Source organism: Vigna angularis, chromosome 3 (genome assembly GCF_016808095.1).
Source record: "Vigna angularis cultivar LongXiaoDou No.4 chromosome 3, ASM1680809v1, whole genome shotgun sequence".
NCBI lineage: Eukaryota > Viridiplantae > Streptophyta > Magnoliopsida > Fabales > Fabaceae > Vigna > Vigna angularis.
The window spans coordinates 10,753,578-10,817,037 of record NC_068972.1 but is presented as its reverse complement, the minus strand read 5'-3'; the positions used below and the strand labels follow the sequence as shown (position 1 = coordinate 10,817,037).

Below are 63,460 nucleotides of genomic sequence, written 5' to 3'. Positions count from 1 at the left end.
TAATTAATGTAAAATTATAATTGTTAATGTTATATTTAATTATAAAAAAAATTATAAAGAGAAAATTAAAATTAACTTTAAAAAGGTAAAAAATTGTAATTTAGTAATATAATTTAATCATAATTGATATAATTTTATAATTTTTTGTTTTTATAATCAAATTGAATATTCATATTAAAAAAAGTGAATATATCAATAATATAGTTATCTAAAAATAGAAAAAATATAAAATTTATTTAATTAAAAGAATATATGAAATGATGGGAGAGGTAAGAACATGTTATCATTGCATAAAACAAGTACAATAATAATAACCTTCGTTAAATGAAAATATTATATATGTATACCAACTTTCTCCATATAAGTAAAAAGTAATTTATATTTTAAAAAAATTATATAATTTTCATGTCATGTTGTACTTGATTTTTTTAAAAAAAATTTACTTCTCAAATAAAAATGTAAAAAATCCATATTCACAAATACACATGGATAAAATAATATGAAATATATATTATAAATAAATTAATATAACATATTTAAATATCTGTTATATTCACAATGTTAACGAGACAGATACATATATTATAGTATTTGTATACGTTAATTTTTAATTTATCAAAATATTCTTGTATATATTAGTAAATAAGTGAGTGACTTAAATTTTTATCTATAATGAGATTGTTGACTGAAATACTAATTAGAAAACCTTCATTGTATTGAACATGATTTAATATTTATGTTTGTAATTTTATTTGGATTTGTATAAATTTAAGTTAATTTTGACTTTGTTTAAAACTTATGATAGTGATATATTATATTTTATTTGAATTTATCTGGAGGACGATGTGATTATTTGATTAAATGTTTAAAATTTAGTTTTATACATAGATTTTTTATAGATTTTTGTACAGATATTTTTTAAATTTTAATAATTATATAATTTTTTATAACTTTATACTATTTTTATACAATTAATTTATAAATTTTTATGATTAAAATACTTTTATAATTTTTCTTGTAAATGTATGTGAGTAGCATAAATATTGGCGGATATTATAAATAGATTGTAACAGTACTGATAATTTCTGGAACAGTAAAAAATGAACATTGCACTCAACGAAAATTAGGCAATGAAATAATGCTCTGAATACTAGTATTATTAAGATTCCAGTAAGGAACGAAGAGAATGTTTGGAATAATTCCCTTAAGAGGTCAGAACAAAAATACACGTAAACCAAAACAGATAATTTGCACAGAAAGGATGCAGCAAAGGACAACAGAATTCACACCCCTTTCTCCCTTTCACCCACGAATTATATGGATTAGGTCCTAGACCAATAAAAGTCATCCAGCCTGGAGTTAGTTAGTCTGTTTCTTGTGCCCCTCCTTATTCCCTGTTGAGTTGTATTTTCATTAGACCCTTCTACCCCTGCTGCATGTGTTACAATTCCACCCCCATTAAGACCAACCTTGTCCTCAAGGTTGAAGTTAGGAAAAGCTTGCTGTAAGGTGGATTGATCCTCCCAAGTGGCATTATCAATATCTACGCCTTCCCACTGTACCAAATGCTGTGGAATTTGGTGTGAGCCTCTTAAGATGAGCCTTGATTGCAAAATCGCAGCAGGCTGAATAACAGGTGGTAATTCAGTATGAGTGATAGGTAGTGGCACATAAGACTGAGAAGGATCTCCTTTACAAAGTTTCAATTGGGAAGAATGAAATACTGGGTGGATTTTTGTTGTTGGTGGTAGCAATAATTTATAAGCAACCTGTCCAATGCGTTGAATAACAGGAAAAGGGCCAAAAGAATCTCATACTCAGTTTCTGATTTTTACGGAGGGCAACAGAGTGTTGTCGATAGGGCTGCAGCTTGACAAAAACCAAGTCACCTATTTGCAATTCCACGAACTTCCTTTTCTTGTCCGCATGCTTCTTCATGTACTGTTGAGCTTTGTGGAGGTTCAGTTTCAATTTGTTAAGTGTCAGATCACGGTGCAGTAGTTGTTCCTGAATTGAGGGGGAGTCATGATGATTAAAGGTGTATTTTACCAAAGTAGGAGGATCCCTACCATAGACAATCTTAAAGGGAGTCATGCCACAGCTATGATGATAAGAAGTGTTATACCAATATTCTGCCCAAGGCAATAACCGAGCCCAATCTTTAGGAGAGTCATAAGTGAAACATCTCAAATACATTTCCAAGCATTTATTCAAAGATTCCGATTGGCCATCGGACTGTGGGTGATAGGCAGTGGACATGTGCAGAGAAGTACCACTTAACTTGAATAATTGCTGCCAAAAATGACTAAGAAAGACCTTATCCCTATCCGACACAATGGTCTTAGGAATTCCGTGCAGTTTTACCACCGTTTTAACAAAAACCTCTGCTACTGACTTGCTAGAGTAATCAGTCTTTAATGGGGAAAAATGGCCATACTTGGATAATCTGTCAATGACTACGAATATGACTGTAAAGCCATTGGAAGAAGGTTTAGAAAAATCAGGTAAAGCCAAAACAGGGGCCTGAGTGATTGCCAATTTTAAACTCTCAAAGGCTGCAGAAGCTGAAGCACTCCACTGAAAATTGTCTTTTCTTAATAGGTTGGTGAGAGGAGCAGCTACTACTGCATATTGCTTGATGAAGCGGCGATAATAGCCTGTAAGGCCGAGAAAGCCTCTCAACTGCTTCAAGTTCGTTGGACATGGCCAATCCAACACAGCTTGTACTTTACATTTATCCATTGCCACCCCTAGGCCGGAAACAGTATGGCCTAAATAGTCTACTTGTTGAAGGCCAAAAGAACATTTGGAGAATTTGGCAAAGAGTTTATGTTGCTGTAGTTTCTGCAAAACAACCTCAAGATGCAGTAAATGAGCAGACCAAGAAGGGCTGTAGACTAATATGTCATCAAAAAACACCAGGACAAATTTTCTCAATAAGCCTTGGAAAATTTCGTTCATCAAGCTTTGGAATGTGGCAGGTGCATTGGTGAGACCAAATGGCATGACAGTCCACTCATAATGACCCTGATGGGTTCTAAAAGCAGTTTTGAACCTATCCTCTTCCTTGACCAAAATCTGGTGGTAACCAGATCGCAAATCCAATTTGGAAAAGAAAAGAGCTCCATGTAACTCATTAATGAGTTCATCAACGGTTGGAATAGGGAAACTATCATTAATCGTGATAGCGTTCAAGGCCCTATAATCTGTGCAGAAACGCCAAGTTCCATCTTTCTTCTTAACAAGAATAATGGGGGAGGAGAAAGGACTAGTACTTGGAAGAATAAGCCCTTCTTTTAACATTTGTTGGACCATTATCTCTATTTGCTGTTTCTGGCTGTGTGGGTACCTGTATGGCCTAACTTTCACTGGCTCGGATCCCTGTAGCAAGGGAATAGTATGATTCTGGGAGCGATTAGGAGGCAACCCCGAAGGTACTAAAAACACCACCTTATAGGTATTCAGCAACATCACCAAATCAGATGGCATTTCTGAGGGTAATTCGAGCTGTTGGTCTGGGGAATAGTCGAAATGTTGGAATTGCAAGGTAAAAAGCTCATCTATGGCATGTGTATGATGCATGCGTTTGAGATGATGATATTGAGCTTGTACAGGTAAGGTTGATTGCTCTCCATGCAATGTTACAAATTGATTGCCCAAATAAAACTTCAAGGTAAGAGTACTGTAATCTGAAATATGAGGACCCAAGGTAGCTAACCATGCAGCCCCTAACACTAAAACAGCCCCCGTAACAGGTAATAAGTACACTGGTAATGTCAAGGAATGACCTTGAATTCGAACTTCCAAATCCTTGACCAAGCCTTCCGCAACTAAGGCATTGTCATTACCCATCAGAACTTGAAAATTCGAGATGGGTTCAATAGGCAACTTCAACCAGTGAGCTATTCTGGGCTGCAAAAAATTGTCACTCGACCCACTGTCGAGTAAAACTTGGACTGTGATGCCATTAATAAAACCTTGAAATTTCATGGTACCCACTCCAGAAGCTCCTTTTAAAGCACTATAAGATAAGTGGTGCTCTTGTAACAAATTTAGTTCACCGCTCTGCTCAATATCCGGGGGTTCAGGGGGTAATTATGTAGAATCGTCCTCTTGTAATTGAAGCAATAAATATTGCCTGTTGGGACACCTATGGGTTGGAGAAAACTTCTCCTCACACGTATAGCAGAGTCCTTTTTCTCGTCGCAGTTGCATCTCAGCAGGGGTTATTCTTTTGATATGGGTATTTCGGATTGTGGTGGAAGCTGTAGTGGGATTTGGAAGCAAGGGTGGTAAATTAGTGGATTTAATGGTTTGGATGATAGGTAGGCTGGTGTTTGGGGTTGGTGTTTTGGCTGCTGTATAGGGCTGATAGTGTTTGGGTTTGTTCATGTACTTCTCTTCATACAACTTGGCCAATGAAACAGAGCGAATCAAGGTTGATGGAGATTGAGCAATCACATCCCGTCGAATGTCTGGTTTTAACCCTCCGATAAAACAATCTAACAAAGCTTCAACGGTGACACCTTGCACACGGTTAGCCAGAGCAGTAAATTGAACATAATATTCATGCACAGAAGCTGTTTGGGTTAACTTAAAGAGATGGGATCTGGAACACTCATAGGGAGAGGGACCAAATTCCAACTCCAACGCTCGAGTGAAAGCAACCCAGGAGTGAAATGACTCATACGCGTCATCATTTGATACCAGGGGACCACATCCTTGTCCAAATGTATTGCAGCAATAATTAAGCGTTGATCATCTGGAGTGTTATAATAGGAGAAAAATTGCTCTACCTTGAATATCCATTGTAAGACATCTGACCCATCAAAGCGCGGAAAGTCGAGCTTGACGGAGTGCACCTGAAATGGAGGGGAAGGGTTTGCAGCTTTATTCTGCAATAAGGTATCCACTGCAGACTCCAAAGTCTCGAATCGGGTAGCATTTTCACGATCCCGTGTTTCCATAATTTCAAGGATCCGCTTGACATCAGCACTGAGGTCTTTCAAACGCGTATTCTCTGCCATCGCAATGAAAGCACCAATGTAACAGTACTGATATAACAGTACTGATAATTTCTGGAACAGTAAAAAATGAACACTGCACTCAATGAAAATTAGGCAATGAAATAATGCTCTGAATACTAGTATTATTAAGATTCCAGTAAGGAACGAAGAGAATGTTTGGAATAATTCCCTTAAGAGGTCAGAACAAAAATACACGTAAACCAAAACAGAGAATTTGCACAGAAAGGATGGAGCAAAGGACAACAGAATTCACACCCCTTTCTCCCTTTCACCCACGAATTATATGGATTAGGTCCTAGACCAATAAAAGTCATCCAGCCTGGAGTTAGTTAGTTTGTTTCTTGTGCCCCTCCTTATTCCCTGCTGAGTTATATTTTCATTAGACCCTTCTACCCCTGCTGCATGTGTTACATAGATGCGAATACCCAGATAGATACGGAACATAGATATGAAGATAGATACAAGATAAATATTTATCTACGAAAAAAGATAGTGGGGAATTACTACTGTACCACCATGTCCCGTTAACATAATTCTCTTCAATTGATAATGATGATACTAACTGCGGTTCAAGTATTTTATATTTTTTTTCTTTTACTTCACTAATTAATTTTCCTGATACAATACTTTCATTTTAGTAAGTATAATGTACATATAAATGAAGTAATAAATACGTTTTCTTTAATTTGATTGATTATTTTTGGGTAAGATTTTTGCATTATTTTTTCTATTGAATTGAGGGGGCTATTGGTTAAACAGTGAAAGAAATTTAAATTCAACAATTCGCAATATAAACACATTTTAACAAAAAAAAAAAACATATTTTGAATATTTTTTGGATGATCTGAAAAGTGTAATTGAAATGGTAAAAGTCGAGAAAGAGGAGCTTTCAAAGATCCAAAGATTGTAATAATGAGATGAAAAAATTTGATGGTAATTGTATGTAAGGAAGCAAAAGTAGTGTTTACTTAAAAGAAGATAGATGAATGTATTGTTTGGGTTGAAAAAAGAAGATAAAATGGGGTGGTACCTACTTGACCAAGCAAATCTTTGATGAACAATGTTTGACAATGAGATACAAATTTTAAAGCATTAACTTGTGGATATGAAAGACCATCAAAGTAGAAAATATGAGATTAACATGGCGACAGCCTGTTTTTCCTTTAAAAAGATTTAAACCAAATTTCATGGTGTTAAGCACATGCAAGTGTATGTGCCACATGATGCAAACTATGGACAAAAAACCTTTGTCTTAAGTCATAGTCTAAAGTTACGTAGTTCAACAATTCAACACCTTAATCTTCAACCTCATCAAATCACCCTTGTCCCACGAACACAATTCAGAACCAGTTGTATAGCAAAAATAGCTTCTAAGTTCATGCCATTTCTTCCACCTCTGTAAACAACTGGGGAAGTGGACTTAATTCACTTTTCAAGAGTTTAACAAAAGTTTACTAAGACATCATTCATCCCGTTATTGATTTGCATCAGGAGCGTAGAAGTAAAATATCATCTAGTATAAAAATCTGTCTAGAAATGAAAGCATCACAATAGATAAGTCAAAATAGAAATGAAAACACCCTAATCTAACGTATTGATGAGTCAAGTTAAAATTCTTACAAAAGTGTCTATTTATATATTTGATGTTTCTATGTATATACACAAATATTTAAGACATAAAAAATCTTGAAAAAAAAAGTTAAAAACATTATATTCAAAATAACTTGAAAATTAAAAAAATTAAAACAAATTATTTATAATTAAAAAAATTATAAATATTTTTAATTATCTAAATTATTGTATACTTATGCTTCGGTCATTAACTTTACACCCACTTTAATTTCAATTTTCGTGAAACATTATGAGAAGTGTAATTACTCTTTCTTAAGTTCTTCTTTTATAAAATCAAGCTTTAGTCCTCTGTCACCTACAGAAGGAAAAGTTGAAAAGGATTATGTATTAGTCATTGTTAAGATAAAAAGTTGTATCACTAATTTGTATATAGTGTGTGCCTGAGAAAAGAAAGATGTTCAGTGTTTTCACGTAGTGGATAGGACCACAATTGGATCCAATGGACTCCTGGTATAGCCCACAGACCTAGTAATGGACAATGTGTCTTGGACCAAACTCTGTAATCATCAGCCCATACCACAATCACTATCATCAAAGCATAATGCTCATGCCTGCCGAAAAGGAAAAATACCTTTTTTTTGAAAAATATATTTCACCAAAACTAACGTGGAACTCAAACTCGGTGCTCTGAATAATAATAAGTATTAAAATTGGAATAATTGAAGATTTTACAGATAAGTAATTGATGAGATTGAATTGGAGGAAGAAGAGTTTGACGTAACTGATTGGAATTCCCATGGACGCCCTAAAAGATGAACCCTAAAAAAATGGGTATGGAAAAATGATAGGAGGGAAGCAGAGAGCGGCAAGTGCAAATGAACAGTACTGAATTTATTAATTTAATTTGTTATTTTGTTTAAAAGAAGAAAGGTAAAGCAGGAGAAAGTGACAAAATCCCAGTAAAGCGTGACAGTGCCAGCTCCATTTGGCCTCTCAACCCAAAGTCTTGTGCTTTTCACATACCCATTTCCCCATTCGCCCCACTCCTCCTTTCTGCTTCCCCTTTCACCAAATGGATCATCTCCATCTTCCATAACATAACAACAAACCCACGTTTTCTCCTTTTCTCTCTCTTCTTCCTTTCGTGGGGTTTAACGTTTCACTCTACAACAACAGCAACAAGGAGAAGAAGAACAGGATTAGGATGTTTTCTAGGTTGATACATCCCCATGAAGGGGGTGTTGGGCAGGAAGACATGCAGGGTGCTTCCAATCACGCTCACCTCGGAGACCCTTGTCTTGTTCTCACCTCTGATCCCAAACCTCGTCTTCGGTGGACCGCTGACCTTCACGAACGCTTTGTTGACGCTGTCACTCAACTTGGGGGTGCCAGTAGTGAGTAAATTTTTCCCTTTCATATTTCATTCATGCTAATATGTCTGCTACTGTGTTTTTTTGGCGTGCTGTGGTGAAATTTGTTATTAATTTCTGTACTGTTGGCCTGGTACTGTTAGGAAATTGTTTATAGCTGTTGGGATTCGTGCAGAGGTTTTATTTGTTGTTCATGGAGGCCAGTGTTAGGTAGCAGGGAAAGGAGGGGCCTTTCTTATCTGAGTTGTAGTGGTATATGTTGGAATTGCAGGTTTGGTTGCATTATATATGGGCTTATTCTCCTAATTATTAGTGTAGCATATTGTTGTGGCGTGAAAGAAAACTTTGCTGTAATTAGTGATTGTGTGTGATCAGTGTGTCTTGTACTGTGGCTTAATTATGCACTAGATACTGCTATCCCTCGAAAAAAATGAAAAAATAAACAAAAATAATGTAACTGCCCAACATTAACCATCAGAGCAAACCTTAATATTTTGCTTATTTCCTAACAAGTTGAATATTGAATAATGTGATAAACTAGACAATATAATGTGTGTTTGGAAGCAGATATCACGTCAAAGGACCAAAGCAACAACTGGTAGGATCTATTGAGATGTGGCAAACCACATCGAATAGGCCTCGTAATGTGTTACCAAACACGCTAGTTGCATATAGAAGGACCTAAAATGATTACAATGTGGAATACTAGGTTTTAGTCACTAGAGTATAAAGCTTATTGTAAGGCTCTTTTTGGTTGTGACTTCAATTTCATTGCAGCCTGTTGATTTTCGTCACTGTAGTAGTTTGTTGCCTTCTATTTCTGTATATTTTTCAGTAGGCATCCTTCCCACAAACTCATGCTGCGTGTTTTTTGTAATGCAATACAATTCTCAATAAAAATGGACTTTATCTAGGACCCGAAAATCATTAGCTAGCTTTTACCTAGCACAATGCCACTATCCAGGAATGAGGGGAGGACAAAGCCTTCAGTAATTGGTACATTAACCTTGGTTCTGATGTTGAAGATATGTTCTTCAAGTCAAGTGCACATTACTTTAGATTTTTTCTAAATATCAGGAGATTTAATCGTCTTCTTGTTTTTCTTGATTCATATTTACTTTTTTCTCAATTTGTAGTGGGGTTATTTCTGACTTGTGAATATATTCTAGGAAATTCTGCTATATACATGAGTGATATCATCACTGCTATATTATTAAAATTATTATTTACAGAAGCCACTCCTAAAGCGATCATGAGAACCATGAATGTCAAGGGTTTGACGCTCTATCATTTAAAAAGTCATCTTCAGGTTCGTTTTGCTACAGTTGATTATATAATAATTGGTGAAATTGAAACTTTATGATCATGTTCTGTTTTATACTATTGTTCATTGCATTGCAGAAGTACAGGCTTGGTAAGCAATCAGGAAAAGATTCTGATGAGGGTTGCAAAGATGGTAGGTTTATCTATCTTTATTTTTGAAAGTATGCCACATTTTTTTTTTCACTTTGATGTATCAATGTCTGTTTCAATGGATGGGTCACATTTTATCTTTGTTGCCCTGATCAAATAAAGGTTGATTCTGGAATTTACGTTTGTATAAAACAGGGTCAAAATCATACACCAGCAATAATGTTTATATTATAAGCTTTTGTATTGGTCTAAACTTGGTCTCATTTATTGAAAAACCCATGCAAGGGATGTCAGGTTCGTATCTTCAAGAAAGCCCTGGTACTGACAACTCATCTCCAAAGTTACCAACTTCGGATGCAAACGAGTAAGAATTCCATGGTATCTTGAAAAACAATTTATTCGTGTCCAGATGTATGAATGGTTGTTGATAAACAAATTGAGAGTTGAAATGTCACGTGTAGGGGTCATGAAGTGAAGGAGGCATTAAGAGCACAAATGGAAGTGCAAAGTAAACTACACTTACTAGTGGAGGTAAATTTCCTTCTCACAATGTAAGGTGCTTTATAGTTTTGGCACATTATTTGAGACTATATTGATTGGTGTTGGAGTTAGACTCGGTGCATGGTTCCAGGATGATGAGATGATTGCTTGCTTTTATATTCATCTCCCTTATTTATGTGGACAGATATGAACTAAATAAATAATAACTGAAAATGTTTAATTCAGTGTTGTATTAAAAAATAGTTGGTATATCTTATAAATGTACCCTAACACTTACTATTTTTAAGAACTATGGTATTGCAGGCTGAGAAGCACTTGCAAATTCGCCAGGATGCAGAGCGGAGGTACATGGGCATGCTCGAGCGAGCATGTAAGATGTTAGCCGATCAATTTATTGGGGACATAATTATGGACACAGATGGCCAAAAATTTCAAGGGCTGGAAAGTAAAACACCCAGAAGTTCCCTAGTTGATCACGTTGGGTTTTTCCCCCCAGTATGTTCTGAGGTAGGTGGAATGCATGTTTCAGAAGTACCACCTATTCTCCAGCCTCAAGGGGCTGACTGTTCCACTGAAAGTTGTCTGACATCACTTGAGAGTTTAGGAGGGTTGACGCTCGAAGGATCTCCCGGCGGATCGAAGAAGAGGATGCTGAGCTTGGATTCAATGGTAGCACCTTTGATCTGGAGTGAAGCCAACACCAGAACTCAAGGAATCCATTTAGCTCAAGTCAATCCTCCAGGAATAACTAGGTATGGTATGTAGAGTAGGGTTGGGAAGGTTAGTTCCTCATGAAGAGAGTTGAGGAAGTGCTTTGTTCCAAGCTTTTAGGATTAAGTAATGAATTAGATTCTTATCTGTTCTTGTCCATCAAGTTGGTGATAATCAACTTGCTCACATGTCATTGTGTAAATTGAAAATACCATGTGCCTTAACTTAGACCATCGCTAAAGGTTGGCGCTGACCATGTACGTTTCTCACTTCTTCCTTAGTGGCCTTCGTTCTGTACGAAGAGTTACAGGATTTCATTGCCTTTAACTTTTTATTTTTCTAATTATTAACCATTACGAATTCTTAAATTACCGTGTTCTGGTGGTATAATGGTTCTACCTCCATTTGGTATAGAGAGCTTGGTTCTTTATTTTTCTGTTGTCACTGAGGGACTTTGTTTTTCATTTATTTAGCAGAGTCTTCACAAATAGCCTCCTTATATCATTTGGGTTTTGGACAACTCATTGTCTTGCCAAATAATTGTTTCATTGTGTTTTTGTCCTTGTAGAATTGCAATAAACAGTATCTAAAAGAAATAAGCAGAAATAAAATTAAAAGTTCAATGGAAGTGCTGCACTTTAATGGAAAAACAATTGGCTTTCAAAGATGACAACATATCATTTATATTTATAATTAATACATTTACATCTACCTGCAACCGCATGATGTTTGAGATTACATTATACTGATGTTGCATTCTTAATATACTTATATGAAAAATAAATTTTGGTAATTCAAGGGTTAAAATTAAGCAATTAAATGAAATATATAGTAATAGATTTTGCAAAATAAGCATTAAATTGATTTTAATTTATTTAAGTTGGGTATTAGATAATTATATATTATTGTTTTTCTTATACTATGTGTTTTGAAAATATAATCTAATGGAAATATATTGAATGAAATATTAGTTAATAAAATTTATACTAGAGTAAGACACATGTTTGACCATTCTTTTCTTTAAAAAAATACTTTCGATAATAAAATATTTTGTTGAAATATAATATTGCAAAGATATATCATTTAACATTTAAATCATATAAAATTCCACTTGTAGTTTGTAATAGACCTTTATAATTTCATTCTAACGACTGAAATTCAAGAAATACATGTCAACGACAAAAGTACACACTCCACTGGTGAAACCAGAGTTTGTATTACACAATCATACCCAGCATTCATCCATGGATCGATTGGCGGAGACTTATTCGGATTACATAATAGTGTAATCAGAAATTAAATAACAAGTCCCATTGTCTCATCTCTCACAAATCAGGATGAACAAGTCCAAACATTGTTGAGATTTGGTTTACACAACAGAAGCAGAAAAAATATGTCTAGTAAAATTCTTTAGTTAAGGAAAATAAGTGACAACACACATTGTTTCAAGAAAACAACAAATTTTCAACTTCATATCTTTCCACGAAGAAGAAAACTTAACTCAACTTCAATATTCCTTCAGCTATCACAGACTGTCGTTGACAAACATCTTTTGACTGCCAAACATTAAATTTTGTCCAACTAAACAACTGTTTGTAAGTGTGAGCTGAAAAGGAAAGTGAAGGAAAATGAATGAAAGAGGGAGGCCTGAGTTGCAACTAACCATGCAAAGATGATTGATTGTGATGAGGAGAATTATGAGCAGACTTTACAGTTGGGAGGAAGGTGATGAGTACTGATTTCCATTGACATTTTGGTGACTTTCAACTCAAGGAGACTGATAACACGCCACAGTCCAAAAGGAAGCTTTGTCAAACCCTGACACGATCGTTGGAAAGTAACTGGACCATCACCGCTTTTGCGTCTTCATCAAATCCAACCATTCTTTGTTCTTTAACATGAAACTTTTGCGTCTCTGGACGTAATGTTTGAACGGTCCACAGTAACTCACCCCGGGATTGACGTTGAAGTAAACCATATGCCTTTATGCTTCTGGAGACATCTTGAATTTTATGTCTGATCTTGTTTATCTTGTCCACAATATTAAACCTCGTCTTCCATTCCAAGATATTGTTCAGCCCTGCCTCATACTCACAACCAATGACAACGTCAATTTCAAGCGCAACTTCTCGCAATTGCTCCACCCAGATTTTGGATCTTTCATCCAATTTTTCCCATCCAATATCTTCTACATCTCGAAACAGTGCCTCCATCAATTGCTTTTCTCCTCTGATTGATCTTAACTCTCGTTTCACCTCTGTCATATTCCGATAGGAGAAGGAATCCGGGGGTGCATGGGAGTTTTCCTCCTTGCCAGAATTCTCACTCTTGATCCTATAATGTCTCCCATCACTACTTTCCCTCCATCTCCGAAAGTCCACCTTCTGTATAGTGCATCTCCAAACTGAGTACTGATATGCTCCATCTGCTCCATAAGATTCATCTCCATAACATATTGCTCATAAGGATAGAGCACATCCCAGATATTCCTCTGCCTTTCTGTTCACTCAATGAATTTATCAGCAACAGTCACTACATAATCACAAATGTCCTTTACCTCTTGCAACCACACCTGCTGTCTCTGTTGACTCCACTCTCCTGTTGTTGAGTTGAAATTGGACAGAATAAGGTAGCCATCCCTCACATTCTGTACTATCTCAATCACCTCGTCCAGGGTAGTTAAACTTTGAGTCAGAATGTGATCAGGCTTCTCCACTGCCAGTGTTGGGGTGGCTTCTACACCACCACCTGAAATTTCAACGCCGTTCAGTAGTCTCTCTGTCGTTGTGTCACTGTTGGTCTCCATCTCAATCTCCTTAATTCTTCTATTTTGCTTTTCAAACTTCCACCCTCTTTCTGAACTCAAAGCAAAACGAGCTCAATAGGCATTAACAACACCTCCATTCTCAGGTATCTCCCATGCAGAGATATATATGTTATTTTTTCTTTTTGGGTAAACCAGGTATTATTGTCCCAGATCAAGCACTAATTCTTTCATATACTAAGTTCGTCAGAGAGATTGATCTCTTCTAACCCACTTTTTTTTCATACACAGTCAAAAAAATTGATCACATACTTACAAAATAAGGTTATTTATAAACTTTACTACATAAAATGGGTTACTTGCGGGTTAACTCAGTACACCAGGGGTTTCAATCGGGTTGTATTTGAAAAATTGTATTCTTTTTATGTAGGTTAGATTTCGACCTGACTCATTTAAACTCGGTTCATGTGGGTTGAACCTGTGGTGGTATGAGTTGACCCACAAATCCACCTACCTAATTTTATTTTATTAAAATTTAATTTTAATTTTATAAAAAAATATTTATTATTTTGTTTTTGTTTGAAAAAATTATTTAAGTTTTTTATTTTAAAAATTAATTAAACACCTAGTTTAGGAGTGAAATTTGAGAATAAAATTTGTTTAGATTTGAATTATAAAAAGTTTATAATTATTTTTATTTAAAAATATTTGTAATTAAGTGAGTCAGTGAGCCAACCCGTTTATCCATCAATCCGTGATGGACCGAGTCGGATCGGACCGGATCGGATTGAGTGACCCATTTTAACAACTCTAAACTATATACATGGTGGAAGTGACCATTCTAGGCATGTGATTGGTTTTAGAATTTATAATAGAAGTATATGACAAATTCATAAAAGGAAGTAAGTTTACCTTTGTGTTTGTCTGTTATTTATGGTTGTTTACTTATTACGATCATATGGTTTAGAAGACTTGTAAGCTAACTGTAGTAGCTTTATAAGTACATATGTCTGTATTGTTATATTTCTCTTATTATTTGAATGAGTTATAAGTTTGCAAGATTTTCTTTAGTTTTTTTACATGGAGGATTGTAAATCCAAGATATATGTTATGTGATGGTTTATATATAATACCTAATTTGAAATGCCTTAAATTAGTGGTGTGGTTATGCAATTTGAGGTGTTACATATTTTATTTTAATTTTTAAGTTTTTATTATAAATACTTTGCTATTCCTTTATCTTTTATATAAAAAAATATTTTTATTTTAATATCTTTGGTGTGAAGGCAATTACTTTTTGGACAAAATAATTGAATACTATTTTTTTTTATTATTTGGTACTACTGTTTTAAACTTATAATTGAATGTATTTATTATATTTTAATTTTTTTATTATTTTGACTTTACTATTAAAAAAATTAACTATTTGTGTTTTAGGACATAGAAACAACCGTTAAACATTTTTATCATTTATCACTTATTTTTATGTAAATTTTTATCAAATTTTTTTGAAGTTTATAATTATAATATGAAACTAATAATTAATATCTTCAATCTTTAATAGAAACATTTATAAAAAATATTATTTTATTTAGTTATATTTTATATTAAGATTTCAATTCATTATTACTAATATAATTAACATTCTATAAACATGTAATTATCAATATTTTCTATCAAATTTAATATATGGATAGTTGTTAGTTTACTCGTTTTACATTTTCTATTTTCATATAAATAAATAGACATGTTAATTTAGCCCTATCACATTGTTTGATCTTAATTTATATTGACCGAAGAAAAAAGGAAATTACAGGACTAAAAAGTCTCTTATTGAAAAAGTTCACAAAACTAAAATATTCACAAAATTTCTGCGGTTAATGTCAGTAGATTAATATTTTTTTAAAAAAAGTATTACATTTTAAATAAAAAAATAACAATTAATTATGATTTGTGACTAATGTAAATACTTTTAATTTGTCAAAAAAATTATATATAAATATTTTAATCAAATTAATACAAACTTTGTAAGAAGTTTTAATAAATTTAATTATTTATTTATATAAGAAAATTATATAACAACAGAGAGGACGTTGAAATTCTTGACTAAACATATTTAATTTTTTTAATTGATTAAACATATTTTTATAGTATATAAGATAATCATTTAATTTTATTACGTCAAACATTCATCTAGATGTGACTCAAAAGTAAATATAATAATTTAATTTAAAAGTTTAAAATAATGTATTTTTATTTGTTATATGTTGTTTATTTTTTATTTTTTAACGTAAAACTTAAATTTATACTTAAATTCTATCAATTATTTTTTTTAATAATAAATATTTATTTAGTAATTATAAAAAAAATTAGTGTGAATTTTATTAAAATTAATTCAATGTTTTCATATTTTAGCCATACTTACCTTATGTTTGAGACTTTATCACAACATACTACTTACTACTTTATTAAATACTATACATTTTTTTAAAATAATAAAATTAATAAATAAATTATAATTATATTAAACTATATATATATATATTATTTAATAACATAATAAAAATATATGATATAAAAATATTAATTTAAATATAATAAAATTACAAGATATTATACTATCTAATAAATTATATAAACATATTATATTATCTAATAAAATATATAATTTTACACATATATATATATATATATAAATAATATTATTTTTAATAATTAATTAAAGTATTATAATAATATGAAATCCACCTTAATCTAACTCTAATCTACTGAGAGGAGCTTTGCTTGAGAGAATTTTTTCCTCTCACTCTATAGATATCTTAAAAGACAACTTTTCCAAAGATATGTTATGATTGGTCTATAGGTCATAGAAGAAATTGACACCTCTATAAATAAATAATAAACACAAACATATTAGTTATTAAAATAATTTTTTTAAAACATTTTTGCTTTTTCAATGAATACATTATTTTTATTTCTTACAAAACAGTATTAATATAATTTATTTAGGATCAAATTAAGAAAATATGTTGAATGATTCCTAAAAACTGAGTCATGTTATACATTTTTAAAAGTTAAGAATGGTTTAGAATAGAAATAGTAGATAATTTTATTTTATTTTAAATCGATCCCGTCTTAATTGATTCTGGTTCGTCGTTCTCCCTTGTCATTGTCATGGCGATTAACAAATCATGGGGAGATATATAGAAAGTAAAAGTGAAAAAGGTCTAAACTTTTTGGTAAAAGATTGATGTTTAAGCTACACTGCACACGTGCATGTATACTTTTTCTTTGTTCGACAAATGTAATCATAGACATGAAGAACAAGACAACATATATGGAATGACTGAGGTTCACTCAACTCATCTGATCAGAGGAAGAAGAATGCTTCTGTTAGCATCATCATCCCCTTCTCTTTCTCTTTCTCTTCCTTCAGTCTCCCACCTTCATTATCCTCTTCCTTCTTCATTCCCTTGCCCTTCTCTCCACCTTCGCTTTCCTTCCCAAGCAACCCCACTTCGCCTCCATACCCCACCACCCCTTTCTTGCTCCCTTAATTCTTCTTCCTCTGTGGAACAATCTGCTTCACTTTCTCAGGTTTTTCTCCAGTCTTAAATTGGTGCATTCACAGCTCATTTCATGTTCATTGGTGCAGCCCTTTTATTGGAATTGCTAACTGCTGTTGAAACATGTTTGATGACCCAGATGCAGAATAGCTTGTTGTACTCCAGAGCTTATTGGGTCACTGAATTTCTCATTGCTTGGAACGTGGATGTTGCAAATGAGTTTTCTTGCCAACTGATTGCCAGCAAAAATGCTTCTTTGACCATTTCGAATGGCCAAATTCAAGGTTTGGATTTCTGAAGTTCCTTCTAGTTGTTCAAACCTGTGGAAGGAAAAAATGCCGTTGTCTCTTATTTACAATTGATTGCAGTGGACGTTGACTCAATGGGCTGTTAAATGCTAATTAACAGGTGAGGATTTGAAAGTTGAGCTTCAAGAGGATAGAGCTGGCCTTCCTGCAAATGTAATCTACCCTTTTGTCCTGACATCCTTGGGATATTTCTAAATGATGAATGATGAAATGTGCTGCTGATTGTTTTATGGTTCCATTATTTTTTAAAATCACATACAGTGGAAGAAAGGATCACTTATGAGTACAAAATTTGCGCTGTTAGGTGTTGCAGAAATTTCCACATATTCGAGGTTACAAAGCTTTCAAGCTGCCATCCACTTTGGATGTTAAACCTCTTCTTAAATCCCAGTTAGCAGTTGCAATTTATGATTGTGAGTCCTCTTCTTTCTATAGTATCACATAGATCCTGAAGTATAGATACAACTTACGGAGTATCAAGTGCTTATGCTTTGCTTCTTTATTAGCAATTTCTGATCTACCCTCCATTAGATTGTAAAGTAGAAGGAAAAGTGTCTTTGCTGACTCTAGTGTCTACTAATAGTAATCCTTTCTACATCTTGCGCAGCTGATGATAAATGTAGGAATTGTACTGGTTTACAGTTACCTGGTGTTTTAGATGAGCTTTTCTCATATAATGGTCCTCTTGGTGCACTTTTCTCAGAGGAAGCTGTGTCACTTTACCTGTGGGCGCCAACTGCTCAAGTACATTTTCTTTTATTGAAAAAGATATTGGTTTTTTATGCGTTCTTCAATCGTATATGCATAGTAAGATATATATTTGCTCACAACATATATATATTTGCTAAAAACAGGCAGTACGTGCTTACATCTATAAGGACCCATCAGGAGATGATCCCATAGAAATTGTTTGCCTTGAGGAGGAAAATGGTGTTTGGAGAACTAAAGGACCAAAAAGTTGGGAGCACTGTTACTATGTTTATGAAGTATGTGTTTACCATCATAGCACTTTGCGGGTTGAAAAATGCTATGCAAATGATCCGTATGCTAGAGGGTATGCTCTGTTCATGCAGTTTGCCATCATTTATCTTTTGCAAATTGTTTCTGTACTAATTCTAATATCCATGAGTAACAGTTAGTAATATCCACTCTTAGTGATTAAATATAAATTTAATTATCCATATGACTTTTATATTTAAACACACCTTTAATCTGTATTTAAGCAGAGTTTCATCGGATGGGCAGCGGACTTTTCTACTTAATCTTGACTCTGATGAGTTGAAACCCGATGGATGGGATGATCTGGCAAATGAAAAACCTACCATACATTGTTTCACTGATATAAGCATATATGAAATGCATATAAGGGATTTCAGGTAACTATTTAGTCAAATCTTTAATTTTAATTGAGGATCAGTTTTGATGTGATAATAGATCGGGAGGTATTACCTCAAGCTATGAATCAAGGTAAATAGATGGATGCAAAGGAAAAGTTCTACAAAGTTTGAAAACTTTTAAAGAAAATAGATAATAACTTTAATATAATAAACCCTTTGTTTGGGTATAAGGTTAAATAGAAATGATATGATAAGAGTTATTGCTTGGTTACATCTATAAGAGTGGGAGTGTTTAGTCTCCTTCCTTTCCAACATGCCTCCTATATAAGGAGTGTCTTAGGCCATTTTGTAGGTATTTTTTTACTTTGGAAAGAAAAGACATCTTAAGTGCTTGTAAAAACTAGAGAGTTTCTTTCTTTTTGAATTCTTAGCTTCAGTGTTGGGTCTCAAGGCTGAATCGCCTTGCTTGTCTTAGGCAGTTTGTGTTGCGGAAGATTCTTTCTAATTCCTAGCTTCTTTTTAAGTCATAATCTCGGTCAGCTCCCAAGAAAGGATAACCTCATCAAAAGTTATCTTTCTTTCTACGGGATACATATAACCACCCTAGCTTTGACCATCCGTGAACCAACCAAACACCATCCAAACCATCTTGGAACACCATCCAAATTCACCAAAAACACCTCCGCCCTACTCAATTAATTTCTGATTATAACCCCACATAGAACACTTACACTATCAAGATTCAAGCAAGATCTTGAACCCTCTTCTCGTTATAGCTTCTGCAAACCCCTACACCAAAACCCAACTAAGAAACATCCAAGAATTCATCAAGAAACTTGGTAGAATCCAAACCAAAGCATGTGCAAGCAATCCCATGCCTGAAACCATGGATTCTTCCTTTGGAGCTTGAAGGGTCCTTCCCTCAGGAGTAACTGAAAGGTACTAAAAAAAAACAAGAACAATACTGAAAATTCAATGTTTTATAATTGAATTCAGGTCTGTTATAAAGTGATACAAGATAATAAAAAGAAAATGGTTGAAAATACAAAAGGAAAAATATAATAATAGACAGTTAAAGAGTACCTATTCTCTCCTGAAAATCCTTCTCACCTTTTTCCTATCTTTTCTGGCAGTTTCCCACATTATATATTCATTTACCCACTATCCCTCTCTCTCATAACCAACTTAATTACTGATTACAGTCTTTCTCTCTTCTCAACTTCCTTTAGAATGTTTCTTTCTTCTAATATAATATTTTCCAAATTTCCTATCTATTTTGGCCTGAGACAGATTTATATTTTGGGTCTTATCAATAACCTTCCAAGGTTATCACTAAATGTTGTCTTTTATTTTTAAAAGTTTGCAATAATGGGTGTTTTCTAGAATCCAGATGATCGAGGTGAAGCTTTGAAATATGCCTACCTTGAGCTTTCAAATTAAAATTAAAATAATGTTTTATATTTTCTTGTGTATGAAAATAGGCTGTTCACAATATCCTCTCCTAATTTGATGTGAGAATCTCTTTGAAATTTATAATTCTGCCCTCAGCATTTAGACGATAACTAATCTAGTCAAGTCCAGCATACTAAAATCGATCCTTGTGAACTTTTTGTTTGGTTCCATCGAAAATAATCAGAGGAGAAAGAGAGATGGATAAAGAGCAAAGAGACAAGCTCTGCATGAAACTCCCTTATGCTATATTTTATTTTTCTTTTTTCTTTTTTTGTTTATCTGTCTGCTACTTTTAATGATTTTAAGTTTTCTTGGTTTTTTCAGATAGCTTTAGCAGGTAGTCTGTTGCTAGTTGTCACAAAATATTAGCCTATTCCCACAATCTTTAAAATAGCTAATTATTGTGTGTAGTTTTTAGATGTATCACTTGGAAGGGCTGTTTGCTTTGAGATTTTATGTGACATTTATTTTTTTCGTCATGAGCACCTTTTCCTTGCTGCCGCAGTGCCACTGACCTCTCTGTGCAACCTGCATTTCGTGGTGGTTATCTGGCCTTTACATTGCAGGTAATTCTATTATATAACTCTTGCTATTGATGGAGTTCCATAAGAATAAGAATTTCTATATTTTAGGAATAGTAATTAAAATATTGAGCAGTTCTAAACCTTTATCTTCTGATATGGTTAAACAGTTGTTGTAATGGGAAATGAAAACTTATTGAAATCATTAAAAGAGAATATTGTAAGCATATATGTGATGTCTTAAACTTACTTTAGCAGCATGCTTGCAAAGAGAAAACCTAATGATATATTGGATTCATAAAATTTCCAGATCCAAAATTTGTCGGCTTAATTTGGGGACATTTGGATCATCCTGAGGGATAGGCTAGCCTTGTAAAATTATATTCTCTTGTTGATTTTTTTTTTCTTTCCGTCTCTTAAATTATTTGTCTGCAATTATACTCTATATCAGCCTCTGATCTTTCACTTTTTAATTCTCTTCAATATTTCTTTGGTTCTGAAAAATAGTAACTTGAATACTGGGTCAACAATGACTCTAACTGATATTAGAACTGGTCCTTCTGTCTATTAATTATTATCTGCTAAAAAGCATAGAGTATGTTTGGGCCTTGTTAGCTCACCTATTAATTATAACAAAAATGAAATGACTCAATGGTGATATTTCATATAAGCCTAGAGTTATTGGGTCACCTCCTTTGGGTCTAGCAACTTGTCAGAATACGTCTTCTATTTTAGACATATGTTATAACTGTAGTTATACTTGTGTTTCATTTCTCATCTTCTTTCCTTTTCACTGTAGTTAACGTTGAAAGTTGCTCTAAATGGTTTATATCAACCGCTGCAATTAATGTGTTTGGTTTTTCTATTTAGTAAATAAAAATCAAATAGCTGACAGTGTTACTGTCAAGGTTCCTCTCCATGCCCTCAATTAAGCTATTTCTCTTGCTCAAGTTCTATCAACTCTCCAATACTCTTTCTTAAACTCCATGTAAATACCATTCTCAAGAGGATGGTGATTCAATATAGATTATGTGACTTAGGAACTCCATGAAGAAATTAATGAAACTGAACAATATATTGAAAACATGATTGATTTGTGACTGAAATAATCAGTGCGTTAGTAACTGCTGTGATGGAATTTGAAGTAACTGGGAACATACGTTTGAAGGATTCTGCTGGTGTACTTCATCTGAAGAGATTATCAAGTGCTGGTATCACTCATGTCCATCTATTGCCAACATTTCAATTTGCTGGTGTTGATGATCAAAAGGAGAACTGGAGATTTGTAGGTAAAATTTGAATGGGTTAAATTTTGGTCGTTCATCTTCACACAGTTTTCTTTTTCTTATAAATTTTGGTGGTAATATAATGAAAAAATATGAAAATAAATCTCATGATATTTACTATCAGAGATTAGGCTATGTTTTCCACCCTCTAGGTTTCCTTTTTTGAGGGCTACTTCGTCTTTAAATTACTACCCTATCATGTCACATTTTTTTTGTCCATCTTTGCTAATGATACTCATATCCTTGTTGTTATGTGAAATGCTAGTCTTTCTTCTGCCTTCTATATTCTCCTATAGTGACTATGTTTGTTATATATTTTGTTTGAAGCTTATAAATAAGATGTGGTAAAATATGAACTCATAATTATATTGTTTTTGAATTATCTTATGTGTTTATCTAACACTAGCACTCTGATAGATACCTCAATACTGGAAAGTTTCCCACCTGATTCCGATCAGCAACAAGCTCTCATCACAGCTATCCAAAATTTTGATGGGTACAACTGGGGGTAGGGTCCTAATGCGACATTTTCTTGTCAAGTTTGCTTATTTATATAATATACATTTTTTGGTAATGTGCTCATTTATAGTTTGTCTTCAAAAGGTACAACCCTGTTCTTTGGGGGGTTCCTAAAGGCAGTTATTCAAGTAATCCGAATGGTCCATACCGTACAATTGAGTTCCGAAAGATGGTTAAGGTTTGAATTCATTGTTTTCTCACTGTATGTATTCATAGATCCAATTTTCTATTCAGTTTTTTTTTTTTCTTTTTGTTATGATTTTCTATTTAATTTGTCAATGTAGATCAGTAATACTATTGTCTATAGTCATTTAAATAATTTTTTTGTTCTGTCTCTTAGAATTTCTATGCTTTGCAGGCTCTTAACCATATGGGCCTCCGGGTTGTATTGGATGTTGTCTACAATCATTTGCAAGGAAGTGGGCCTTTTGACGAACATTCTGTCCTTGATAAGGTCATGAGTGATAATGAAGTTTTTTTTTTTGTTGACCTGTAATTGTTGAGATATGGATAGCTATTTGAGTATTTCTTCACTATTTTGGTAAGCCAATCTACTTTTGTGGTGTGACACAAGGTATCTTATAGATTGTTCCAGGTTACTATTTAAGAAGGAATAGGGATGGATTCATTGAGAACAGTACTTGTATAAATAACACTGCTAGTGAGCACTTTATGGTTGAGCGTTTGATTCTTGACGATCTTGTACACTGGGCACTCAATTACAAGGTGATTGTTTATATCATTCAGTGGTGTTCACTTCGACCTCTTAGATTTTTATTCTTTTGAAACTTTTTCTGTTTATTGGATGTACTCTGAGTTCCGTGTAGTACTTCACTGTTCTGAAATATTTGATTTTATGTAGAAACTACAGTTTTTCATAGTAGGAAAAATTTGTTCTCATGGCTTCTTTAAGAGGGAGTTGCCAGTATGATTTGTCGAGTTTAACAAGCCCCCATCATTTGTAGTTTTATTGTTCGTTTTAAAGGCTATCCTGAACCTAAGGATTTTTCATGTCCTCCTCCTCTTCCATAATTGTAGTTTTCTAACAAAAGGATAAATGTTTAATGAGTAGATTACGTATATTAGACCCTAAGATGCTTTTCCTTTTTTCAGATTGATGGGTTCAGATTTGACCTCATGGGCCACATAATGAAGAGAACGATGGTATGTATTGTAACAATTTGGCATCTTACAATTTGACTTAATATGAAAACATGTTATCAAATGAGTGCAAGGTATATTTAGAATAAATAAGCTATTGAATCTCTTTGTAATGTGGTTTCACTTTGTTGATCATGGAAAACCGTAAAGTTGCATGGTATGTGTAGCTTGTGATTTAGATATAATTTCAGAAAATATGCTGCATAAGAGTTGAATACTAAATTATAGGGATGACAAACAGAATATAAAATAATGTCTAGCTATCATGATTTTGGATTATGTGTATCTGGGTAAAAAGCTAATAAAAGATGAATCTATCGTCATATCACAAATAAACAATTGAAGTATTGTTTTCGTGATATGAATACAGGTGCAAGCAAAAACTGCTCTCCATTGTTTAACAACAGAAAAGGATGGAGTAGATGGTTCAAGTATCTACATGTACTTGTTCCCCCAATGCTGGGTTTTATGAATTACATTTGTTAATGAATTTCTTTATGTTCATTCCTCGGCTTTCACTCATTTGCATGTTCACATGTTGTATTTTAGCCTCCTTTCTTTAACATTCTTTTCATTTTAATTGAAAAAAGATATGGCGAGGGATGGGACTTTGGTGAAGTTGCCAAAAATGGACGTGGGATTAATGCTTCTCAGTTCAATCTCCCAGGAACACAAATTGGGAGGTAAGACTTGTCTATTTTCACCATGTGTTTGTTGGTGTTGCTTAGTAGTCTTTCCATTTTTTTTTATAATGCTCAAGATAGAACTTCTGATTTGGATTGCTTTTTTGGGTGCAAAACAAGTCAATCTAAAACGCAATTATTCATTTAAATTCACATGATATGGTTATCGTATGTTAATTTTAAGAATTGGTCTCATAGTGTAAAACTTTAATATTCAGAATTGCTGTATAATGCATTTTATTTTATTAGTTGTGTTGGAATGCAATATACAGCTTTAATGATCGAATACGCGATGCCATACTTGGTGGATCTCCATTTGGCGACCCTCTTCAACAGGGTTTTGTGACTGGACTACTCTTGCAGGTATTGGCATTCCTTCTTTGATCACTTATTTCTTACTGTATAGGCATACCTTTGACCTTCAAACCTTAGATTTGTATGGTAATATCTGTCTTCCTTTGTCTTTTCTTTTATAATTTTTCTGGTATTGATTAGGCTCATTGGGTAGAATTTAGGAGCGGTAATGTATTATTACAATATGGGATAGAAAATAACTTGCATTGTTTTTTGGTAGAATTAGGAACTTCCTTGATGACAGTTAATCATGGAAAAATAACTGCTGACAGTTATCTCTTCAGGTTATTTGACAGTAGGGTGTGTAATTGTAATTAGGGAGCAGGTGTTGTGCTTGCAGTTTGTGGACAGAGGGTACTCTCTACAGCAGAGACTTCATGGGATAGAAGCACATTGCTGTGTTGCATGTGATTTCTGTGTTTAGCGTTATATTTGACTGATCTACCTATTGGTGTTTTATCATATTCCTATGAGTGTTGGAATTCATCCTGTTTATGCAGCCTAATGACCATGACCATGGAACAGAAGAAAATGCGAAATCCATGCTTGCTGCATCAATGGATCACATCCAGGTCTGCATCAGTGGCTTTATGGACTTTTGTCTTTTTTCTGGATTTCTTATTTTTAAGTTAAAAATTTTGGGACATACTACGTGAATTGTAAATATTATGGTGCCTGCTGACAAATTTGATGGGGATTTCCATGATTGCACTTCATGTAAATTTTTTTGTTTCAATTTTGGTAAACATATATCCTTATTATTTTTTTGTTTTATCTTTTGAATGGTTTTGCCGTTTTAAGTCAATAACTGCCATTATGAACAAGAGAGATACTTAGGAAATGTTTTGAAGATAAAAGGTTGATGTTTGTAATGAATAATTTGTAAACAGAATATATCTTCTGCGGTTGTTAAGTAATTCTGGTTTGGGTAAACAGATTCTGTTGTAAACCAGAATTATAAACAGGGTTGATTGTTCTTTGTGAAGAAATAATAAGTAGTGTTGAGTTTTGTGTATCCTCTACAATCTCTTACGACTTGAGTGAGTGATTCAGATATAATATTTGTGAGTGAAAGAGTTCAGTGCAGCTAGTGGCTAGAACAGTAAAGGAAAAGTGGCAGAACTGTGCAGATAGTGCAGGGCTGAAGTGGTGGTTAGTGGAGAGAAGATATTTGGTGAGAGTGATAATGAATAGAAAAGTTTCTCACAATGTTCTACATTGAAAGGCGGTGTTCTGCAAATGACACTGACGCAGCTGCTACATGCCTTCAATACGTGTTGGACATTCTTCTGTAGTGTCTGAACTCTTTTTTTCATTTGTAGTTCTAACTCAGTCAACAGCATGGAGCCAACACCTATTATTGGCTAGACAACGATGTAACACTCCTACTATAAAAATAATTAAAAAGATCAGTTTTTATTAAATAATAAAATAATCCTTACAAAATCAACCTATAAAGGAAGAATTACCATTTGTTTACAATTTGGTCATATCCTTAATCGAAACAAGGTATCCAACAATCTTTTCCTCACATTGAGTATTAGACATCTTAAACATAAAGTTTGCAAGAATGAATATTTGTGGGTGATCTAATAATGGTATGATAGATTCAACAACAATCGTCATGATAAATCTAACTAAAACTGACTTGTAGGATAAAGTTTACACTCACTTATATGCTATAAATTAGTCTTGTCTCTAGTCAATATGTGACTTCCAACAGAATGTTATGAAGATAGGTGAAGTTTCTTTCTCATTTTTGTAACTTCAAAAGAATTAGAACTTATCTATTATTTTACATGCCAGTAAATTCAACTGGAAGATGGTTTATTTGTAATAGCAGCCACAAGGTTTGGTTTTATCATATGAACAAGTTGCATGTGCTCTTGATGGAAACAAGACTCTTGAGCTTGTATAATTAATAATTTACTCACTTTCTCTTTGTTAATGCAATACAGAAAATAGATACCCAGACAAGGCATTATTGTTTAAAGGAGCACCAATGTTCTATGCTTCTATTATATTCTGTTTTCATATTGAGATACACACACCCACACACGTATATAGCTTATAAGTCATTGATGTTCTTTTGTGTTTTCCAGATTGGAATGGCAGCCAACTTGCAGGATTTTGTGCTAACCAATTGTAAAGGTGAAGAGGTATTCAGATGGATCAATTTTCTGTCTAAAGAAGTTAAAATTGTTCTTTCTGAATGTTGTTTGTGCAAATATCACTGTGGCTCTATTTCTTTTATTTGGAATTGGATATTGCACAAGGAATTGTTAGATAATATTGAAATTCTCATTTAATTATTTCCTTGTTCTTTGGATGTATGATTTATGTTTTCTTTTCTAGAAAAAAATGTCAGGATGGGAAAATTAGATATATAAATCATTTAATATTTTTTATTCCGAGGTGAAAGAGTGATTTTTGTGAAATTAGCTTGATAGTTGTTAAATTTGTGGTTGTGGTGATATTTGTAGTGATAGACAATGCAAAGTGGCAGTAGTTGGTTGCCCTAATGGTAATATCAATGATGATGGATATTGAATAGCAGCAGCAACAACGGTGGTGATAATATTGTGGAGGGTGACAATAATGATATGTGTAGTGAAGGAAGTATTGGTGGTTAAGGTTAGCAACCAGAGGCCAGCTGGGATAATGATGATAGAGAATCTTGAAATGGTTCTTGTAGTATCAGACTGAGGTGTTTGGAGTTGTTGCCTCCCTTGCATTGCATGTGGGTTGAAGAGTGCTACTTATTCTTGCTTCATGGGTTCTATTTTGATACTAGCAAGGACGGGCAACATGAGCATGTTTTTTAATTTAGATAAAATTTTAAAGTATAAGCTTAAAGAAAATATGGTTATGAGAAATAGGTAAATTGTAAGGGAAATGTTATAATTTAGTCAAAATCAATCCAAGAAAAAATAAGTAGCTCAAGTTTAGGTGAGAAAAAAAGGCAAATTGTTTTAAAAAAAGTAAAAGAATTAATTTGAGAGTATAAATGGAAATTTAAGAAAAAAGAAAAATTCCTAAGTAATCTTTTAGGTAAAAAAAGCAATTTGATGTAGAAAAAGCAATATAGCACAAAATGAAATTAATTTGTGAATAATTATGTCTTGAGGACAAAAATGGTATGATACGAGACATCAATTTGGAAGACTCTTTTTATTATGAGTGGATTGTTCAATGTTTCTACACTGAATGCTGACCATGCTAGTATAATTAAAAGATATTTTACCTGTTGTGAGATAATTCTTTGCACAAGAAATATTGTCTGATAACTTCATTTTGATGGTGTCAGGTAAAAGGGTCAGAAATATTAACATATGATGGGACACCTGTTGCATATGCCTCATGCCCCACAGAGACTGTAAGATTATTCTCTTGTATATCCCTCAGCTGTCCTTCTCTTAAATCTAAAACATGTTCTGTATTTTTGAGAAATGTCGTGAAATTAAATTTAGTAATTAACATCACTATCAACTATGTAAAGGGAATGACAGACTTTTTTTTTTAATGAGATTGACATCTGTTTTGCAGATCAATTATGTTTCTGCTCATGACAATGAAACCCTATTTGACATTGTGAGCTTAAAGGTATCCTAAATATTCTCAAAATTCACTGTTGCTCTTGCAATGTTTTTTTTCATTGTTTCTTATACAAATCTGCTCCTTACTTTCAGACCCCAATGGACATCACTGTAACTGAGAGATGTAGGATAAACCATTTGGCAACCAGTATTATAGCATTATCACAGGTTAAAGAAATTAAATGGTTTTATTCACTAATAAAAACTCGAGATTTATTTATCTCTATTATTTTTTGTTGATGCATTTATATTCTTATCTTGGTGTATTTATTAGGTGCACGAGCACCAAAAAGGATAGGATAGAGTTGAACATATATAAAGGCACCAAGGTTAGAGGAGAAGATTTAGATTGGTGCTAACTTTGTTTGAGAAGAAGAGGTCACATAAACTAACTACATAAATCATTTTCACCTGACAAGTTAATGTCTCGGTAAACAAGTGCCTCTGTGATGCCATGGCAATTTTAACAAGAAACTGTCACACTGATATTTAGTGATTTTCTTTGCCCTCCGTAACTGAAACTGAAATTTTATCTCCTCAGAAGAAGACTTATATGTTGGGTACAAACAAAGTCCCACATCAAATAAAATAAGAGATGGACATGAGTTTATATACACATAAGATACCTCCATTGGTAAGAGGTCTTTTGGAGTGGTACAAAAAGCAAATTCGTGAGGGCTTGGCCCAAAATGGACAATATCTTACCAATGTGGAGATCTATGTGTATGTGTGTATTGTCCCTCCCTACAATAGAGCAGTATATATGCATAATCTTTTTATGAAATGTTAACTCAAACTTTCTTATATGCAGCAATGTTTGTACTTTTGGTTTCGATAAGTTGGACCTTGTGGTTTCCTATATTTTATTAGACAAACTGATTGCTTAGATTATAACCTACAATTTCTTTTTGAGTCTATTCTAGTGCTAACGAATTTGTGTTCTTAGGGTATACCATTTTTTCATTGTGGAGATGAGATTCTCCGCTCAAAATCACTGGACCGAGATTCATACAATTCTGGTGACTGGTTCAACAGGTATTTTCTGCATATAATAACGTTTGCTTCTCTTTGGCTTGGCCATGCGAAATAAATATATCATCTACTTCATTATGATGCTCTAAAAGTTACATTCATTCTTGAATCAATCCAATTATTTTCCACTATTTAATGAAATCTACAATACGATTCCTTTTATGCACTCTTGATTTCAGACTTGACTTTACATACAATAGTAATAATTGGGGTGTTGGACTTCCTCCTCAAGAGAAAAATGAAAAGAACTGGCCACTGTAAGCATCTGAATACTTTATCATTACCATTTATAAAATATGCTACACTGGATCACCAACTTACCTGGCAGTGTATGTTATAATTGTGACCTTTGGGTTATTGAATTTGTGATGTACGGTAATCCTATTGTTAATTTTCAGAATCAAACCAAGACTAGCAAACCCATCCTTCAAGCCTCAGAAGATTGACATTCTTGCTACCATGGACAATTTCTTGAACCTGCTACGTATAAGGTACTCTTCACCACTTTTCCGCTTGAAGACAGCAAATGCTATCCAGGTCAGCCGTTTTAAATTTCTTCATTTTATGAAATTATTTCTTCTTTTAGTGCCTTGATATAAAGCTCATTGCCAGTGACTAATTATTTTAATTAACTATATTTTCATATGACTAAGACATCAGTATTTCATTCTGTTTCTGTTTTTTGATTCATTTTTACATCAGATTTGTTGTTGAAACAAGGTTTCAAATTTCATGTTATTTTACTCCCAATTCAGTTTCCATCTTAAGCTGTGAAAACTCTCTAGCTAGCCCCTTCTTGCTCAAAGAAGCCGAGGGAAGGATATATTGAATTGGAATTCCTTATTTAAAATCTAGTTCTGGCCAAGCTTTTTTTTTTTATATATATATTTGCTTTAACTAGATGTAGCGTCTAAATTTATTATATTTTTCATAAATTTCTGTTAAATAGGAGGTGATGTGGGTTTAATACGTTGGTGTTGATTGTACCAGATCTTTGTTGTTGTTATTGCACCTCGCAGTATTTGACCATTATTTTCAGCTCAGACCTGTGACTATTTCCACCTTGAATAAAACTTTTTTCTTCTAAAAATGAACACATTTTGCCTCATACAATTTCAAATATTCACATATTCTCAAAGTGATGCATGATTACTTTGGTTATTTAACATGCCTAAAATTGTTCAAACTCTTGGATGGTACGATTATAAGCTTCTGTTTCCTTCCATAACTACTCATTTACTTTGACAAAGATGATAGGTAAAAGAATATTCTACACAATTTTATCGTATATTTTCTATAATCATTAGTATTGGCCTCACCATCATCATTAATCTTACTAGTATCAGGCTTTCACATCTTGATATTTTAAAACCTTACACATCTTTTGTCTCTCATGGATGAGTTGAGCCTGTGATTCCTTTTATTTGGATCATTATCTGTACGTTCCCTCAGTTTGCTTGTATCTGACAAGAGATAACTCATGGATAAAGCATGTAATGATGGTACACAAGTAAGCTTTTATCTGTCATATCTGCAGCAACGAGTAAGCTTTCACAATACAGGACCTTCATGGGTTTGTGGAGTCATAGTAATGAGCATTGAAGATGGTCACGATGGCTTTCCTGGGTTGTCTCAGCTGGATCCCATGTACGTTGAGAAGGCTTTTTGTAATTTTTTCGTTTGAAGACTTAACATCCATTGATTTTTTTGAGAAATGGTGTTGGCAGATACTCCTTCATTGTGGTTGTCATGAACGCAAGTCCAAAAGAAGCATCATTTGTTTGCCCTGCCCTGCAATCGAGAAGCCTCCAGTTGCATCCCATACAGGTACTAAAACTTAAGAATTTAAATGATGAAAAATTGATCCTTTACAGAGTAATGTTTTGGAAAAATACTGTTTTGATGTAAGTGTCAAGTTAGGTGAAATATACTGTTTTGGAAAAATACTTCAATGTTAGAGAAATTTTAAACAGACTTTCAGTTTTTATGCAAGTTTCAAGTGGCCTTTCTTTATGTTCATAATCTAGTTTGATTTCACCTTAAGTACGTTGCACCATAAGGTTGTAGGATTTACAAGTAAGCATTGTTATAACCGTTGTAACATAGTAATTTTTACTCTGGACTCAACAATCAACAGAACACTAGAATTCAGACACTGCTGTATATTGATTCATGTTTGTTTGATTCATTTATAATTTAAGCAATGTTGGTGAATTCCCTTTTGTGCATTGTGTTACAGGTATCATCATCCGACGAAGTAGTTAAGAGCTCAAGATACGAGGCATCTTCTGGGTGTTTCGTTGTGCCTCAAAGGACAACAGCTGTGTTTGTGGAGCCAAGGAAAACATGAGTCACTGCTTCAGACAAGCATGTAAAAGTTGCTTTGGGATGCTTCTTTTCTGACCTTCACTTGGATTTAAAGCTTTCGCATCACTTTTCCTTTTCTTCCTTTTTAAAGACATGCTTGGTATATATTTCTGTTCTTGTTTTTCTTTGTCTTCAATAATATTAATAATAATTATAAAATATGTTCATTTTTATTTTAAACACTCTCCTAGGATTATAAAATATGTTTTATTTTTTAAGAAATCAAGCGCTTAAAATAAAATCACCACTGAAAAAGATATTAATAAAGAATTGTTTAGAATTTAACTTTATATATTTTAATTTATTTAGACTTACGAGATTGAAATTACTCTTAAAAAAATCAATTGTTTAAAATTTATGTTTTTTGTGCAACTTATTTAAATTTTTTTAGAAAAATCAAATTTACTTGCATTAATATTTTAGTGTGTAATTTTATTTGAATTGTATTTTAATAATAATTTTTTTTATTTAAGTTTATACATCAAATATTTATTTTTATATAATTTTATTTAAGATTAAAAAATATACATATACATTAGCAAAAGTATAAAAAAAAACACTGGATACCAACTAGTAATAAGACGAGTAACTGGATATATTTTTTTAGACTGAGCAGGTAGCAAGTAAACATTATTATACCCAAACCAATCTCTTATAATTGTAATAAATATCTTCACTTTGTTCTTTTAATTTATAAAAAATTACTTTTAAATTGTGTAATCTAAAAACCATCTTTTATATGAAAAAAATAAATCAGATTGCATAATTTAGAATTATTTTTGCAATATGGAAACTTATTTTACTTCCAAATTTTGCAATCTGAAAGATTTTGTTATTTTACTTCATATTGTGTGATTTAAAAGTTAATTTTTTGAATAAAAGAAAATTGGATTCCTGAATTTGAAATCCATTTTTTTCATAGAAGAAGCTTTTTAATTGTGTAATTGAAGAAATTTTTTACACAATTCAAAAGTGTCTTTTACATATATGAAAGTCATATTTTTACAAAAAGAAAAATATGGATTATCATGATATATTTACTTCTTTTAAGTGAAAAAAGCGCGAGAAGTAGTAAATGGACAAAGCCCATGGAATTTTAATAAGAAACCATGGGGTGCAGAAAGAAAACTCCACGTGGATCCTCTTTTTCTGTTTTTTGGAAATGGAAGCCCAATTATTTTATGTGTTTCAAGGGAGGGGAGCGTCGCCTGCGTGCGGTGTTGTGTCCGGTTGGGTGCGAATCGTGGGCTGCATCTCTTGCTCTCATCGGAGCTTTCTCTGTGTCTTATAGGAGGTAACTTTCCGTTTGGTTATTTAATTTCAACTGAACCAACCCTAGGATCTCTGCAGCTCATAAACATCTTCCGATTTGTGTTCAATTTATTAGTTTCTCCTCTATATTGTTAATCTGTTAGAAACTCAATCATATTTGAAGGAATTATTGATGCATTTCACTTAAAGAACTATGGAATTATCAGGCACCAGGTTTAAAAATCTTACCTATAGAGGGTCACTATTTGTGGAAAAGGCAACTATGTAAAAAAGCTCATGTTTATGGTACTTACTCTTAGTCCTACAACTAAATTGGTTTAAAGAAAATGTTTCCTTGACCAATATGCTTTACCCTAATGGCATTCACACGGTGTACAGTGTTAAAAATAAAACCCAGCACAGAAACTAGAAGGTGAAGAAGAACTTTGTAATTTGAGGGTGTTGGACTGCCAAAGAATATGAAACTTTGGGATAATTCCAAATATGAAACTCATGTTAAAAATATTTACCATCAGGGAAAAGTAATCAATTGGAGTGGTTATTTTGCATAATATATAATGGCATAAAGGAATAGAAAGAAGAACATTAGAGCAAAATCACTAATAGCGTCAAGCAGCTAAATTTTGTAGAAGGATCACAAAAGAGCGGCTGTGATTTAATTTGAATTAGACAACTACAGGCCTTTTTAGTTTTAATCTTTTCAATCAAAGAGGGCCTTGCTGTTTACTACGTAGTTTGTAGATAAAACTTAAAATACAAAGTCAATAGATCCTAGAAATAGGATAAATATTAGGTTGGAAACTAAGCTGAAAAAAAGTATATATAAAATATAAAACTTCCCAGAGAGCGTACACTAGCATGAATTTTGACATACCTAGTTGCCCCAACCCTCAAGAACAGGGAAAGCCTTTGCCACTGGAACTCCTTCCTTCAATCTAGAAGCACCTTAACAGGAGGAAAATGAGTTTAGGAAAAGCAATGAATAATGTCTAGGATATATTACGAAGTAACTATATTTAGTACACAATTGTAATGGTCATTAGAATGACAAAGAGGCTACTTAGAAGTTCACATAATTGCATATGCAAATCTATGATGATTGATTCAACGAGACATAAAAAGACATCATGTTTCTAAAAATATCATTCCAGAATTATCATTCTGAAACATCTTGTTCCTGAATACGTAACATTCTTCTTCAAAACAAATGCAACAATTTTCGTTCCCTGGAAATTTTAGGCAACTTATTTGCTCTGGAATTGATGGAGGCCAAATTTTTTCGCTTTCTCAAGATTGTGGGTGTTGGATACAAAGCCAGAGCTGAAGCTGCAGGACGTCTATTGTATCTCAAATTGGGGTACAGCCATGAGGTGGAATTAGCTGTCCCTCCTGCTGTCCGAGTTTTCTGCTTCAAAAACAATGTAATTTGCTGTACAGGGATTGACAAACAAAGAGTGCACCAGTTTGCAGCCACTGTTCGGACCTGTAAGCCTCCTGAAGTTTACAAAGGCAAGGGCATAATGTATGTTGATGAAGTTATCAAGAAAAAACAAGGAAAGAAGTCTAAATAGTCATATAATCTTAGGTGATTTTGTGAAGTCTACACCGAGATGTACATTGGTGGCTTCACTCTGTCTGCACAAATCACAATGATTAACTCTAGCCTTCAAACAATTTTAGTGTTGGAACCTTGAACATAGCATTATGATAATCATTTATTTGCTTTGAAATAACAATAATTTCTTGCTTCAGTATGATCGATATGTACCTTTAGAGTTTATTTTGCTTTGCTGAGATATTTTGTCGAAGAATATAATATTATATTGAAAGGCTTTCCTTCTGAAGGTTAAAAATGATTATAGGATGGCTTGTCTTAAATTTAACCTCACTTCTTTCCCATGTTCCTCTCCACAAAGTTTTACCCATGATTTATAACAAACAAACTAACTTAAATTTTATTTTAGCTCTGTGAGCATTGTAACTGCTTATTTTGATGTTAACAACGTGGTTACATTGCCTACATTATGCTTCAGACTTTTAATGTAAAGAAGCTTGTTGTGCTGGACGACACTTGTTTAGTAATGTGTTGGGTTTTCTTAGCTTAGATGGTGTCTTTTTGAGTGATCCAGAAGTTACTAAAGAATCTTTCTCGTGGATGTGAGTTCCTGAAGCACAAAAATAATACTGCAATAATAAAAAATTTGACAGACAGCTACATTAAATAGCGTAGAATACTTCTCAATGTTTCAGAAGCAAGAGCTTTGAAGGTGGTTCTTAGTTTTCTCTTAGTTGTTATTTATCTATCCTCTGATATGGTTCTATTTCTTTATTAAGATTCCTCATCTCAATGATTTGCCTCAGCGTTGAAGATTGTGTATAAGTACTGAGTAGTGGGAATATAGAAGTAGAAGAAGATCTAAACCAAACGTAGTTGAGGAATCCATAATCAAAAGGGAATAATTTCTTCCTTAGAAGAACAATTTCTTGCTATTGGTTTTTCTTTTGCGTGCTACACACAACTAACCGCCAAAAGCAATTCTTCGTGTCAATAATTGGGCATTCTAAATGAATCATTGCAATGATTAGCTCGACATTAAGAATTAGTCAAAATAATTTCTTGTCTTTTTACCTAAACCATTTCAATTTTTTCATGTTCAGCTTCACTTAACACGTCCAACCCCAATTTTGATTTGTTAACTATGAAGATGTTGGTGGTATTTTAATTTATTGCAGTAATTAAGTTTTTATAAAACAATTATGTTTTAAAAATTTAAGCTCTAGAATGATTCCTCCCTCTTATACCCAATTCATTTTAATCAGATTGAACTGATGAAATATATAATAAAAAAAAAAGTGATGAACCTAATCCAAATTGAATAAAAAAATATTGATTTAAATGAAAATAAAGACATTAAAAATAGTGTACGTAATTATTTAGCAAGAGAATAGATTAAAAAAGATTAAATTACTATTGAAATAGTCTAATTTAAAATATAAAACAAAAATTTATTCCATCAAAGAGTAAAAGCAGTTGTCTGAATATATGAGGGTTATGTTTTGCCATTTCTGTTTTCTTGAGACCATCCAGAACGTTGATGTCATAACATGCTGCAGCATTTTGGTATCATGTTCGCAAGATACAACCTCGAATATTCTAAGCTCGTGTACTTAGTGACATGTAACATCTGCTTGGGAAATCTTAAACTTGGATATTGTATTTTTATGACATATTAATTTTGGGTTTTGAAGTACTTTTATAAAATGTATTAAGAACTCTTCCAACTTGATCTTAAAAATTTCCAAGTTGAAAGGTTATTGAAATTTTCAAGTGGATTAAGATGAGTGAGATCGGGATGCATGATAGAATTAAATGGTCAACTAGGGCAACAAGTTATCCATTTGAAGAATGATGTCAAGAAAATAATGAGAAAATATGTTTGAAAAATAAGTATGAAATGGGACAAGTTGTTGTGAATTATAATCTCTTTTAAATCCATAGGTGTTATTTTTCACTTCACTACATGATCAACTTGTTTCTCATATCACACCTTTCACTTTAAGGTGTGCATGATGTCAACATCATCATAGTTTTGACAAAAATAAGAATGCCAATAATAATACAAGGTTCGTGTTTAGAAACATATAAAAAAGAAGGTTCATTGATTATAGAAAAATGTTGCATGTTAGTTAAAACTGAAAAGCAATTTAGGTTTAGTTGAGTAGAACTTGCATGAATGAATGATTCACTCACCACAGTTATTTGGGTTTTGAGTAAAGCAAGTACTCTCTACTCATGAAAACGCCACAACATCTTTCAGTCACATCCTTTTCATCCAACAATAAATTGATTTCTATGGATTAATCTAGACATGCATCTCTTTTTATATCTCATGAATTTGAGTAGGTTATGGTCGTTATTCGTATAGTATACCACGATTGATGTGAGGTTTGTTTATAAATTCACCAGAGCAAAATCTTAGTTTGAAAATATTTCATATAGTTATGTTGAGGAAAGCTAATCATAAGTTTTTAAATTATTATTAGAATTAATTTTAATACGTTTTTCGAATAAATATTATATCATAGACAACAAAATTGTAAGAATAAACTTGTTAAATAAAATAATTTTTTTTCACACATTCTTAATATTACGTCAAAGTCATTTATGTACTCACATTAAATATAAAATAAAATTATAATATACAAAAAATATAAATTTTATCTGATTTTATAAAATTGAGATAAATTTAAAGTTTATTTCTTATTAATTTTATTTCTGTTTTTTAAAATAAAAGATTCATATCTAATTTTCCAATAAACATTTATTTTTTTTTAAATTAAGAATAAAAAAATTGTTTTGATTAAAAGGTTATTGTAAATTAAAAGCTAATCCAAATTTTGTTCACGCATGTTTATATAAAGAAACTGTAGTTTTATGAAGTCTTGAAAACATATATCTGAATCTTATTTTTAAATGTATACATTAATGGAAGCTTCCATGACATAATATTGAAAGATACATGAGAAAAATCATGCTATAAACTCACTCTCAGAAAATACTTGAAGATGAAAGGACAATTACAAAGTGATGTCTACCTTAATTGTACTTTTTTTTAACTAGAGAGGGACACATTGCAGTGAAATCTTTTGAAGGAAAAACACTTTTGGTTGTTGTCTGTTTTAGTAGTTATTGGCTCACATCAATATCTTTCATGCTTAAAAAAAAATTAAATAATATCAATTCAAAATATAATTCATGCCTGTATGGACCAAAAATATTCTTAGTGACAACTATACAAAAATTAATTGCAATTAATTTTAGATTGAAATAAATTTAGTCTATATGATAAAATCACGTGAGGTCAATATCACCAATTGTATATCAGATGAAATTTAAAATTTTTAGCATTTTCAACCATTAAATTAGTCTCATAAATTTTTTAAATTTGAAACTTTTAAAAATAAATAATTTAAATAATACATTTTTTTAAGTTTTATAAAATATTTTTTTGAAGTCTCGTCTGAATACAAAGTGAAATCCTGCTTTTCAAAATATAAATTCATTCTTAAAATTAAAAAAAAAAAGTTGTTTCCAAGTACAATTTCTAAATGAATTTATGAAAGTATAACATGTGACTTCAACCTTAAAAAAGGAAAAAGAAAAAGAAATCATACTTAGAAAAATAAGTTGTAGTTGTTGAAGTTATCCCTCTAACATGTGATTAGGCCAATTAAAGGCCTATATACTATACTTTAATCATATTTTTATTGTATTTAAGAAATCTTGTAATCAAAATTGATGATTATTAAATTAAGTCCATCATTCTTTTTCATCTAAATTATGTGTGAAATAAAATATTTACTAATCAATGCACATGGAATAAGTCGAGTTAACTAGTTTTTCTTTAATATATGTTTAAAATGAACGAATGTGATTAACAGGAACGCACATCAATCACACAATTTATATATAATTTAACTATTGTATTAGAGTTAACACGAATTTACACTTTTAATATTTTATTGAATGGATGAGAGTTTTTAATTTATTATTAAAAAATGAATCATATTTAATCAAAATTAAGTTAATTGGTTTTTAATTTAATTTTAAAATATTTTCAAAAATACTTTTGTATATATTAAGCTAAAGAAATAAAAATATTCAGCTCTCAAATTTTCAACCAATACAATAATTATTATAAATCACTCCTCGCTATTAGTATTATTATTGTTTTCATTATTTTTAAAAGATTTGTATTATTATCATTATCATTGTTATTATTATTATTTCATATTGTTATTATTATTTTATTATAAAAAAAAACTATCCTCGTTTTCTACTATAATTTTAGCATTATTATTATTATTAAAATTTTACTTTAATAGGTGAATAAATTATATTAGACGTAAAATTTAATTAAAAAAACAAGTTAAACAGGTAATAAAGTTAAGCTTAACATTACATATTTTCATACCTGTTGATTATTTCGTTTTTTTTATCTTCAAGTCATGTCAAGGTTACTGGAGTGAATAATTGTATCGTATTTTAAATAATTAATAATGACTCCATCATGATGAGTTTAAATGCTTTTCTAATGATAAAAAGAAATATATGCCTTCGTTCATAATAATAGATTCAGAACAAATAGTTATAAACTCAAGAACATGCGTGGTAACAAAATTTCTTCAAACTTTCTCAAAATAGAGTCAGATTTATAGTTCACAATTATAAATTTCTTCAATTTTTACGTGATATGCATCTTCATTATACATAATATTTAATTATGTATCATGTAAAATTTAATAAGAGTTATATCTAATAATTTCTATATAGGAAGACACTTAAAAAAATCATGTCCTTACCAATTGGTAGAATGATAAACTTATTCATTTAATTATTAACTACACTGATGAACTACATATGTGAAAATTTCATTTTTTTTTAAATCGCTTAATTAACACAATGAGAACAATACAAGTTTAGTCTGTTATAAAACAACTTATAACTTTCTAGAATATGTTTGGTACAAAAAGAAAATAAAAAAAATAGAAAAAATAAAAGGTATATGTCATATTCTTTTTGATTGAAGAAAAAAAGAGGGTTAACTTTTAAAATTATTTTGTTCTTTATTATCACATAAACCCTTATGATCGATAATAAGATTTGCGTCAATCTATCTGCACGCAGGCTAAAGCAAAGCAAATGCGAGGAAGTTGTGTTGAACATGTCTAGAAAGATGCTTTTTTTCCTGTCTCCTCTTTTTTATTCAACAAGAATATTTTACAGTTGAAGATTATTTTCATTGGAAAAATTAAAAAGTTTTAGGATAATTAATTTAAAATCGTATCATAATAATTTATAATTACTTGAAAGTATAAAAAAGTTTACAGTTGTCAAAGATATAAGATAGAAAAATTAGAGAGAAAAAAATGACAGTGAGTTAACTGAACTGAGGTCACATCAAACATGTGTTTCGGCCTATTTAGTATAAAAGTTTGAGGACAGAATTTTGGAAAGTACGGGAAAAAGAGGGGTGAGATATATAGTTGCAGTTACAGTACAGTTACAGTTGGTGTTGTTTTTTGATGATGTTGTTTTACCAGAATTGAGGCAGAAAAGAGAAGAAGAGAGAGTGGGAAACACAAGAAGTCCATGGAATGTGTGGTGATGCAGGCATGACAGAATGCAAAAAGCATCAGAAGAGACTGATATAAATAAAAAGTTGAGTGAAGGGAGCACCGCAGATTCCGTGGTTCCAGGCTTGCACTCCAATCATCTCGTGCACAAATCCTTCTTCCAAAGTAATACCTTATTATTATTTTTTTCTTTCACTTTTTCACTCTCCCCCAAATCTATTCGTCTATCCAACAAAACTGAAGCAAGGATATCAGAACTTGGATTCATTTTGTGATGTTTCGTTTGTTCAGAATTGAGAGAGAATGGTGCAAGTTACAAGATAGTAAAGGTTTGTGTGGTTTAGATCTCGAAAGCTGGATTATAAATAGTATAGTGTTAATTAAAAAAATGATTAAAACTAAAAAAGGGGATGTTTGATGAGAATTAGAGATGATGTTATGAAAGCAGTGTGATGAGATAAGATAAGATTGGTAAATGGTAAATAGTAAATAGTGAGAGTAGGGAGTCAATGAAATTTAAGAATGAAAGAATGAATAAAGAGAGGTGATAAAGAGGATGCTAATATTGTGCCACCAAGGTTTGGTTGGGGTAGTTTTTGATTTCGTGAAGTGCGTTGGCAAAGTGTAAGAAAGAGAACCAGTGTTTTCCCTTGTCTTCCAATCTCTTCACCCTTCACCACACTCTCCAAATTTGGTCACTTTCTGTTAAATTACATTATCTTTGGTCTATCTTCTTCTTGAGTGCTATATTCTCTCTTTTTCTTTTCTAAATTTTCCTATATTTACTATCCTATAAATAAACAGTTCCAAAACTTGGGTTGCAGGGCTGATTCACAGTTACTGTTGTATTGGGTGGCTTTTGACTCCCCGACTTATTATATCCTTCACTCCCAATCTATATTTAAGAACCAACCTCCACTCTTCTTTCTCTGCTTCCTTACAACCCTCCAACCCTCTCTTTCTCTTTCTCTCTCTCTCTATTTGTTTTTTAAGGTTAGGCTTAGCCCTCTCTTCGGTTGTGTCAGGAAGAAACATGGAAGCACCAGAGGAACTCTCTCTGGGGGGGTCCAAAGATCACGCCAACATTGTCAAGGGGAAAAGAACCAAAAGGGTCAGACCACAATCCCCTATCCCCTTCTCTGTCACCGCCAATTCCTCCACCGGAGAAGGAGAAAGAGAAGATTGCTGCAATGTTGATGACAACACCAACACCAACACCAACAAAAATTATGATATTAATAATAACAACATCATCGTCAACAACATCAACAACAACAACAACTCTCCCACCACTTCCTCTGCAGGATTACAAGACAGCACGGATGAAGAGGAGGACATGGCCAATTGCCTCATCCTTCTGGCACAAGGACAATCTCGGGAATCTCCAAAACATGTCGAGGAAGATGTGGGAATGAACTACGCCAAGTACAGCAGTAGGAAATTCTTGGAGGCGGCCACCTTGGGGTCTAGCAGGGCAGGGTACTATGTTTATGAATGCAAGACATGTAACAGAACTTTCCCTTCTTTTCAAGCACTCGGAGGCCACAGGGCCAGTCACAAGAAGCTTAAGGCAATCGTGCCCATTCCCCAAGAGAAGAAGCACCAACACCTTTTGTCATCGGATGAGGACGACTTTCAATTGAAGCCCAACAATAAATCACCATTTTCCCTTCAACTCGGTACAAAGGCCAGTTTGTACAACAAATCCAAGGTGCACGAGTGCTCCATCTGTGGTGCTGAATTCACATCGGGGCAAGCACTGGGAGGCCACATGAGACGCCACCGCGCACCGGTTGGGATCCCCACCACACTCTCCTTCACCCCATTGACTCTGGAACCGGAAGAAGATCACCCCAGAAAGAAAAGGAATGTCTTGAACTTGGAATTGGATCTCAATCTTCCCGCCCCAGAAGATGATCAAAGAGAATCCAAGTTTTCCTTTGCATCCAAGCAACAACAACAACAACAACATGGACAGAAAAAACAGCAGCAGCAGCAGCAGCAACAACAACAACCACAAACAAGTCTTGTCTTAACTGCCCCAGCTTTGGTGGATTGTCATTACTGACAAGGTTTAGATTGACATCTGACATCGAAACTGTGGCAATGTGAAATTTTCGCGATACATGTGTTGTCTGTGATCTGGTTTTTCTTTTTGGTTAAATTTTTTGATCCATACATTTATCAAAAATTACATTACATGATTCTTTTGATTCATTGTGGAGTTGATGGAAGAAGCATGGTGATTGTGGGTGAGGTGAGTTGTTTATTGGAGAAAGTTTTAATTTGTTCTCTGAAAAGACCTCTCCAAGTCATGGATAGCGCATGTGGGTAGAGTTCTTTTTGATTGGCGTTTGGCAGAGAATGTGATGTGTTATGACTGCAGAGAGAGGGTGTTGGTAGTGTCCAAAAAGTCTCTGCTTAAGTTTGATTGTCTCCTCCACAATAAAACATCTCCTCCTCCATGTCTTTCTGTGTCTGTCCCCTCACATTGGCCATGGAAATAGAATAAAAGTAGGGAAAGCCAGTAAGTAACTCTTATTCCCACATGAATCCTCAACTTGTCCTTTTTCTCCTTTACCCATATCTCTCGTTCTAAATCATTATTCTTCTTCTTTTCTCTCTGCCTCTTAATTGCCTACTCATTACACCTAAGCAACCCATCAAACCATTCACAACCCACCAAATCTTCAACTTTCCCTTAGATACAGCTAATGCTAACTACTACGCAAATCACACATTGCTAAACTCTCCCACATTTTCAATTTCATTGCTTTCTTTTCTTTTTCTTCAAGTAAAAAGAACCCTTCAAGAAAACTGATTACTCCCCAACTGTAGATTTACACTCTACCTATTATTATTATTATCATTATTATTATTATAATTATGAACTCCACTGTATATGTAAATTAATTTATATGCAATCATTTTATAACAAAGTTCCTTTTCTCTGCCTTTCTTTTCTCTTTCTTCTTATTCTTTCTTTAACAAGTCAAACGCAGCATGACATCACGTCAATACAAGTTCAGGATTAAGTTATAATTAATCGGAATTACTTCATGATTAATAAATATGCTAAAAATGAAGAATGAGGGCGATGCAGATAAAGTTTACCCAGTATTTCACTTGCCAAACTTAATTTTGGTGTTCAGTTTTTGTTAAATGGTGATTAATATTTGGATAATTTCTTCAAAGAAACAAAAAATGTTTGGTAAAAGACATATGGAACTAGATTTCGGTTTTTCTAAACAGAATCAGCTCTTAATATAAAGAAAACACCGAGTGACTCTTTTTTTTTTTCGAAATAATAAAATGAATTTAAAACATTAAGTCACTATAAAGTTGGATAGGGATGAAGTTCAACTCTAATTTTTTGTGACAGATTTAATTGGTGTCATGGGTCCTCTTGATAAATCAAGCTCATCTACCTAAAATACTCAAGACATTAACTGAAACGATGTCGTTTAACTGACGCCTAAACGACCCCGCCCAAATAATTTCGTTAAGAAGGATTTTTCTTCTGTACCTCCATAATTTCTAGCGGCATCCATGATTTTTAAGATGATTATTTTATCCTTTGTAAAAGTAGTTTTTTTGGATTTTTATTTTGGAAACCTTTCGGGATAAATTCTTTATACATAAATTTTAGAACACATCTTTCATTAAGATAATTTCTTTTAGAATTAGCTTTTAATAGAATGAATTCTTTCTATTTGTTTTCTTCTTTTTGTCAAAGGTTGCAGTGGAGAATGGAGACAGCAACAACGGTGGTAGCAGTGACGTGGTGCATTAAGAGAATATTTTAATTTATTTATTAGTGTGAGGTGCAATTAGTAATAATGGGAATGCCAGAAGCAAAAGTCCATGCTAAAAACGCTTCGAAGGTGTTTTTTGGTTAAAAAAACAAAAAATAAGACAGGAATATAAATAGAGGATTTTAAAATATTAAAAATAAACCTAAATGATATTCGTATTATAATTCCTATTGAATCACTATAATATTTTCATTTACATGATGAAAACATTTTAAAATAAAATTAATAGAAAACCCTTTGTGTGAAAGCTTGCTTGTTGAGGTGGTGAAAGCTTTGTGTTTAAGCACCCTCTGCCTTTAGATTATACCTACATTTATACTAGACAAAAAAAGTATACTCAAAACTATTTGTGGAGGGAAACTGTAGACTATACGTAGAGTATACACAATACATCACTCTTCAATATGCTTTGCCTCAACCCCACACTTCCCCTACCATACTTCTTTTATCTGTTACTTCTTAGTTTGCGTGTGAATTTATACTTCAAATCCAGTTTTTCTGTGTTAAGTATCTGTCTATTACTCATCTTTTACAAAAGCCAATTTTAGAGTTTCACTTTCATTTCAGTAAGCATCTTTTGCAAAAGCCAAATTTGGTTACTTACTCAGATTATGGCAAGAGTTGGTGAAATATAGTATCAGATGTAATAGTGAGAAGGAACAGTTGCATCAGCAATTGCTTAAAACCACATTTCTACGTATGATTGTACATTTTAATGAGTTTATAGTTGAGTTTAGTGAAAGTTCACATTAAGAGAATCTATGAAAGAAAATGGAAACATCATGATTGATCATAGAATTAACAAAAATGGAGCAGATAAAGCATAGGGTTGAGAAAAGCGTTTGATCCTAAATATAGAAGTCAAGACACCCTTGCATGTTCAACCTAAAGCACGCACAATTTTCCATCGTTCTATAGAATCCTAAACATCCACCACGCGTGGCAAAAGAATGAAACTACAATCTTAACCCCTATAAATTGAAAATCTAACATAGACTACACAGTAGCAAGTAACCTTTAATTCTTCACCAGCTAATTAAAAGAAATGCAGTAGACATTTTATCCTTATGCTGTTCTGCATATCTCCAATCTTCTCAGAAAAGGGTGGACTGTCTCAATTAATGGAGACCAATATAGAAAAACATAGCGCAGCGGTGATCATAGAAATCAGAGACCTATTATTATTCATATTACAAAGAAAACACAAAAGAACACATTAGTTCATAAGCAAACAGCAACAAGCACAAAACCTTATCTCATTACTGAGATTGGTATGTTAGTCTATAAGCATCTCACATAAATGATGTAACAACACGGGGCCAATACCTTGTTTTGTGTGGATTGTATGCGTTGGATGATGGAGCACTTGATGGTGGGGACACTGAGGGAGCAGGGGCTGGAGCAGGAGATAGATACTTGCCTGTCAACATTAAGAAGTATCAATACCATAATATCACACCTTTTCAAAATCATCATTCAAAAAATAAAGTTTGTAAAGAAGGTTAAAGAACAGTAGAAAATACTTATGAAGATGCACTAACCACAAAGAAGGAGATTTGGTGGAGGAGGCTTCTCTTTGGCAGGGTTGGGATCAGCATCATAAACCCTCACATAGAGCTCTTCACCCAAATACCAGCTTTGCAAGTTCTGTGATCTCAGATTCCACATTCCTGGGTTGTCAGGGTACACATAAACTGCACTCCACCCTCCAGGGTACACTTGCACACTCGATCGACCAACAGGATCATACAGATTATAAGTTAGCCGTGATTCTAGACTCCATTCTCCTTCTCCCATTCTGAAACCAAATATTTCTTATTTATCACATCCAAATTTTAATGCTGAAGCTGCTCTCACTATAAACTTAGCTTCTAATAACATGTCAAATGTTGCAATGGATATACTTTTCTACAAGGAACCTGATTTTCTAGTAAAATCCTTCAAATGAAGCAGATTACTTACCCGACCACAAAGAAACTATATCCATCTAAATGCCAAGTATCAATCATGTCTAAACTGTTTTTCAGCACTATCTCCGTCCACCCTTTGTGCAATGCACTGGCAACAAAAACTCCACACACGGCCTTTGCATTTGAACTGTTCTTAGAAAAAGCATCCAGTTCATATACTCCACTTCCATTTGAAAAGTAATCAGCTAGCTTCAATGGAGTAGTATCTGGGGTCAAGTAAGACACGTTGTTGACAGCGTATCGAGATAACCCATCAATAGTTGCTACAGACGCGTTTAGAATGAAAGTCTCAGATATTGTCACATTTGAAACATTGAACGTTCCCTGAGGATTAGGCCTTGCAGCTCCAGTGGTCAGGTTCCACCTTCATTTCAAATAAACCCACAATATGAGTGTTTGCATATCTCACAAATATGAACTGTTTAGAGGCATTATTGCTAATATTATATTAATGTAGAAGCTCTTTTTGAGCATGCGGAACGTCACTTTGTGACATGCAATTACCTAATGGATTTTGCTTGGTTGATGGAAAATTGCTGATCAAATGGATCTGGACCCCATGGGAGAGACCCATTAGCTTGTGTGGTAGAGTTATGATAATGAAGCACAGCAACGCCAACGAGAGTGTTATTGTTTGTGGCATTACTCATTTTAGGAGAGGCCACTATGTAGTAATCAGCAGCATCTTGGTTTGCTGTGACAAGAACTGAGTAGGATTGGCCTACATGAACATCAAGAGACTCCAAGTCTATTTGATTGACATAAGAGCCTTCAGTTTCAACCAATACCATTAGATGATCTTGAATCCTGAAATTGAAGCTCCAAGTTGTCCCTACGTTTGATATCCTAAGCAAATATGATTTTCCTGTGACACATGATCATAAAGGATTTAAGGTACTACACAAGACGACCATAAAGTGAGTCATATAATTTCTCTTATTCACTTCTTACCTGGTGTAACATTGAATGTCTCGTATGATAGGGAAAAGTTTCTCATATATGGTCTTTTGCCGTTTATTAGCATCCAATCGGGGTGAAGGACATCTGTAGTATTAAACCTGGACCTAACATCCTTGTTGGAATAATATCAAGTATATTCATTATTCAAGATTAGCAAATAAAAAAATATACACACAAAGAGACTGATATCAAATTAAAGATCAGAAAATGAAGTAGCATTCCAAGGAATTACTTAAGTCATCATAGTATCAATGGTCAAATGACAAGAAAGTAGTGAATTACCTTGTAGCTGGTGCTGTGCCAGTCACCAATTAGAAGATCAAACTCTGCCTCTGGTTTTGGAAAAGGAACACTTATGACAGGTCGATTGTTGACTCGAATTGGACCAAACCCTCCTCCAGCTTTAAGGAAATTGATGGAAGGAAAGTAAGAGAATGTGCCAATCTGGTCTTTGGCATGGAAAGTATAAGTCCAATTGGTGCCAGGTTGGATGGGGCAGTTTGTTCCAGACACACCATCTTCCCATGAATCAAGCCTTTGTTGTATGCCATTCCTACACCAAAACCAGAATTCTGCAAGATTAGTGCATAGCCTCACTCCTAAAACTAAAGCAATACCAAAATATGTGAATCTTGGAAGTGGCGATAGAAAATTTGTTCTCTTTTTCTATATTTCATTCAGAATGATATAACCTTTTGAATAAACAAAATAAATATAGGCAACGCAAAAGACTGCAAGGTGCATTAGTCTCCTCAGGTATCATGTTTTGAATAGTAAAAGTTGGACTTCTATTTAAACATGAACACAAATTCTGACCAAAATGTCTATGGAACTCGTCCTTGTGCTGGCAGACTTCTCATCGTGTTAAGAATTGTTCTATTTTTTCTCTTTAATGCACCATTTGTTGTGATATATAAACTCGTAAGCTCTTTCGTGATGTCATACTCTTCACAACAAACATTAAACTCATCTGAATAGTATTCTCTATAAAAGATAGACCTATATTTTTCTAGAATAATTCTCAATTAAAGTAATTAAATACTTTTTGATCCTTATGAATCTTAAAACTTAGCACCTTGTCATCCTTATCTGCTGTCTCTACCTCTACCTCTTCTAAAATTGTTGAATAAGTATTGGTAGAAGCCTTCAACTCTTGCTCCTCAACTTCTGAGGGTTTAATATTTTGTTCATAAACAACTTTGAAATTCATCGGATGAAAAAGGATCGATGTCTTTCGATTCTTACATAGCACATACAACAAAATTAAATTTTGATCCTAAAGTTCGAAATATCTTTTCAACAACATTTGGCACCATAAGTGTGCATCTTTTTGACAAGTGTCATCACAGTAGTCCGTGATTGATTCTCCAGACTTCATTCAAATTGTTTCAAACTAACCACGAAGAGTTTGAATTTACTACCTCCTAGGAGATCCTTGATACTTCCTGTTCATTGAATTTCAAATATCTTTGTTGAGAATGGTTTCCAGAATAGATTGATTAATGACTTGAAACAAATATTTTTTTGTTTTCAAGTCTTTTAGCTTTAGTACATCTAATTCCTTTTGTTGTTCATCAGTGAACCCTTCATTGTTCTCTAGCAAAACATGTTCCAATACCTGTCAGTACTCCTTGGACTTCAGTAAATTTTCCATTATACCAATGATCATATTGACCATCGAAAGTAGAGATTACTGGCTGCACAAAGATGTTTTACTTGTCATTTCTCGTATGGGAAGAACTCATACTTGAGAGATGGTCAATATCTCCATCTATCCCACAGTAAATATTCCAACCCGCCGTCTTTTCTAATAAAACTAACATATCTATTCAATGCCAGAAATATTGTGAGAGAAAGAAAGAAAGGAGTATATAACATGTACCATGTAAACAGCAAGAGATCATCCAAATGATTGAAAACATTGACATGAATAACATCCTTTGTTGTTGCATTTATAAGGGGTCCCGGGAACATGCCATTGATTGTTATTACCTGCAAAATACATGAGCAACAATATTAGTGAAGAATGCATGAGTAAGACAAATAAAAAGATGAACAGATGAAAGGTACTCATAATCCGCACAGGTTGATCAGTAGAAACAGGTTTTAAATTGAAGTCGGTGGAAACGTGCCAATCAAGGAATATATCAGCAGCAATGGCTGTTGTGATTAAGAATGGTAGCACCAGAATTGCACAGATAGCAAGTTTGAGTTGAGGAGCAACAAAATCTGCAGCCATTGAAATGTCACCACACTTTCTTGCTTTGGATGTGACTATCAGTACCTCTTAATCATTTCCTTTCAAGAGTTAGGCCTCAACACTTCAAAAGCTTTTCAATTTATACTCTCCATATATCTTGCTATTTAGAATATATAAATAAATTACGCTTTAGATTTATAAGAAATAGTAATTAATAATTTAAACGGTCATAAAAGTTGGTTTAAAATGTTGTTTTAGAAAAAAACCGCTTAAACTATTATATATATATATATATATATATATAATCGTATTAAATTTTAATTTTAACAAAAATAATCTAAAATTCTAAGTCTTAAGATTAAGAATATTTGAATAACTTTTAACTTTTTTATTTTTATTTTAAATTAAAAATAAATTTTTTAAAATATTTTAAATTATGTATTTTTATGAATAGAATTTTTTTTTTAAACTAAAATCTGGTATACTCAAACTTTTAAATATATATATATATAAATAAAAGATATATTACATTTTAAGTGATAATTTATTTAAATTTAATTGTTTTTTCTATTTGACCCTTTTTTTATATTTAACTGTTTTTTAAATTAAAAAATTACCTATAAAATAAAAACAAAATACTAACAATAAAATTATAAAAATTATTTATATATTTAATTTTAAAAAAATAATAAAAATTTTATTATTTTTATTATAAAAAATAAACACTAAACACACAGCATTTTCACTAGTATATTTAAAAAGATTTGCTTAATATAATTATAATTTAATTAATATGTCGTGAGAGGGATCAGTTAATTCAAAATCACTCTTAAACAGTCAGATAAATTATTTTATTGTTTTTAATTCTGTTGGATCAAGCTCCTATTAAAAAGTATATATAAATGATCACGTTAAACAAATCATAAAAAAATAAAGAGATTCTATAAACAGAGAGGGAAGAGAAAGAGCGAGATAGGTGATAAATAAACAAGAAAGCAGAAATTAATTCTAAAAGATAACATAAAATATTTTACAATGTCATAATATTTTTTATATATTCTAATAAATATTTATAATTTAACAACTAGATATATAAAAGTAGTAATTGGAGAAAAAATTAACAGCAAAAAATATTAAAATATATCAAAGTAATAAAATTTATATCAGTATATAACAAAACTAAGATTTAAGTTTTTTAAAGGGAATAAATATTTTTAAGCATAAAAAATAGTTTAAATTTATAATGCATTATGCAAATTGTTATCTAATAATGGTTATAACTATTAACAACTATTAAATGTTATTAAAATTTAAATAAAAAATATAGATCAAAGTAGAATGCTTGAAAATATACAGATAATTAAAAAGATTACAAGAAAAAATAAAGATAATTTGAGCCCATCGAAAGAAAAATATAGTTTTTCACCAATTTGAGCCTTTTCATAATTTGAAGAAAAGTGAATTTTTTTTATAATTATAATTTTATATTATATATATATATATATATATATATATATGTGTGTGTGTGTGTGTATTGTAAAAGTTGTGTGTGAACAAAAATCTATTAAATTTTTATAATCTTATAATCAATATTTATAAAATATACAATAAATTCAATTTATCTAGTGACATGTCAAATAAGGTGATTAGATTTTTCTAAAAAATGAAAGTCAATATTTTCATTAAGGTAGTATAACCACAGATTTTTTTCTTTCTAAAATTTAGTTTATATAACTTTGTAGTTTTGTTTGTACACTAACTATTGTGTGCATTGCAATAACGGTTCACATTCCAAATATTTAATTATTGATTAAAAGAGTATTATATATATATATATATATATATATATATATATATATATTAAATTTATTAAAAGAAATAATATATGAAAGATAACGTTTTAGACACTAGTACAATATTTGGTTTTAAAGTCACACAATATATATCATTTCACATCAAACCGCTGTCTATCAAAACGCGTTGGCAAAAGTGAAATTAAGAGAACTTTATAGACCTCGGTTGCTTGCAGGACTGAAGCAGAAAAATGCTACGACCTCGGTTGCAGGAAGAACCGGTGCCTAAAACCCCTGACAACTTTTTGAAAAGTTGATACTACCTCGGTTGCATGCAGAACCGAGGCATAAAGCCTCTGCCACTCCCTGAACACACACTGAACACGCTTCTACGGCATCGGTCCCTCTTAGACCCGGTGTCAAAAGCTACTTTGGCCTCGTTTTGACCGAAGCATATAAGCCTTCTTGGGCTTGGACCTTCTTGGGCGACGTCCTGAAACCAGGAAGACCATACTGCCTCGATTCCCTTTGAACCGAGTTCTAATCCTATATAGTTTTGCCTCGGTTCATAACCGAGGCATAAAAATGCAGACTTTTTACCTCGTCCATGTATGTTTCAGGTCAAGAACTGGTGCCTATAGGCTAAAATAACCGGTGCCATTACCTCTAAATGCACTAGTGAGAACAACTTAATTTGCTTGACATATTTTTATATGAATATTGACTTTATAAAATATATATTTTACTTTTTGTTTCATAAGTATTTCGTGTAGAAAATCGTAATTTGAATATAATAGTGAATCAAAATTTGATTATTTTAATAATAAAAGTATAAAAAATAAATATAATTTTTATAAATAGTTTTATTATTCTAAAGTCACATCATCTCTTCTCTTTAGAAGTTTTAAGTGTGACTTCATCAGAAGATGCCAGATCACTAGGATGATCTTTGAGACGAGTTCTCCACTTTTATCTAATTAGTTTCTTTAAGTAAATTAATTTTCTACCCTTTTTTCTTAATCTAATTCTTCTTCTTATGCATGTGTACTGTCTTGGTTCACATGTTGTGAACCTGAGTTTTTAAAAGATTTTCTGCTGATTAGTAGTTCTAATGGTGTATTTTGATCGTGTTTGTGTTATTCTTCGGGACAAGTAGCGCTTTCTGTGCACCAGGAGGTGTTTATAGGTTTCTCAAGGTATTTGGTTGTCTTTCAGATAAGAGAAGCTAATTGCATTTGTTTTTTAGTTATAGATGTCTTGAAATTTATGTTTTTCATGATTGAGTGATATGACGATGTTTGATTTGTTGAATTTGGTCTATGTTGGATGTTTTGTGTGTTCTTTACATTGATTGAATTGATGTTGAATTGAAGAACTTGAATTTGGTCAATTGAGCAAGTTGGTATGTGTCCGAACACTAAAAGCAGTTTTTTTTTTACCAAAGTACTAAGTAGGGAATACCAATTTGACCATTTGAACAGTTTCTTTTTTCTCCAAATCATAGAATTTATTATACTGATATATGATACATTTTTTAGTGGTGGCAAGATGGCACTAAGCACCAGTTCAATGTGCAGGTCTGAGAGTATTTTAGCTCCAAACCATTGAGTGTCAGTCTTGTAACACTCAGTGTTAAAAAATGTGAAGGCTTAGGTGCTAAACAGTAGTAGAGCACCGTTGAGAGCCACTTTTCACTCCAAGTCTGGAGCAATTTTGTTCCCAGATGCTAAGCGGCATAAGGGTGTTGTTGAACGCGACTATTTGCAAAAAGAATGATTGTCGTTGAGCATCACATTTTGTTAGAGGTCTAGCATTGGGAGCCACCTTTAAGCGATAATGTATATGTTGTAATTTTCTTATGCTTTAGCTTGTTTGGGATAGATTTACCATGGTTTTTATGTATGTTTAAGATATATTATGATGATGTTATGGAGTGATAACATTGTTGTGGATATATGTTGAAAATGTTGTGGAAGAAATTTCAAGGAGAAGTTTTTTATGGTGTTTTTAGTAGTGTATGCATTGATATATAGGTTTTGTATTATGAGTTATCTTGTCGCTATATTAACCATCCAATTTTAAGTAGATAAGGGTGGGGTATATGGTGAAAGGAACAAGAGCTAGTATAGGGGTTTTACCTTGGCCAAAGATGTTAACGGACTAATCTTGTGTGTGACAGGAGAGGATGAAACTCATTGGCAATGACCCTATAGAGTAGTAGAGGCCACCATAAGCGCATAACTTGTCAGAGTCTGATATTTACATTATCCAGATGGTCAAGTCTAATATAAATCTTTGTATGTGTTAGGGATTGTTGATGTGAATTATTTATGTCTTTGTATGTGTTAGGGATTGTTATTTTTACATATTAACTTATCCTTTCATCTGTGTTTTAGAGTTAGGATAATTTAGTTTTGTATGTTTTCTTTTGAAAAACTTTATTATGCTTTTGAATGAATGTAATACTATTTTTTAGTTGAACATTTTATATATATATATATATATATATATATATGAATTATCTATTTTTAAATATGTGTGATATTCTTTTAATAGTTTCACATTATATGGTACTTTTAATTTTTAAATACAATTTAAAAAACATATTGTGATACAGTAAAATGAAATCGAAATAATTGTCTACATAATTTACATTCATTTAAAATCAAGAAAAAATAGTTTATAAATCTTTGCTTTTAATTTAAAAAAATATGCTCTTAATCACTTTGAATTAAACCCTCACGGATTTGCTTTTGATTCTACTCCAAAAGACCTTTTATCAATGAAGGTATCTTATGTGTATATAAACCAATGTCCATCTCTTGTTTTATCTGATGTGGGACTTTGTTTGTACCTAACAATCAGGTAAGCAAGTTCCGTTAAGATGAACAGTGGTTGGAAATGACTACTCGTGGTTGTGGTTGATTGGGAATGTTTCCGCTGGAGTAGGAGTGTATTAATGTAGAAGGGACTCACCCTTGAGTGGGAGATTGTTGGGAATCCAAGTGTGAGTCTAAGTTTCACATTGGATAAAAATAAGAAAGTAGATCATTATATAAAAGTGAAAGACCCATTAACTCATTGCCTTAAAGTTTTTGGTAGAGAGTGGTGTCAATCTTTTATATGATTGGGTTTATATCTCATTGGTGTTTGTATCTCCCCGTTGAATCCCCTCTTTGATAGATAGACCCAGCATTGCAATCACATAATTACTATTTTCTTTTTAAAATATTTATGTTCAGTTTTATTTTCTTATAAATATTTTTTATTTTAAAATTGTATTTGAAACAAAAATTTTCAGCCACTCCCTGGAGACCTAAATTGTCAAATAGATTTATTCGATTATATATTAAATAAATTATTTCTGGAAAGTAGCACTAAACCAAACTTTAGAAAATCAAATTATAAGAAAGTATAGAAATATGAAAATTAATTCTAAGAGACAAAGAATAAATAAGAAATTAATCTTGAACTATACCCAAAATATTTGAAGATATGCAATACTTGTTCTATACATTTCATTCATGATGGACCAATTTAAAAAGAAAAAGAAAAATACAGTAGGAGTTTTTGTGCTTCATATCTCCCATCTCCTTAGCAAAGGGTGCACCATCTCAATTAATGAACACCAATATAGAAGAAACATATGACAGTGGTGATCATAGCAATCAGATACCTATTATTCGTATTGCAGAGAAGTTACAGAAAGAACATGTGTTAGTTTATAACAGACAACAGCATAAATGGTGTAACAACACAAACTGCTAATACCTTGTTTTATGCAGATTACATGCATTGGATGACGGAGCACTTGGTGTTGGGGACACTGAGGGAGCAGGGGTTGGAGCAGGAGGTTCATACTTTCCTGTCAACATTCAAAAGGATCAATACCATAATATCACACCTTTTCAAAATCATCATTCAAAAAACAAAGTTTGTAAAGAAGGTTAAAGAACAGTAGAAAATACTTATGAAGATGCACTAACCACAAAGAAGGAGATTTGGTGGAGGAGGCTTCTCTTTGGCAGGGTTGGGATCAGCATCATAAACCCTCACATAGAGCTCTTCACCCAAATACCAGCTTTGCAAGTTCTGTGATCTCAGATTCCACATTCCTGGGTTGTCAGGGTACACATAAACTGCACTCCACCCTCCAGGGTACACTTGCACACTCGATCGACCAACAGGATCATACAGATTATAAGTTAGCCGTGATTCTAGACTCCATTCTCCTTCTCCCATTCTGAAACCAAATATTTCTTATTTATCACATCCAAATTTTAATGCTGAAGCTGCTCTCACTATAAACTTAGCTTCTAATAACATGTCAAATGTTGCAATGCATATACTTTTCTACAAGGAACCTGACTTTCTAGTAAAATCCTTCAAATGAAGCAGATTACTTACCCGACCACAAAGAAACTATATCCATCTAAATGCCAAGTATCAATCATGTCTAAACTGTTTTTCAGCACTATCTCCGTCCACCCTTTGTGCAATGCACTGGCAACGAAAACTCCACTCACGGCCTTTGCATTTGAACTGTTCTTAGAAAAAGCATCCAGTTCATATACTCCAGTTCCATTGGAAAAGTAATCAGCTAGCTTCAATGGAGTATCTGGGGTCAAGTAAGACACATTGTTGACAGTGTAGCGAGATAATCCATCAATAGTTGCTACAGACGCGTTTAGAATGAAAGTCTCAGATATTGTCACATTTGAAACATTGAACGTTCCCTGAGGATTAGGCCTTGCTGCTCCAGTGGTCAGGTTCCACCTTTAATTCAAATAAAAAACCACAATGTGAATGTTTGCGTATGTTCAAACATTGACTCTAGGATCTAAGTTTTCGTAACTGCTCAAAACTTTTTTGGGGGCATTATTGATATTGCAAACATTATAGTATGTTGACAATAAGAAAGCACACAAACAAACGCAAGAAATTTGAGCTACACTACACAAGTACCATTTTGTGGCATGCAGTTACCTGATGGATTTTGCTTGGTTGATGGAGAACTGCACATCAAAGGGATCTGGACCACTTGGGAGAGACCCCTTAGCTGGTGTGGTAGAGTTATCATAATGAAGCACAGCAACGCCGACGAGAGTGCTATTATCTGTGGCATTACTCACTTTAGGAGAGGCCACTATGTAGTAATCAGCAGCATCTTCATTTGCTGTGACAAGAACTGAATAGGATTGACCTACATGAACATCAAGAGACTCCAACTCTATTTGATTGACGTAAGAACCTTCAGTTTCAACCAAAACCATTTGATGATTTTGAATCCTGAAGTTGAAGCTCCAAGTTGTCCCTACGTTTGATATCCTTAGCAGATATGTTTTTCCTGAGACACATCATCCTAAAGGAGTTAAGATAATTGACAACGTAATCATAAAGTGATTCACTAGCCTTTCTCTTATTCAGTTCTCACCTTGTGTAACATTGATAGACTCATATGACACAGAAAAATTGTTCATATACGGTCTTTTGCCGTTTATTAGCATCCAATCAGGAGGAAGAGCATTAGCAGTAGACAACCTGTACCTAATGTCCTGGTCGAAATAATATTCAAAAATAGCAACAAAAAATAAATACAAAATAAGAAACTATCGATAAATTAAAGATCAGGAAATGAAGTATCATTCCATGGAATTGCTGAAGGCATAATAATGTCAATGTTTAAAAGTGAGTATCGACAGTCACAAGGCAAGAAAGCAGTCAGTCACCTTGTAGCTGGTGCTGTACCAGTCTCCAATCAGAAGATCAAATTCTGCCTCTGGTTTTGGAAAAGGAACACTGATCACAGGTCGATTGTTGACTCGAATTGGACCAAACCCTCCACCAGCTTTAAGGAAATTGATGGAAGGAAAATAGGAGAATGTGCCAATCTGGTCTTTGACTAGGAAATCATAAGTCCAATTCCAACCAGCTGGAATGGGGCAGTTTGTGCCAGAAACGCCATCTTGCCATGAATCTAACCTTTGCTGTATACCATTCCTACACCAAAATGAAAATATACGAATCTTGGAAGTGGTCATCAGTAAGACTAATTGATTATTTGAAGAGATAAAGAAAGAGAAAAGTATGTACAGAATACCACGTAAACAGCAAGGGATCATCTAAACCATTGAAAACATTGACATGAATATTATCATTTGTTGTTGCATTTATAAGGGGTCCCGGGAACATGCCATTGATTGTTATTACCTGCAGAGTATATGAGCAATAGTATTAGTGAAGAATGCATGAGTAAGACAAATAAAAAGATGAATAGGTGAAAGTTATTTATAATCCTCACTGGTTGATCAGAAGAAACAGGCTTTAAATTGAAGTCGATGGAAACGTGCCAATCAAGGAATATGTCAGCACTAGTGGCTGTTGTGACTAAGAATGGTAGCACCAGAATTGCACAGATAGCATGTTTGAGTTGAGGAGCAACAAAACCTGCAGCCATTGAAATGCCACCACAGTCTCTTGCTTTGGATGTTACTATATCAGTGCCTCTTATTAGTTGGTTTTCAAGAACAACGCCCTAACAGTTTAAATAGCTTTGAACTTATCAACTGCTAAACATGTAAGGAACAAAAATCCGAGAGGTTCTGTTCATTTCAAATATAACAGCCGGCCAAAGAAAAATCATTAATGTTGAAAATTTACTAATGTTTGATATTATTGTCATCATATTTTAACACAGGGCCATATAATTAAATAAGTGATGAAGTTGTATAAGACTAATGATTTTTCTAAGATGTTTTATAGCTTGGGTTGTTAAATTTATAATACCATAACATACTCTATATTATTATTGAAAATGTATTAAAAAGACGGAATTATTTTATCTTTTACGTAATTGTTTATTTTTCCGCTTACATAATTTTATTGATAAACTTCAGCAGAACTAGGGGTGTAAGTTGAGTAGAATAGTGGTTCAAAAAGCTATATCCCTATCCAAACAAAAACTAAATACAAAAAGATAGTATGTATCATAACATCCCAACTTGCACGTAAAGTGATAACATTCCAACGTCTCAAGTGTTCCTCTTCATATCTTATTCTTTCTGCCATAACTAGATAAGCATCCTTATATAAATACTATGCTATTAATATTAAATATTTTAACTTAAGTTTTTTTTTTTATGATGATTGTTTGTAATTTTCTATATTATCAAAATTTTCTTAAAACTTAGTTGAAAGTAATTATTTTAAGACTAAATAATAACGGGGATATCATGTCACTCTAAAAAGTAAAAATTGCAATATAATGAAAATGTTTAAAATCTTAACTCTATAAATATAAGAAAAATCACTTTTTATTTTAATATCTAATATTAGGTTTAAAAAATATTTTTTATTAAAAATTATTAAAGTATTACCACTTAAAAATGTTAATTCTGATGTTAATTATTAATTGAGATATAAGAAGAAACTCTTTTGTTGATTCTTCAAGTCCTCAATCCGTAATAATCTTATTTAAATTCTTATCTTATTTAAACTTTAATATTAAATGATCAATCAGCAATTAAAACTGAAATAGACTTCAATTTAACAAAAAAAAAAAAGAGTAATTTTCAAGACTATTTGTACAAATATCTAAAATATATTTATCAAGCCTCTAGTCTCACCTCCAAGTTAACGCATTCTAATAATTATTATTCTTTTTGTTTACATTTTTTTTATCGATGTATCATTTTCATTGATAGTTATCTCCAATAGTTATAAACTAAACATGTTTCTACCTAATTTTTCTTTTATACATATGGTCACAAGTGGTAGAGTTTGAATCCTGTCCAGAAGAACCTAACATGAAAGTAAAAATGTCACATAATAAAACTAAAAATTCAAAATTATGGAAATATCCATCTCAAGCATCCTCTTGTGAGAGTTATGGAAATAGGCTGGAGCATATGATCATCCAAACTATCTGAATGTGACAATTGATATGATACAAAACCCTGCTATAGTAACTATAGTATCCCTATTGAAAAATCTATTAAACATATCATGGTGCTGCATATTTACTAAGAACAGCAACCACCTCTTTGAGATGTCTCATACAACTGTTTTTGATTTTGCCTTCTCACTGCAAGAGACCCCTTTTCCCTTAAACCTGGCACATCTAATATCTGTAAATGTTAAATGGAAGAACAAAAATTTAGCAAGTCACATGTTGTCGGAAATTTAAGGAATTACATGAAGAACAGAAAGAAGAAATTTAATATCAGATATGATTATATATATACCTTCAATGAGAGATCATTAAAGCATTGCTGAACATTTTCTCTAGTTTTAGCACTACACTCTAGGAACAAGCATCTATGTTGCTGTGCAAGAGCCATTCCCTCTTCTTTGCTTACGGCTCTTTCACTCTCCTGAAAAATAACACAACTCATAGTCTTCAAATTCCAAACAATGAAATGCAAGAAAACAATGAGAAAAAAGATACATAAGCTCTATGGTTTCAGTCTTTTACCTTATCCACCTTATTTCCAACAAGAATTTTGATGCTATCATGATTAGTAGAGTAAAGCTCAACTTCTTTTGCCCATATATCGATGAGATTTGTAAATGTCTCGCGTCGTGTCACATCATAGACTAAATAGAAAATAGAAAGAAAAAAAGAAAAGGTATTAGATGCAGACACTAAAGGCAATACTGAAAAAGCATAAAGAAGCAAATGTTCATGCAAGTACAAGCATTATTTTCAAGAACATAGATATAGATAGAATACCAAGAATGATTCCATGTGCACCTCTGTAATAAGAACTTATTACTGTTCCAAACCTCTCTTGACCAGCTGCAAACATTAAATCAAAGTTATAATCCGTTGACGACAACTCACCATTGCAAGGTGAAACCTATTTAAGTTCTTATTGCATACACACAAACTTGATGATTTAATTCTTAACCACGTATTAAGCAATATTATCATTACAACAATGTTCACAGTGAGTAGAAAACTGAGGTAGTAAAAGGAAAATTCTTCACTGCATAAATACGCATCAGAAAATCCTTCAGCAAAAATATGATTAAAAAGTATAAATCTGTTACCTGTGTCCCAAATAGTGAGCTTCAGTCTCTTACCAGCAACTGTGAAAAACTTTATCTTGAAATCCACACCTTAAATGATTCAAGAACCAACAGCTCAGTATGTAACAGTGTGATGGTACAACAAATTACTCTGCAAAATTCCTTATGCTATGAACCACTCAATCATATGGAAAGTATAAAGTTTAAAGTCAAATGCCTCAATATTATAATAAATCATAACCAACTGTAAGAGACAAATAAAATACCATGAACAAAGAAGGTTAAATGTATCACCGCACAAGACAATTGCGCTATTTAACCGTATGTATGCATGCACAAGATCAATTGCTTCAACTTTCAAATAAGATACTGATAATGAAAATAAAATTCCTCAAAAAATAAAAATGGGTGATTTAGCAAATTTCAACGAATGTGACATTCATCACGAAAAATCTTAAGCAGACGTTTAGTTCTTTTCCTGTTTTCTTTTGAAATTGATATCAATTTTGCTAATAATTAAAAAAAAATGCCACATTGTTTTTCAAGATTCTGGGTAGAAAATTTCACTCACAAAATGGTGAAACAGAATCTTGAAATGTAATGAAAATAAAATCTTGAAAACCTTTTGAAAAAACAAGGTACGGGTGTAGCTATTAGGAAAAGGATATCAACTTAATGGAAATTAAAAACAAATCAAACCCTCTCTAAGATATGACCAAGTCCAATTTCAATTATAGGAAGACCTTATAAGAGATTTCTTTTCCCAATTCAGAAAAGTTGTTCGCAAAATGGGTTAACCAAAGTGTTTATCCGGCACAAGTCAAACCAAATCCAAAGAATAAAAATTGGCAATATGGTCCAACAAGAAGATACGGATATAAAAAATAAAAGGGAACCATAAATTAGAGTAAAATATAAAAGACCAAAAGGTCCACAAAAGATATCTGAAAACTGAAAGAAAACTGACTTGACTCCATAAACACTTTCCACAAGAATGCATGAGTCTATGAAACACTTTAAATGAAAAGTTTTCAAAAAGATTGACCCTCATCATTGTTTGACAGAAGTCTTGATAAAGGTGTTGAATTTGCAAGAACACAGTTCAATCCTGTGCCACCCTGTTCCATTTTCCGAAGCAAGAAAGAAAAAAGGAAGCCAAATTCACAGAACAGAGACAAAAGAAAGTACCAATGGTGGGGGAGAGATCATGGATAGAGTTAGAATTGGAGATGAAGCTGAGGAGAAGACTACTCTTGCCAACAGCAGAATCACCAATCAAAAGAACCTTGAAGGAGTAATCGTAGCTGCTACTGCCAACTCTTGAAGCAGAACCCATGTTTTGTTTCTGTCTTTTACCACCTTAATTCAAAACTGGACCATGATTGTCTTGTCTCTCCCTTTTTCAGGGTGAAGAATTGAAAAAGAAAAAGGATGAAGAATTGAGAAAGCAAAGATTTTTGTTTGAATATGAGAGAAAGAGGTGAGTTTGGAAAGATAGCTCAGGCGGTTGAGAGTTTGGTCCAGAAGATCAAAATTCACAATGGTTAGGACAAATGTCCTCTTTCTTCCTTGTGCACTTTTTCTTCTTTTTTTTTTTAATTTATTAAGAATGAGATTGGATTGAGTTCACGCGCGTTTCTTGTTTCACGCAACATGGGACTTTGTTCTTTCAAGTGTGCCGGCCATATTAGTGTTTTGTCTCCTTCTCACTCAATGTTTTCTGAAACAAAACCACACATCATCATTTTATCTTCCTTCTTCTTAACTACTCACTCTATTCTACTTCAAAATATGGAATATTTTTCTTTACCTCCTTTTATAAAAATTAATTGTAAATGTAAAAACAGTAATTATTATAAAAAAATATATTAAGAAATGTTTCATATGTATGTCAAAAATCATTTTACTTTTGAACTTAATTTGCTTATAAAGAATTGACTTCATGGTTGAACAATTTGTTGTATATCAATGATTTGGGTTCTAGATTTGGACAATATTCAAATAACTTGTCTATTCAAAATATACTATATTGATGCTTGAATTGTGTATTTAAAATGGTCAAAGAAAGCTGCAATTAATATCAAAATTTGATCAAAACTGTTCTTTATTTGAAAAGAAAAAGCCCTTAATCTAGGTAAGTTTATCAGTTAGTGAAATTTAGGTAGGTTGATGAATAAACTCACCAGAAGAGAAATGATAATGTACTAAAAAGGTTTAGTCTATCAATTTAAGTGACATAACTCTATTTTTCTTGTAAAGAGGTAAATGTCATTGTCCTGGCATTTTCTACAGAAATTTCCTTCCTAGAAGGAAACTACAAACAAAGCAACAAAGCCAGATAAAAAGAGCATGTAACTAGTACATCAAAAATAAGCATAGAACTAAAGCAAAAGCAATATCAATTTCGTGCTTATGGAAGTTTCCATATTTGTCATTTTTTCTTTTTGAAAGAAAAAATCTCTATAGTAGGTGTACTTTAACTCTTGGTTAAATACTTTGTTGAGCTCAAAATAACTGATAATGTGCTTGAAATTAATTACCTGAATAATGTCCAAAACAAAATACAAGATTTTCTAGAAAAATGTTTTCAGAAGCGAATCATCCATGTTGTACATTTTAATTTTATCAAACCAAACTACTACACTGATATAAAACTAAACGTATAATTTGTAGCATCAAAGAAACACTACATTTTGGAAAATTAACGACAAAAGTCGTGCAAATTTACGTCATCATCCTCTGCACAAGTTCTTGGCAACAAACACACCACAGTGCTAACTGATATATATGTCTCTCTGTTTGGTCTATGATTTGAGCTTTGAATGGAATTAGGTAAAGTTTAGTGTGACATGATATAGTAATTATATTTTGGTGTTTGGATTATTTAAATTAAAATTGAATAAAATATGATAAATTTTATTGGTCAACTTGTTTATTATAACATAAATTTACTACTGATTAAGAGCAGTGAACATGAAAAAATGGATATAGAAAAGCAGTGTTAGTTAGTTATTGCGTGTTGAGCTGCTAATCCAAGCATATAAATCAACATATGATGATATCTTACTTCAATCTGAAACTTAAATCTCTTGCAATAAGTGATTAAGTACTATAGAAAACACAGCGTGAGGTGATAATGATCTCAATATTAATTTGGTCTTTCTCCACTTTTATAACATCAATTAGAATATTCATAAAATAATAAAATAAAGACTTAAAGAGAGAGAAAAAAAGTATGTTGAAAATATTTACCACTAAAGAGTGTATACACAGAAGAAATAATGAAATGTATCACACAATACTTAGAGTTTTAATACTATTACTTTTCTTTAAGTATAATCTAATAAATCTATTGAATGAATATTAAATTCACATAATTAGACTGTAGTTGATTCTTTAACATTTACCCTCTTTAATTTATCGAACTCAAAACAAAATCTTAAAGTCCCAATATGAATTTAACATTAGTTAAGAGAATTTAAAAAATATCATAATTATTTTGGCGCAACACATGGTGAATAGTTAGAATTTTGAACAATGACAACCAACACATATCAGAATTCTCCACACACGATCAACAATACGATAAAGGCAACATTGTCATCAAAACATGTAATTAAACAATTTTAAGAACAAAGGAATGTGTAAACCATGATCAACTCAAAGGTCTTTCTTGATCGTCCATTAATTAGGTGAGTCCCAAGATAAAAAAATTTATTAGTTATTATTCTAAACTAAATTAC

At 32.5% G+C, this 63,460-nt stretch overlaps 7 protein-coding genes across 19 annotated transcripts; 4 read left to right on the top strand and 3 right to left on the bottom strand.

Moving 5' to 3' along the window:
• Window positions 1-7,340: 7,340 nt before the first annotated feature.
• On the top strand, window positions 7,341-10,962 carry LOC108343485 (protein PHR1-LIKE 2). 4 transcript variants are annotated; one of them, XM_017581800.2, is made up of 6 exons: window positions 7,341-7,993; window positions 9,202-9,278; window positions 9,371-9,425; window positions 9,677-9,746; window positions 9,844-9,913; window positions 10,187-10,962. In XM_017581800.2, exons 1-6 carry the CDS (start codon window positions 7,804-7,806, stop codon window positions 10,646-10,648), a joined length of 924 nt encoding a protein of 307 aa, XP_017437289.1. In that variant the 5' UTR covers window positions 7,341-7,803; the 3' UTR covers window positions 10,649-10,962. The 4 variants fall into 4 exon arrangements, with proteins under 4 accessions (XP_017437289.1, XP_017437288.1, XP_052730640.1 ...); XM_017581799.2 differs by having other exon boundaries at window positions 9,668-9,746; XM_052874680.1 differs by having other exon boundaries at window positions 9,139-9,278.
• Window positions 10,963-16,650: 5,688 nt separating this feature from the next.
• LOC108321984 (pullulanase 1, chloroplastic) lies at window positions 16,651-31,720 on the top strand. Of its 8 annotated transcripts, none has more exons than XM_017553911.2 (29): window positions 16,659-16,955; window positions 17,064-17,208; window positions 17,333-17,385; window positions 17,546-17,645; window positions 17,840-17,976; window positions 18,087-18,286; window positions 18,459-18,608; window positions 20,527-20,587; window positions 21,711-21,831; window positions 22,246-22,336; window positions 22,432-22,525; window positions 22,706-22,801; window positions 22,933-23,073; window positions 23,461-23,511; window positions 23,879-23,949; window positions 24,099-24,191; window positions 24,464-24,554; window positions 24,864-24,899; window positions 25,046-25,117; window positions 26,648-26,704; window positions 27,853-27,921; window positions 28,092-28,148; window positions 28,235-28,309; window positions 29,088-29,176; window positions 29,353-29,430; window positions 29,572-29,710; window positions 30,711-30,820; window positions 30,901-31,000; window positions 31,413-31,720. In XM_017553911.2, exons 1-29 carry the CDS (start codon window positions 16,701-16,703, stop codon window positions 31,521-31,523), a joined length of 2,943 nt encoding a protein of 980 aa, XP_017409400.1. In that variant the 5' UTR covers window positions 16,659-16,700; the 3' UTR covers window positions 31,524-31,720. The 8 variants fall into 8 exon arrangements, 7 of the variants coding, with proteins under 7 accessions (XP_017409404.1, XP_052730648.1, XP_052730647.1 ...); XM_017553910.2 differs by having other exon boundaries at window positions 17,537-17,645; XM_052874687.1 differs by lacking the exon at window positions 29,353-29,430 and having other exon boundaries at window positions 16,658-16,955; window positions 17,537-17,645.
• Window positions 31,721-32,686: 966 nt separating this feature from the next.
• On the top strand, window positions 32,687-34,563 carry LOC128195968 (60S ribosomal protein L6, mitochondrial-like). Its single transcript, XM_052875208.1, has 2 exons — window positions 32,687-32,834; window positions 34,052-34,563. The coding sequence occupies exon 2, from the start codon at window positions 34,075-34,077 to the stop codon at window positions 34,381-34,383; it is 309 nt and encodes a 102-aa protein (XP_052731168.1). The 5' UTR covers window positions 32,687-32,834; window positions 34,052-34,074; the 3' UTR covers window positions 34,384-34,563.
• Window positions 34,564-40,337: 5,774 nt separating this feature from the next.
• LOC108321977 (zinc finger protein ZAT5) lies at window positions 40,338-42,788 on the top strand. Its single transcript, XM_017553901.2, has one exon. The coding sequence runs from the start codon at window positions 40,983-40,985 to the stop codon at window positions 42,015-42,017; it is 1,035 nt and encodes a 344-aa protein (XP_017409390.1). The 5' UTR covers window positions 40,338-40,982; the 3' UTR covers window positions 42,018-42,788.
• A 2,512-nt stretch (window positions 42,789-45,300) lies between these two features.
• On the bottom strand, window positions 45,301-48,933 carry LOC108321960 (monocopper oxidase-like protein SKU5). The gene is made up of 7 exons (XM_017553885.2): window positions 48,778-48,933; window positions 48,577-48,686; window positions 46,977-47,247; window positions 46,686-46,806; window positions 46,239-46,599; window positions 45,727-46,098; window positions 45,301-45,562 (listed from the first exon to the last, which is right to left on the bottom strand). Exons 1-7 carry the CDS (start codon window positions 48,931-48,933, stop codon window positions 45,301-45,303), a joined length of 1,653 nt encoding a protein of 550 aa, XP_017409374.2.
• Window positions 48,934-54,137: 5,204 nt separating this feature from the next.
• LOC108321961 (monocopper oxidase-like protein SKU5) lies at window positions 54,138-57,907 on the bottom strand. Of its 2 annotated transcripts, XM_017553886.2 has the most exons (9): window positions 56,989-57,907; window positions 56,788-56,897; window positions 56,417-56,687; window positions 56,122-56,242; window positions 55,674-56,034; window positions 55,095-55,463; window positions 54,674-54,930; window positions 54,459-54,552; window positions 54,138-54,363 (listed from the first exon to the last, which is right to left on the bottom strand). In XM_017553886.2, exons 1-9 carry the CDS (start codon window positions 57,142-57,144, stop codon window positions 54,306-54,308), a joined length of 1,797 nt encoding a protein of 598 aa, XP_017409375.1. In that variant the 5' UTR covers window positions 57,145-57,907; the 3' UTR covers window positions 54,138-54,305. The 2 variants fall into 2 exon arrangements, with proteins under 2 accessions (XP_017409375.1, XP_052730655.1); XM_052874695.1 differs by lacking the exons at window positions 54,138-54,363; window positions 54,459-54,552 and having other exon boundaries at window positions 54,669-54,930.
• Window positions 57,908-58,507: 600 nt separating this feature from the next.
• LOC108321968 (ras-related protein RABC2a) lies at window positions 58,508-61,291 on the bottom strand. Of its 2 annotated transcripts, none has more exons than XM_052874696.1 (6): window positions 60,906-61,291; window positions 59,739-59,807; window positions 59,440-59,484; window positions 59,161-59,282; window positions 58,931-59,059; window positions 58,508-58,813 (listed from the first exon to the last, which is right to left on the bottom strand). In XM_052874696.1, the coding sequence occupies exons 1-6, from the start codon at window positions 61,051-61,053 to the stop codon at window positions 58,709-58,711; spliced, it is 618 nt and encodes a 205-aa protein (XP_052730656.1). In that variant the 5' UTR covers window positions 61,054-61,291; the 3' UTR covers window positions 58,508-58,708. The 2 variants fall into 2 exon arrangements, with proteins under 2 accessions (XP_052730656.1, XP_017409382.1); XM_017553893.2 differs by having other exon boundaries at window positions 59,419-59,484; window positions 60,906-61,289.
• Window positions 61,292-63,460: the final 2,169 nt, after the last annotated feature.

Excerpts from the sequence above, each read along its gene's own strand:
- LOC108321984 (XM_017553910.2), top strand. The coding sequence starts at position 16,701 with ATGACTGAGGTTCACTCAACTCATCTGATCAGAGGAAGAAGAATGCTT. Across the intron at positions 17,386-17,536 it reads GAGCTGGCCTTCCTGCAAAT|GTGTTGCAGAAATTTCCACA; the intron begins GTAATCTACCCT and ends TTGCGCTGTTAG. Across the intron at positions 23,950-24,098 it reads GATGGTTCAAGTATCTACAT|ATATGGCGAGGGATGGGACT; the intron begins GTACTTGTTCCC and ends AATTGAAAAAAG.
- LOC108343485 (XM_052874679.1), top strand. The coding sequence starts at position 7,804 with ATGTTTTCTAGGTTGATACATCCCCATGAAGGGGGTGTTGGGCAGGAA. Across the intron at positions 7,994-9,138 it reads TCAACTTGGGGGTGCCAGTA|GAAATTCTGCTATATACATG; the intron begins GTGAGTAAATTT and ends AATATATTCTAG. Across the intron at positions 9,279-9,370 it reads ATTTAAAAAGTCATCTTCAG|AAGTACAGGCTTGGTAAGCA; the intron begins GTTCGTTTTGCT and ends ATTGCATTGCAG.
- LOC108321960 (XM_017553885.2), bottom strand. The coding sequence starts at position 48,933 with ATGGCTGCAGATTTTGTTGCTCCTCAACTCAAACTTGCTATCTGTGCA. Across the intron at positions 48,687-48,777 it reads CTGTTTCTACTGATCAACCT|GTAATAACAATCAATGGCAT; the intron begins GTGCGGATTATG and ends TGTATTTTGCAG. Across the intron at positions 46,807-46,976 it reads GGCACAGCACCAGCTACAAG|GATGTTAGGTCCAGGTTTAA; the intron begins GTAATTCACTAC and ends TATTCCAACAAG.
- LOC108321977 (XM_017553901.2), top strand. The coding sequence starts at position 40,983 with ATGGAAGCACCAGAGGAACTCTCTCTGGGGGGGTCCAAAGATCACGCC.
- LOC128195968 (XM_052875208.1), top strand. The coding sequence starts at position 34,075 with ATGGAGGCCAAATTTTTTCGCTTTCTCAAGATTGTGGGTGTTGGATAC.
- LOC108321961 (XM_017553886.2), bottom strand. The coding sequence starts at position 57,144 with ATGGCTGCAGGTTTTGTTGCTCCTCAACTCAAACATGCTATCTGTGCA. Across the intron at positions 55,464-55,673 it reads AACCAAGCAAAATCCATCAG|GTGGAACCTGACCACTGGAG; the intron begins GTAACTGCATGC and ends TTTGAATTAAAG. Across the intron at positions 54,931-55,094 it reads TATAGTTTCTTTGTGGTCGG|AATGGGAGAAGGAGAATGGA; the intron begins GTAAGTAATCTG and ends ATTTGGTTTCAG.
- LOC108321968 (XM_017553893.2), bottom strand. The coding sequence starts at position 61,053 with ATGGGTTCTGCTTCAAGAGTTGGCAGTAGCAGCTACGATTACTCCTTC. Across the intron at positions 59,060-59,160 it reads TTGGAAATAAGGTGGATAAG|GAGAGTGAAAGAGCCGTAAG; the intron begins GTAAAAGACTGA and ends GTTATTTTTCAG. Across the intron at positions 58,814-58,930 it reads TTAATGATCTCTCATTGAAG|ATATTAGATGTGCCAGGTTT; the intron begins GTATATATATAA and ends TAACATTTACAG.